Below are 60,539 nucleotides of genomic sequence, written 5' to 3' on the forward strand. Positions count from 1 at the left end.
AGGATATCTGAATAAACTGTGTACTTGTATCAATATTAGAGCACCTGTAACCAACTCACCTGAAGGAGGGGTGGTTGATTTAGGATGGGTCAACTCCGGCACAGCTCATTGGCACCATATCAATTTGTGCTCCATTCATTCATTCAAAAGGTATTTATTAGGTCCTTATCATGAGAAAGACACTGGTCTAGCAGGTAGGGAAAGAGAAGTGTCCAGACAGGTTTTGCCCTCATGGAGCTAACTAGAGAATAAATCATAACCACGTATGGAATCAAGTCAATGATGAAAATTAGATGCTGTGATTTGATGGGGTGCGGGGGCTGGGGGGGCTTCCCACTAAAAGATCACTTATTAGCTAACCTAGCTGTGGGTAAAACTAATATTTCCAGAATATCTCGCCTGGCTTTAGTACATCTGCATATGAATAGGTGTTGAGGTGAAGTCATCTCCATATCAATGGGTAATTACCTGGGCAACGGAGGGCTTATCTGTACCTGAGAGGTGAAGGGAAGGGCCGGTTTTGTTTCTGCTGGAGCAGGAAAGACCGGAGGGCCTGGACTGCAATTTGTAAGCAACAAACGGATTTTAAACTTTCTCTCTCCCTTTGACTGATTTCGGTTTTCAGAGGTATTTTGCCCCGGGATTTCCCTTCTCCAGACTTACACTAGCCTACAGGAGTGAGTTAAACCTTTCAACAACTTAGCAATTGTAAGGGTAGACCAGAGTCAAGCCTCTTCCAAGTGGTCTGTGATGTGCTGTTAGCAGTACAGAGAATATACAGGCTGGAATATTCTAGTCCATGGATGCCTGTCTACTTGAAAGCTTGAGATACATGTGTACTGGGTTTATTCAATCAACCTATTATGTGCAATAACTCCATGGGTGCTGGGGACACAGAGACAAATTCCACAGAATCCCAGTTCTCCCAGAGGACAGGCTGGGGAAACGTTTCTATAAATGAATCATTCCAACAGATGCAGGAAAGGCTAGCCATTTGGGAACAAAGTTAAGATCTGCTACATCACTTGCCAAACTGAATTCTACATCGATTAAAGACTGAAGTGTGAAAAAAATGAGGCTATAAGTGATTTCTATATTGGAGAGCTGTAAGGAATTTCCAAGCATGTCACCAAAGGCAGACAGACACCATAAAAGATTTTAAAAGGCCGAGGGCCGCGCATGTGCACCGCAAGACGGCGCCATGTCGGGTCCGTTCGAAAACAGCGCGGGCGTAGCGCTCCGCTCTGACGGCGGAGCTGGTGGAAATTTCTTGACATTCATTTTAACATTCTCTTCTTTGGAATGATGGATTTCCTTTTGGAAACGAAAGTGTTTACGGAAGAAATGTTGTTTTTAAGAGAAATCAATAGAAATAACCCATTTTGAGGAAGCCATGGCAAAATCAAATTCAAAACACAGAGTTTGTTCTCAGGAGTCTTCAGTGTCTTCTCTGTTAGCAAGCTGCAGCCTAAGTGATAGTAATTCCTCTAACTTTGATGGCTCTTATCAATATAAGGATAAACTGTACAGTTCTGCATCTCAGGCTCTACAGGCCTACATTGATGATTTTGATCTAAGTCAAATGTATCCTGATGCAAGCATGGGAAATATTAACATTGATAACTGCTCTGCTGATATACCAGAATTCTCCAACTCTATTTATAAACCAAACAATGGTGACAAAATTGAATTGCTTATCCTGAAGGCCAAAAGAAATGTAGAGCAATGTACTGAAGAACTGCCGAAGTCTATGAAAAAGGATGATAGTCCTTGTTCATTAGATAAACTTGAAGCAGAAAGATCATGGGAAAATATTCCTGTTACTTTCAAATCTCCTGTTCCTGTTAACTTTGATGATAGTCCTCAGCAAATTTCAAAGGCAAAGTGTGCTTAAAGGGCTCCTTGAAGACCTTTTGCATAATGATAGTCAGAGCTGCACCCTTTCTGGAGGGAAACATCATGGTCCTGTTGAGGCACTGAAACAAATGTTATTTAACCTTCAAGCAGTACAAGAAAGTTTTAATCAGAATACAACCACAGAGCCAAAAGAAGAAATTACACAAGTGAGCACAAACTTGATTTATGAATTGAGGTTGCAGAAGACAATTTATCTAAGTTACAATTGAAGGAAAGTATGGTTCCTATTACTCTATCCAATAAATAGTCACCACAGAACAAAAATGTATTTTTTTTCTATTGCTTAAACTGACAAAGGAATTATAAGCCATACATTATCCTGTCATTGGTTTGAGTATAATATTTAAAAAACCAAACTTGAAAATGTCCATAGGTTTTTGTGATCTATTCTCATTTTGTGCCAAAATACCAGAATGTGATCTGCAAGGATTCACACTATGTCCTACAGTCTGATTTTGATCTTCAGGACAGCAACTGTCTAAAATTCAAAGAAGGATGATTTCTGATCTGGAAGCTTACATGGACTTAACCTTCAGCGTCCTCATGATCTTATCACCTGGCTCTGGATCATTAAGAAACTCTTCCTGGTTTCTACCCAAAATCTCCAAAGTTCAATAAACTTTTAATACAGTTAGCATCCATATTTAAGGAGCTTAAAGGAATATCAAAATTGTTATGGTATATCTTAGCCATATGGAAATGTTACTTTTACATTCCATAAATCAAATATTTAAGGTATGTTGTATTTGCAAATAACAGTTTTATAATGGGGTGATACAGTGCTTACAGGAATGTTATTTTATATTGTGAAATCCAAGAGAATCTCATTTAATGCTTTGATTTTGATTCTATATAATATAATCTCGATAATACTTGACAGTTTACAGAACATTTTTGGGGGTGATATTTGAAAATTTAGTATTTTAGCATTAGATTATTTCCAAGATTTTAGTTTTGAGCTTAGGTCAAACTCTAGTAAAAACTATGAAATCAGTAAAACTTGATGAATTCTGATAACAGTTTGAAAAAAAAAAGAATATGGAAAATCAGCAACTTTGTATTTTAAAGCTGTTTTGTAAGAGCTGAACTTTTTAAAAAGCAGTCTGTAGTCTTAAATATTTGTCTCTATCAAGTTCTAATTAACAGGAAACATCTTTACCAATAAAACTAAGAATTATGGCATAAAGCATGACTACTGAAGCATATTAAAAGTCTTATGAAATTAAAGAATATCTGTGTATATATACAAATACTAGAAATACTATACCCACGTGACAGCATCTTTGTTAAGTAGCTTTACTGTCAAATAGGAATTTCTAAGTACATTGGGTCAAATAATTTCCCCCAAATCTACGTAAGAACTTTGTTACAGAACTTACATATTAGAGACTGTAAAGTGAACCCTTTTTTTTCCCTTGGCCAGTGAGTCAGAGTAACCATACTATTTTTTTTGCCAAGTTTGAGAGTCACTTGCCAATAAATTTGTTTTGTTTACTCTGTGGACATATTTCTGCCACTGGCACTCTGCTTTCTGAATATGATCTTGTGCTTCACAGCAAATAGTATGTATGTAGCCAAACAAGGCATTAATTTGATGATTAAAGTATGATTGGCTATTAGAAAAATGCTGATTTTAATTGGATGAACGTAAGGTGGATCTGGGTTGATCATGTTCCAGGCTTAGTCGAATCCACTTCTGGAAAATTCTAAAGAAGGCAGAGAAGATAAAGACATCAGATAATAAACTTCTAATTGCATATTAGAGGTTGATAAGATAGAATATTTAGTGTGCCTGGAAAGCATCTTCCAGGGATTTATGCTGTAGTAATTCTGAATAGCACTGATTTGGTGCTTCTCTCCAGTACTAAGTTAAGACTGTTCTAAAATTTTATGTTGTAACTATCTTTAAGAAATTTGATTATACTTACCAAAATAGTATTTTTCCTTTTGTGTTAAAAATATGGAAGTTTTTTTTACCTAAGAAGGAAGTTAAATAAAAATGACTAATTCCAACCATTTTAAAAAGGATATATATAAGTCACACTCAGAAAAATAGCTAACTGATAAATATTCAAGAAATTCTCCAATGAATTGATTTAATTAATTACATGTTACATATTTCAGGCTTTTTAATTTTGAGATTTCCAGTTGGGAAAAGGGAGACAGTAGTATTGAGACTGCTGACTTGAGAATATAAAGCAGATAATGAGAACAATTAGATTTTAAAAATTACATTGTGAATATAAAATTTTATCACTTTTCCTCTTTTTAGATATATTGAAAAATGTTCAGTAGAAAAAATAGTGAAAATTTTAATAAAACATTTCAAAGTTTTAATTGAATATGAAAAAAATGTAACAAACCTAAATCCAAACATTATTTGAGATCAAGGGATAAAGGTATGATGAATATGTGAAGACAAAACTCAACTGTATTTTCTTATCAATAAGAACTCAGATTTGTCTGTGGCAACTAATTTCAGCTTCATAAGGATTTCTAAGCAAATTGAGAAACTGTTTTCTTGGGTTTGTTTTGGTTATATGTCTCTAGTTACTTTGTTTTTTGTTGAAGTTCATAAATGTGGATTTTTTGGGTATTATTTTATACTTAATATTTAAGATAATGTCTTGTTAAATTATACATAGCTATAAAATGTTTCCTGAAGATAAATCATGACAGTATTTATTGTTTCCGCCTATGTTTTGAACACACAAAATCACTCATAGATTTGAATTTGAATTTTTCCTGTCCTACCTTTCACAATGTCTAAGAACCCTATTTGGAACTTGGAAAAAGGCAAGTGGCATGAAAAGAGATAAAAGAAAAGGCCAATAAAACTGGTAATTTCTGAACAATTGGTTTCTTCAAATAAAAAAGACTTTATATGTTGTATTCCATGTATCATTTGGATGTTCATACTTGGTTATATGTTGTGTTGGATTGTAGTGCTTACTGTGTAATGATTGGGGCAAACCTAAGCCTAAATGTAAACATAATATATAACAGGTGATATTAGATATTTCCTATTATATTAGAAATTATCCCTTTCCCACTTTCCTGCTTCCTTTATTTCCTTTGTTATATTCATCTGTGGCTAAGAGCCACAAATGTCTTTTTTTTTTGGTATCCTTTCCTTAACATTATTTTACTCAGTATTCATCTAATAAATATGTGTTTAATGCATATTCTATGCTTACTAATGTGCTCATTCTTTGACAAAATGTTTAATTACAAGATATTCTTTGATTTAACACTATGAAATCAGAAATAAATAATTGAATGATTAAAAAAAAAAGATTTAAAAAAGAAACATGTCCAAGACAACTATAAACCTCATAAAAGTAAACGAAAAGATGGCAATACCTAAGACAAGTATACATTGTTAACCTATTGTAACTCCGTGGGTAAGTTCCCAGCCCAGGGCAAATTACCTTTGAAGCCGAAATCAGTCAAAGTGAGAAATCAAGTGGTATAGCGGGAGAAACCCGTTTATTGCGTACAAGCAGTGGTCCACTTTTGCTCACCACCGGCCCTCTCTGGTCCAGATACCCTCACGCTCTCCCGACCTTTGAAACCACCTATTGACATGGACGTGACTACTTCTCTCCATTCCGTGGAAACATCTATTGGTATGAACGTACTAAGGCCGGAGAGAGACTCTGGAAATATGAACTTTTACCCACACCTATAAAGATGTAAGTCTAGAAAAAGGAAACCCGGGGCAAAATACCTCTAAAACTGAAATCAAATAAAGCTTAAAAATGGGAGAAACAAAGCTTAAAACCCACTTACTGCTTACAAACTGCAGTCCGGGTCTGTTTCTCCTGCTCCAGCTGAAGCCAACCAGCCCTCCCCTTAACCTCTCAGGTTCAGGAGCCCTCGGTTGCCCTGGTAATTGATACGGAGATTAACTTTTCTCTACCCGTGACGAACGCCTACTGATATGCAGGTGTATTAAAGCCATACTTCTCTCCACCCCTGAGGATGTACTAAAGCCAGGCGAGATATTTTGGAGATATTACAATTTTACCCACAAAAGGGCAGCAAAAGAGATGGTAAAATGTGTACGAAACACAAAAAATACACATGACCGATAAACATGAAGACATTCAACCTCAACAGAAATTAAAACAGCATAAAACCCAATTGTTTGCCTTATCCGACTGACAGATTAACAGAAAAACGCTAAGAGCTCCAGAGAAGTGGAGAAACCGGACCCCACCGCCGGCCTCCTCTCCCGAGCTGGGGTGCGGACCCACCCAAGACTGCGGAGAACTCGGCGGGGCGCCGCAGCTTCGCGGCCCGGATCTCTGTGCCCTTTGACCCGGAAGTCCAGGCGGGCGCCTGGCTCAGGGGCGGGCCCGCTTCGCGGCAGAGCCGTAAAGGCGCGCGGGAGCATGGCGGTGTACGCAGCGGCGGCGGCCGTGCTGGCGGGCGTGGAGAGCCGCCAGGGCTCCATCAAGGGGTTGGTGTACGGCAGCAGGTTCCAGGTAGCGGGAGACAGGGTTGGGTGGGTGGGGTCCCGGGCGGCCCCCTTCAGCCTGCGTGCTCTCGGCCCCGCGCAGAACGTGAAGCAGCTGTACGCGCTGGTGTGCGAGACGCAGCGCTACTCCGCCGTGCTGGACGCCGTGATCGCCAGCGCCGGCCTCCTCGGTGCAGAGAAGAAGCTGCGGCCACACCTGGCCAAGGTGATGGGCGGGGCGGGACTAGGAGGGGCGGGCAGGGCCGCAAGCCCCTCCTTAGCGGGGTCCTAGCTCTGCCATCCGCCGTGAGACTTTAGCCAAGTCTCTTCTCTGAAATGAGGATGAACAGCCATCGCTGGGTTATGAATTGAGGTGGGATGAAAATGCTTTAACTTTGAGCTTGTGTGAAAGATTAAATGAGAACAGAAGTGCGGAATAGTGATGGCAAGGGCTCTTTAGGTTAAAAAAAAATGGTGATGGTAAGGAGGCAGGTTGAGGTTCAGAGCACTGTTGGTGAGCAGCCATGGGGAAGGGGCTGGGAAATAAGAGACAAGATACAAATCCTGTATCTTACATTAGTTTATTATCTTGGGCAGGTGTGTTGCCAATGGGTTTTAGCCCCGGGCAAGTTCGCTACGGATTCAGTGTGACCAAAGAAATTGACAGCAAAACGTTTTTGGGGTGAAAGGGTTATACCCAACTTTATTTCCATGGTGGCAGGTCAGTCACTACAATGCCATTCACTCAGAGCGAGTCTGCATGCAGCAAGCTGGTCTTTTCCTCTGGGCCCCTCTTTCCGCACAATTGTCCCACACAGCCAGCCGTCTTCTGGGCCTCTGTCCTCGGTGCTGCCACCACTCCAGCCTCTGCTCTGCCCTCCTGCAGCCTTGCAGCCCTGCCACCATGGCACGCGCAGAGCACTGCGTGGAACTCTTTTTATAGAGCAGCAGCCCTGTATTCCCCATAGGTGTGCAGTGAGCTAGTCAACCAGGGCCTGGTGAGAATCCTGGCCACAGGAACTCTCATTTTATTCACAGCAGGGTAGCTCACTTTTACCAGTTATTGGGTGAACAGGTGATCTGTTTGCCCTTTCCAGTTCCAACACTGTGGAGTTCCAAGGCCTTAGTGCTTAGGGCTTTTTCTCTTCATTGCCACACCCCCAGGTGCTAGTGTATGAGTTGTTGCTGGGAAGAGGCTTTAGAGGGGGCGGGGGCCGATGGAAGCCGTTGCTGGAACGGCACCAGGCAAGGCTGAAGGCTGAGTTAGCCCGGCTCAAGGTTCATCGAGGTGTGAGCCGGAATGAGGACCTGTTGGAAGTGGGAACCAGGCCTGGCCCAGGTGAGCTGGAATTGTGGGGGTGGGTGATACCCATCAGGCCCTCGGGACAGGGCCATGTTCCTCCTCTCACTGCGGATTGCGTCCTAGCCTCCCAGGTACCTCGGTTTGTGCGCGTGAACACTCTCAAGACCTGCCCTCATGATGTGATTGATTATTTCAAGAGGCAAGGTTTCTCCTACCAGGGTCGGGCTTCCAGGTGAGCTAAGAACCTTGCTAGCTGTCCTTATTCTTCACGGGAGACTCCTGGAAACACCAGGAAACAGGGATCTGGGAAGGGAGAGGCAGGTGGCTGTGGCTGCATTCAGGTTTTCTGTCTACATTTCCAGCAGTTTCTCCATCTCTTTGGAAGGCCTGTCTCCTCCACCCCTTAAAAACATTGGCTCTCTTTGAAGTCCCATCACACATTCTAGTACTGTATCCCTCAGTTTCTTCTCTAGCTCCTACTCCTACTTCTCACCTGGTGATTCCTGTCTCCCAGTGTAGACCTTTCTCCAGTACCTCACATGCACCATAATTGCAGCCATGTGTCAAATTGATCTTGATCTTCGCTCTTGAGTCTGCACCTTCTTTTCCCCCCTTATCTCAAGTAGTTTAACCTTGTGCAGAAGATAGACAGGTATCCTAAAGCTTTCATTGGAGGGAACAGAATAGCCGACTCAAATTGGCCGAGCAGTAAGTAAATTCATTAGCCCTCATTAGAAAGCTGCCCAGAATAAGGCTGTGCTCCAGGTTAGCTTGCTCCCAGGGTCCAGTTTTGCCATCAGAGAACCAGATCTTTCCATCTCTGTCTTTGCTCCTTCATAGTGTCACCTTCATCCCAAGGCAGGTTTCCTCGAAGGGGGAGATTTATTTTTTAATTGCTAAATCATGTTTATTCAAAATTAAAGATTAAGAAGAATCCTTCCAAAACAATATGTTTAACCCGTTACTGAGTTATTTCGCAACAAGCCTTTTTTCTGTTTTTTGTTTGTTTTTTCTTGAGTTATAATTGACGTATAACGTTGTATTAGCTTCATGTGTATAACTAATGGTTTGATACTTGTTGCCAAATGATCACTTCAGTAAGTCTAGTTAATACCCATTACCACACAGTTACAAAAAATTTTTTCATGTGATGAGAACTTTTAAGATTACTGTTGTAGCAACTTTCAAATAAACAGTACAGTATTGTTAAGTATAGTCACCAAGCTGTAATTATATTCCCAGGACTGACTGACTTTATCACTGGAAAATTTGTACCTTTTGACTCCCTCCCCCCTATTTCCTGCCTCTGGTAACCACAGATCTGTTCTTTGTATCTGTGAGTCCTTTTTTTTTTTTTTAAGATTCCACATATAAGTAAGATCATAAGGTATTTGTCTTTCTCTGACTTATTTCACTTACGTGTGTCCTCAGGATCTGTCCATGTTGTAAGTGGCAAGATTGTCATTCTTTTTTGGCCAATACTCCATTGTATAAATACACCACACGTTCTTTATCCATTGATTTGCTGATGGTCATTTAGTTTTGTCCCACATCTTGGCTGTTGTAAATAATGCTGTGATGAACATGGGGGTGCTGATACCTTTTTGAGTTACTGTTTTCATTTTCTTTAGATAAATACCCAGGATTGGAATTGATGGATCATAGGGTAGTTCTGTTTTCAATTTGTTAAGCAACCTCCATACTGCTTTCCACAGTGGCTGCACCAACTGTCATCCCTACCAACAGTGCAGGGGGGCTCGCTTTTCTCCACATCCTCACCAACACTTGTTACTTCTTGTCTTTTGGATAGTGACCATTCTGACTGGTGTGAGATGATAATCTTAATTGTGGTTTTGATTTGCATTTCCCTGGTGATAAGTGATGTTGAGCGTCTTTTCATGTGCCTCTTGGCCATCTGTATGTCTTCTTTGGAAAAATGTCTATTCAGTTTATCTGCCCATTTTTAACTGAATTGCTTATTGAGGGGTTAAGTTGTATGAGTTCTTTATAGATTTTGGATATTAACCCTTTATCAGATGTGTCATTTACAAATAATTCTTCCATACAAAAAGATTGCCTTTTTGTTTTGTTTATGGTTTCCTTTATGGGCAGAAACTTTTTAGTTTGATGTAGTCTCAAATGTTTATTTTTGCTTTTGTTTCTGTCACCTGGGGAGACATAATGCAGAAAAAGGTTACTAAAGTTGATGTCCGATAGTTTACTACCTATGTTCTCTTTTAGAGCTTTATGATGTAAGGTCTTACATTTAGGTCTTCAGTCCATTTCAGGTTTGTTTTTGTGTATGGTGTAAGAAAGTGGCCCAGTTTCATTCTTTTGTATGTGGCTGTCTGTTCATCGAAGAGCCTGTCTCCTTCCACTGTGTATTCTTGCCTCCTTTGTTGTGGGTTGATTAACCGTGAATGCCTGCATTTATTTCTGGGCTCTCTCTTCTGTTGAACTACTGTGTTTTTCTGACAGTACCATACTTTTTGATTTATTATTTTCGATGCAATTTTAAATGGTATTGTTTTTAAACTTTGTGATAGTTTGTTATTAGTGTATTAGTGTATAGAAGTACAGCAGGTTTTTTATATTGATTTTTTTAACCTGTAACTTTACTGAATTTGTTGACTAGTTCTAACAGTGTTTTGATGGAGCTGTTAAGGCTTTTGATGTATATCATATCATCTGCAAATAATGACACCTTTACTTCTTCCTTTCCAACGTAGATTCCTTTTATTTCTTTTTCTTGCCTCAGTGCCCTGACTAGGACTTCCAGTAGTATGTTGAATATAAGCTGCAAGAATGGCAGCCTTGTCTTGTTCCTGACGTGAGAGTGAGACAGGGACCGTGGGTGCAGTCAGAGTAGGGTGAGGGCCTCCGGAAAAAGACCTCTACCAAAACTGCATATTAAACAATTAAACAAAGACAGAGTCACATTAATTGTCTAAAGTAAAATATCAAACTAGGAATATAAGCATTCTTCAGTGAAGATTAGGTAAAACTAAAAAGCCAGGAATAACCTGGCCTGGAATGTTTGAACATCCCCCAGAGAAGAAAATACCTCAGCATAGCCCATGTCTTGTTTGTGTCAATTAAATGAGGCTATTGTAAAATTTACTTCAGCCTGCTGAAAGGCCCAGTTTATCTTTAACTTTACCCAGATGCTGCTTTTCCTCCTCCAGCCCTAATCAAGTCAGTAACTCAGCTCAGCTTGAAAGCAAAACAAGCAGCCTTGACTGATGTGCTCCCAAACCAAGAAACTGCTATTCTGAGAAAGGATCAAAACAGTAAATTTCTTATGTTAACTCCGCAAAATAGTCTGAGAAACCGATAAGAAACTTAGTTTCTCTTTAAAAATAAACACTTAGAGACCATCTGGTGGATCCACCTCCCTAACTCTTGGTCTCTCAACTGCCTATAAATCCCCTAGACAACGCGCCACCACGGACTCTCTTGTCCCCTCCTGGCATGAGCCGGGAGCTCTGTTCTTTCACTTTATCTCTAAATAAAAGCCTATACCTTGCTCTCCTACCTTGACTGTTTGTGAAGCTCATTTGTCGGCTTCGTGAACAAGAACCCCGGCATCAAGAGGAAAAGCTTTTAGCTTTTCACCATGGAGTATGATGTTAGCTGTAGGCTTGTGATCTGTGGCCTTTATTATGCTGAAGTACATTCCAACTATTCCCGCTTCTTGAGCGAGTTTATCACAAATGGATGCTGAGTTTTGTCAGATGCTTTTTCAGCATCTGTTGAGATGACCACATGGCTTTTACCCATCTTCCTTTTGTTCATGTGCTGTATCACACTGACAGATTGATTTGCGGATGTTGAGCCATCTTTGCATCCCTGTACTTGGCACCTTCTGTGTTCCTTGTTTTAACCGAACAGATGTCAGGCCAGACACGGAGTCATCCCTGATGCTTTCCTCCCTCCTCTCCCTTCAGCATCTTTCTCAAATCCGTTCCTTTCTCTTTGTCCTTCTGCACATTGCCTTGGTTTAGGCACTCCTTTCCTATCATGATTGGCAGAGGTCTCTCCTAAACTGATCTCCTTGCTTCCAGACTTTCCTGCCAAGGCTGGCTGCAGAAAAACCTGAAGCCAGATCGATGTGGCCCCCCTGCTGAAGCCCTTCCTTGGCTCTCCATTGTGCTGAGCCCTTGCTTCCCCTCCGGCCCATCTGCCATGGCGCTCTCTACCTGGTGTCCCCGCTGCGGTTGCTGCTCCCTACGCCACGTGTCCCTGCACTGACATACCGCCTGGTCTGTCCTGTGGCCATTCTGGGAAGCCGCCTCTGCTCCCTCCCTTCCCCCATCTCCCAGATGTTCCCCCTCTGCCTCTAGCTTGTTGCTTGGAGACCAGGGTGGTAGAGTGGAAAGTAGCTGTGTTTGGGTTTGAATTCCAGCTCTGCCACTTGAGAGCTGTCCACACTGAGATGCTATTCCCTAGGCCTGTTCTGCAGGGTCAGGGGGAGTGACCAGACGCCTTTGCAGAGCCTAGTGGATTAGCTTTCACCTCAGCCCGTAGGGTTACCACCTTGTCACCCCTCAGGAATCAGCTCATCGATCTCCTCCCCTGCACCATGAAAAGTAACCCTTCCCAGAGGTTACGCTTTAACAGTGCTGGCTGACATTGAGTGCCAAATTAGTGCCAGATATCTTTTAAGTATTTGGCGAGTGTCAGCTCATTCAGTCCTCCCTGAGGTGGGGACGAAGTCACTTGCTCACATTCCTGCTGCTGGTGACGGGTGAAGGTGGGACCCTCAGTGAGGCGGGCCTGAGAACCCATTCTCCCAGCTGCTGCGTCTCTCTGATCCCTGCCTATTTTTTCATAGCAGTTATAAACACCTGTTGCAGGAATGAGTAAAGTGAGGTGACATGTAAATGTCCAGCCTGGCATGAAGGCAGAAAATGTTGAACGAATGGTTCTTACTCCCTGGCAGCCTCGAGGAGCTAAGGGCCCTCAAAGGGAAGCGTTTTCTTCTGGATCCCTTGTTGCCAGAGCTGCTTGTGTTTCCTGTCCAGACCGATCTGCACCAACATCCACTGTACCAAGCCGGTCACCTCATTCTACAAGACAAGGTAGGGAAAATGGATGGCAAAGGGAGGAAGTGTGGGAGAGCGGCCGCCTGGGATCTCTGCTCACCCCGCTGCTGTGCGCTTCCCTGCCAGGCCAGCTGTCTGCCTGCCATGCTGCTGGCTCCGCCCCCGGGCGCCCACGTCATCGATGCATGTGCTGCCCCTGGCAATAAAGCCAGTCACTTGGCTGCTCTTCTGAAGAACCAGGGGTGAGTGCCACGGTCATTCAGGAAGGGGATAGGGTCTGATCCTGTACTTTGTAAGAAGAAATGAACTCTATTCTAGTGGATTGGTGAAGGCTGAAAGGAAGATTTTCCTTAAACATTTCCTCTGGGCCTGGGGCAGCTTGTGCCACGGCCCCAAACTAAGCTTCCCTGTGGGTCGCAGGTGTGAGATGTGAATCCCGTAGCCCTTGGAGCAGAGGCTCCAGGCCAGGTACCTCTAACCACTGACCCTCACAGGCCAGGTGACTATTTTCTGTGTCTTGACTTAATGTACACGTCATCTATGAGCTGTGGGCCCTTAGATGCTCCATGAATTCTCTGTGCCTCAAGTCTGCCCTCTTCCCCAGGAAGATCTTTGCCTTTGACCTGGATGCGAAGCGGGTGGCGTCTATGGCTACTCTGCTGGCCCGGGCTGGAGTCTCTTGCTGTGAGCTAGCTGAGAAGGACTTCTTGGCAGTTTCACCCTCAGACCAGCGCTACTGTCAGGTCCAGTACATCCTGCTGGATCCTTCCTGCAGTGGTTCTGGTGAGATGTGGATAAAGTGGGGCGAGGAACCCGGAGCAGAGCAACTGAGTGGCAGGGGCAGCAGTTCGCTTGGGCCTTGGGTTTAATTCTGACTCCATCATCACGTAGGCACTCGTTCTCACGCAGAAAGTAGGGATTCCAGTATGAAGTAAGGCAGTCTGTACTGAGAACCCCATTTCTTAGGTATGCTGAGCAGACAGCTGGAGGAGCCCGGGGCAGGCACCCCCAGCCAGGAACGCTTACGTGCCCTGGCAGGGTTCCAGCAGCGAGCTCTGTGCCACGCGCTCACCTTCCCCTCCCTGCGGCGCCTTGTCTACTCCATGTGTTCCCTTTGCCAAGAGGAGAATGAAGATGTGGTACAAGAGGCCTTGCAGCAGAGCCCGGGAACCTTCAGGTAGTGGGGCTCACCCAGGGTCTTGGGGAGGGAGCTGCTCCCTGTACCCAGAAGCCTGTCACTTCTCCTCAGGCTGGCTCCTGCCCTCCCCTCCTGGCCCCATCGAGGCCTTAGCACTTTCCCCGGTGCCGAGCACTGCCTGCGGGCCTCTCCTGAGACCACGCTCACTGGTGGCTTCTTCATTGCTGTTCTTGAACGGGTAGACGTGCTGAGGTGAGTGGGAAGGGGGCTGCTCTGAACATGCTGGGAGATAGGGACACATCTCATCTGAGGACTTTTCTTCCAGCTCAGTCTCAGAGTCTGAGGCACTGGCTCCAGAACTTCCACCCAGTCCAGCCCCAAAGAGAAAGAAGAGGCGGTGAAAAGCAGCGGTGGCTCCGAGCACACCACCCTGCACTTAGCAGGTGCTCAGAGCCGAGTCTTTGTGGGGAGGGAAGATGCCACTTCTCCCCTCAGTTTAACCTTGGGTCCTTGGTCCCAGGCAGCAGTTTTGTTTTGAAAGGGTGTGTCCTTTTTATTGGTACAGGAAGGAACTGGTAACCCCGTTTCTCCAGCTGGAGAGACATGGATTTCTTTGTCTGTTGGGTCCCTTCCCTGGGTCATATTCATGCTGCTGAGAGAATTCTGCTACCCGCAGAAATAAAAAGACATGGTCCACAATAGGTCACAGTTTTTTTATTATTAATGACATAAGCAAGGAGGAAAATATCACATTCATACTAAAAATTCCACCTAGACTCACAGGAATTAAGTTTTTAATGGAAAATCCCAGCCTCCCATTCCTGTCCAGTGCACACACATGTACACACACACACACACACACACACACACACACACACACACACTCAGGCTGGGCCAGGACACCCTTTCCTGGCAGCTCCTGGACCAGACATCCTTCCTGCGGACCGAGGTAAGGTAGCTCCGAGCCCTAAACTAAGAGGCTGTGCCTTATGTAGGCGATAACTAGAAGCTTGATGGCTAGACCTGTGCCCCACTCCCACCACTCCTACCCCACCGGGTATTTGGGACTTGAGATTTACGCCCCTCCTCCATGCCAGAGTCTTTAAGTAAGTATGTACAGATGGTCCGTGGGGGCGGGAGGAGTCGTCCCCATGACAAAGCAGTCCACCTGAGTCACACAGTGGGTGCGGGGGAGACTAGTTACGTCTACACTTCATTATAAAGTAAGAATGACACTTTATGTGTGTCCACAGGAGCTCTAGTCCCTCAGGAAAGCCGCCAGGGACAACATTCGAGCCTCTTCACACAGGCATAACTTAACTGTATAGCTAATTCCTAGTCAATAGCATTTACCACGTCAATGAACCAAGCTTGAAGGAATTTAAAAGGCAATTTAGCTTAAATACAAAAATAAATTTTTATTGTTAAAAAATGTTTAAATATTCTTTTTTAAATTTAGACATATGCATTCATACTTCTCCCAAAGACGTCCGGCATGGCAGCACGGCTCCCGGGCCCAGGATGTGTGGTTTCGGAATGATGGAAGAATGGGGAAGGGCTGGAGGCCCTATAGGGAAAAAATACTTAGAATTTTTAAGTATGGTTTTCTAACATACTCGGGGCAATCTGGCCTACAGTGAGTTCAGGTAGGTGGGAGCAACAGCTGAGAGAAAAGGTCTTTGCTTCCCCTTGGCCCCATGCTCCTGGGCTGCCAGCCCTTAGAGTCAAAACACCATTTAATAGCTGTAAAGTGGTGCTACTTTCCACATTCAATTCTAGGCCCCAGAAACTTGAAACAGTTAAGTCCGGCATTACCAACATGCCGCCACTCACACAATTCGATTCTTCCTCCAAACTCGATTCAAAGAGTGATAGACATCAGCGTCAGACAAAGTAACAGGACAAAGCTTTACACATACAATCCGGAGAGGCAGCTGAGCCTGGTGAGGCCAGTGGCAAGGTGGGCCAGGTGGCAGCTGAAAGTGGCGGCAGGCACCCTGCCTGCTTCAAGGGCTTCCCTCCTTGGATTGAGGCATCGCCCCAGGATCTACCAGGCTAACAGTCTTGAGCCACCAAGCTTTTAGGGGCCAAACTGGCAGAGGTTTGGGGACAAAACAGTGACCTGGACTTGGCAGGAGGAAGCAGAACAGCACAGGCAGCACCACCCACAGGGGACTCCAAGGCAAAGCCAGATTCAAGGTCATTTAAAAAGAGATCCTGCAAGGACCCAGTGAGGGGCAAAGCAGCAAGAAATGGGGAAACAAAAGTCCCCTTAAGGGACCAGAGGAGAACCAGTTGCTGGCCAAGCACGGTAAAGCTTTAGGGATAACCCACTTCCCCGACCCCATCAGATGCACACCAGAGCTGCTGCAGGTGGGCCAGGGCTGAACCCACCACACTCCAGCGAAGACGGCTCTGGCAGGTGGGGAGAGGGAGGCCGCCTGACGAAGCTTATACACTAAACAAGTTGGGGAAGTAAACTGGACCGTATTACAGATGTTTCTTGGATTCTGTGCAGCCTCACCAGTGGAACCATTCAAGTAAAGAAAGGTATCAGTCAGGCTTCTGCTCTGCCACATCCTGCCTCCCCTCCTGCAAAAAGCCTGAGGCTCTGCTTCGTCCAGGAGAGGGCGATGGCCTCCAGGGCTGCCCCTCCCTCCCTGCAGGCTGAAGCCAGAGATCTGCTGCAGTTTGCTTTACAGAACAGGTCAGAGGCTCTTCCCAGCAGAAGCCAAAGTCTAGATCTGGGGAAGGGGTCTGGGGTGGGGCTGGGGTGGGGTAAGGGACATAGGCTACTTCTTGCGTATATGCTGCCTCCGGGCCTGTAGTCGTTGTCGGGCCCCTGGGGTCTTGGATCCTGCACCAATGTTAAAGGATGGGGCCGGCGATCCTGGAAAGAGTCAACAAGACCTCATCAGGGCAGCTACTACCAGAGACTGCTTCTCTGGGTGCCCTAACCTGTGCAGGGCCAGGCCAGAGAACACCGGGTGCTTCAACAGGCCTTCCCAGGCTGAGTTCCTTCAGATGCCAAAGGCCTAGGAAGGTATTTTTACCTTCTTTTTCGGTGTTGTGGGAAAAGTATACTTGAAATGGCTCCTCTCTGAGCTCTGCTACCTAACTCCAAACCTGGGCTGAACCAGATTCTCAGCCAGGGCACATCTTTCTCATGCTTAGGAGCCTGTTTTTCCCCAAAGGGGAAGGGACTCCACCCTCTTAGGCAGGAAAATATATATGAGTAGGATGGAAAGAGAATAAAGCCAGGGAAATAAATGCCCAGTTAAAGGTAAAAAAGCCAGGAGCAACTTGGCCTGGAATGTTTTAATTTCCCCAGAGAAAGGAGGGTACCTCAGCAGAGCCCATGGTTTTCTTGTGTTAATCATGCAGGCCCAGCTTATTTTTTTAACTTTATCTATATGCTGTTTTTTCTCTCCTTTGGCCCTAATCAAGTAGTTTGCAACCTGGGCAATTAATAATGGCAAACAAGCTCAGCATAAACAACATAGTAACAGGCAGAAAGGATTCCATCTTAAAAATAAGATTGCATTTTAATACCCAGGAAGTTAAATAAGATTCTTAACTTGCTCCTTGGCAAACAGACAACTCAGCCCACCTTGAGGGCTGGGCAGGCAGCCTTGTTTGATATGCTCCCAGACCAAGAAGGCCGGGATCCGAGGGTAAATCAGAGCAGGAAGTTACTTGTGTTAATTCTAAGTATTCAAAGACCACCTAACAGGTCTGAACCTGCCAGCCCTTGGTCACATTCCTTAAGAATCCTTAAAAGGAGGAACCCCCACCTTACAGAGCACTCCTCTCCCTGAGGTTGCCCACACTTTGTAAGTGCATAACCTTTTCACTTTAAACTCTCTCTTTTCAACCTTTCCGGGTGCTGCTCTCTCTCTGAGTAACTTTAAATAAAACTTTTACTCCGCTTCACTACTGTGTCTCTGCCTTTCAGTTCTTTGTTGCGGTGGGGACAAGGACCGATGAAGATACACAGCACTCCCCCAAAACCCCCACCCCGTCTTCAAGGAACATGCAGATCATTCTGACTACAGAGGCTTGCAGCTTACCAAAGGTTCCAACTCCAGCAAAGCCCTGGGCAGGTGTTGAGGATGCCCCAAAGGAGAGGCTGCTGCCTGATGCGCCCACCCCAGGGGCAGGGGTGTTCTGACCAAAGGTGGGTGTGGATGTGCCTGGAATGGAGAGACCGCAAAGAAGTGTGACAACTAGGCCCAGAAGCAGAAGGTGCCAAAGCAGGTGGTAATGAACTGGGGGAGGTCTGCTTGAAAGCGCATCCCCACAGATCCCTTAGCCCACACCACTGTCCAGCTCACCCTCGGTAAGGAAGCACATGGGGTGACTGGGTCCTAAGCCCTGTGATCCAGGTGAGCCTGCCCCTCCCCCACCAGCTACAGCAGAGCACAATTTTGGCCACCTGAGTAGAACCTCTGCACTCCCTTGGCCACCAAAGCACAGCTGAGGGGGGACACAGAGTGGACTGCCCTTCTCTCAGGACTAATGTTATGTCTCCTCCCTGTTTACCTGCACCCTCTCCTCTAATTCACCAAGGCCCCACTCCAGAGTCAGCCCCCATCCTCCCAGGGGCTCACTCCAACTCGGTCTCCTGTGCACGCTTGCCCTCCTGGAGCCTCCTGCCCAGCGCTGGGCTGCCCTCCACAGCCACTCTCCAGGAACATGCTTTCACACGTATCTGTATCTGTCTAGGCGTGAGGTGGGGTAGGTGCCCCCCAAGGTGCTGACCTTGCATGTAATCTCCCCTACCCGACCTCTGGGGGGTCACACCTTATCACAACCAGGAACTGCTCTTGCCCCCCTGATCTCAGTTGCAAGCACAGTGCTGTCCCTGCTCCCGTGCCCACCACGCCCACTCCAATGCTCTGCCTCATCAGGGCCTGTAGTCAGCCCCCTGCCCCTCCTGCTCCCTGTGCCGTTTAACCAGGCTGGGTTTACTCTCTGTCCACTTATTTTAGGTCCACACCTCAAGACTGAATGTTGCTGGGGAGACATAAACAGTGCTGACCAGCCTTTCTTCAAACTCCTAACCACAATTTCCCAGACTTCAGAACTACCAAGCACGGCTCTCACACGTCATTTTCTCCCTGTCTCCAAAATGACTACTGAGAGAGGCCCTCCTTGGGACACATCTCCCCCTAACCCACTCCAACTGGCTCTTATATTCAGTGAAGAAAATGGAAGCTATCAGAGTCAAAACTCCTTATCATGCATCTTCCACATGGCAAATAAAATCACTTCCTTCTGCTTGGAATTCTATAGTGATTGCCCTTGGTACTTTAACAAAAACATTTAAAAAGGCCATGAATGATCTTCCCTCCTGAGTGCCTATTACTGTCATTTTATACCACTTTGCTTTTTAAGCCTCTGGCCACACCTGGCTCTTGTCTGCTCAGGAACATGTCAGGCTTATCTCTGCATTCAGGCCTTTGCTCCTGTGCCTGCAACGTCCTCACCCCCAGCCTCTGTCCCTACTCCCAACTCGGGTACTGTGGTCATGGCCTGTTTGCTATTGTCTCAGAAAGGCTGCCACTGACGACCTAAATAGCTCCTCCAGTCACGAGTTTACACCGCTACCTGACACTGTTTACAGAGAACATCTGTGATGACATCTGTCTCTTCACGACAATGTACAGCTCCGAGAGCGGAGACTGTGTCGGCACTTAAAACAGTGCCTTGCACTGCAGACCGAGCCCATTCCAAATCTTACCTGCAAACACGGATTTGTTCTGAGGCGTGCTGCCCACGTGGATCGCAAAGGGTGTGCTCTGGCCAGGTGCACCCAGGGAGTTCTGACTCAAGCCTCCCCCAAAAGGGGTTGTAGTGCCAGTGGTCCCACTCTGTCCTGCCCCAAAACTGAACACCCCAGCAGTGGAGCTGCTGTGGGGAGCAGCCACATTCATCCCAAAGCCCCCACTGCCAGCGGGGCCTGCTGACACCCCAAAAGTGAAGGGCGATGAGGTGGTGCTGCCAAACACTGAGCTACTAGTCCCACTGCTGGTGGTCTGGGTTGTAGCTCCAAAGCCCGAGGTGGTGGCTGCACCAAAGGAGAAAACAGCTGTGGTGCTGCCAAAAGCCGGCTGGGTGCTGGAAGGGATGCCAAAGGCAGAAGGTGTAGGTTTCAACCCACCAAAACCTGACTGCACAGGGCTGCCAAAGGCTGGCTGGGGTGGTATCGGTGCTGGAGCTGCAGGTGGGGCTGGGGCTGCTGAGGTTCCAAAAGGAAACGAGCTGCCGAAGCTGGGGGCCAAGGCTGGCTTGGCAGCCCTCGTCTCCTGCCCGTCAGCAGCTCCAAACGTGGGTTGCAGGATGGCTCCAGGATACGATGGGATGTGGGGCTTGGTGCCGGAACCAAAGGGAATGTTGAAGGCTGGGGTGCTAGTGCTGTTGAATGTCGGTGCAGGGTGGCTCAGGGCGTTGGGGGCAGAGGTTGTGAGGGTGCCACCAAAGCCGGCGGTGCTGCTGCCAGCAGCTGTCTGGACGGCGCTGGGCACTGACTGGCCAAAGGTGATGGCTGTTGTTGGAGCAGGCGTGGCAGTCAGCTTGCCAAATTGGAATATGGAGCCCATGGCTGGGGTAAAGCTGGCACCAGAGTCAGGGGGGGATGCAAAGAGGACAGGCTGGGCAGTGGATGCAGTGGTGCTGGTCATGCTGGTCGCAGTGCTGGTCACACTGCTCACACCAAAGGCAAAGACAGGCTTCCGGACAGAGTCTGTGGCTGTGCTGGCGGTGGTCCCAGAAGCCACTGCAGCCACTGCTGAGGGGACACTGACACTGGCCTGGGCAGGTAACAGAGGGGCACTCGTGCTAGTGGCTGGAGTAGTTGTCTGAGTGAAAGAGAAGGGAGTTGACAAGCGCACAGGTGTAGGTAGCCCTATACTGCTAAAGACAGGACTGAAAGTGAGGGGGAGGCTGCTGGTAGTTGGGGTGGGGGCAGAGCTGGAAGATGCCACCATTGTGACATGGGAAGGGCTGGATGGCACAGGGCCCTCATTCCCACTTTTTGGTGGAGCTGCAAAGATTGGCTTGAACATGGCAGGTGCTGAAGACACAGCAGGAGCTGCTGAGGCAGAAGGGTTAGCAGGTGGGCTGCTCAGCGTTCCAAACAGAACATTGGGCTGCAGGGTGGGGCCTGGGGCAGGTGGGGACTGAGGCTTGGAAGATGTCTCAGCCTGAGGGGCTGGAGGTGACTTGGTGGCGTCAATGGCTGGTATTGTGGGAGAGGCAGGGGTCAGCCCCGAGAAAGTGGCTGTGGATCTGGAGTCTGAGGAGGGGCCTGGGAGGGGCTCTGGCTGTGAAGAGCCTAGAGGGCCCAGAAGGCCAGGTGTCTTCAGGGGCGAACAGGCCGCAGTGGTTGCCTCTCCAGCAGCTTCTGGGAAGAACAGAAAAAGTGAATTCTGGTACCTCAAATGTGGTGGTATTTGGTGCTCTAGAAGCCTTGCTGGGCCAGGATTCAGGAGTCAACAAACGTGACTCATCTACACCACACGTTCTTAACATATTCATTCCCCAAATCAAAGAAGTGCTCCTTATTTCTACCTTTCACAGATCATAAGACAGACAGCAGGGGATAAAACTTGGCCTACCAGGGGTTAAACGTGTGGACACTACGGAAAATCCAATCATCTGAACTCAAGCACGGCTCAGAGCAGCTAAGGAATGGGGCTGCAAACCAACAGCCGTGTGCCTACCAAAATGAGGCTGCCCTCTCCAGCTTTAAGGGCGGCAGCCCCTTCCCTACAATCTGCTCCTGATGAGAGGGTTCTGAAGCCGTCAGGCTTGCACCAGCTCAGGTGTGCTAAGCCAGAGCACCTTCAACCTTTTTAGTGACTGACTGGCACGGTGCTTTCACTTAAGCCTAAGCAGAGGCTGATGGCACTGTGTGCTCCACAGAAAGCTCTTCCCCTCACCTGGGAAAGATGGTAGGCCCAGGAAGTTCGGCATCTTCTTCAAGCTCTCCAGCAGTGGGTTAGCACTTGGGGCTGGGAGGGAGGCTGAGGAAGCAGAGGTCCCAGCAGCAGGCAGGGTGAGGGTAGAAGCCGGTGGAGTGGCAGGTGGGTTCTCAGTGACAGTGCTCGAGGCAATTTCTAAGGAAAAAGGAAAGAAAGGATTGTCCTCCCTTGTAGGAGAATTCTTTCCAGGTTAATCACAGAGCACAGGGAGGCTTAGGGACTTGGGGGGACTCATGTAGAAATGCTTCCTCTCAATCTCAATGCTCACTGTTCTCGGATTCCACTGAATACCCAACAGGTGGATTTCTGAGAGAAAGACCAAAATAAAACTAAAGGAAACCCTCTCTGGAGTGTGAAGTTAACCTATATTCCTTACCAGTCTTATCCTCGAAGACCTTTTTAAGCCATTGTAATGATGCTTTCTTCTCCAAGTCTAGATCTTCAGCAGTGATTGAATAACCAAGCACGGGAGGTGGAGGCTACCAAGAGAAAAATGAGAAGCCAAGCCAGTCAAAAGGAAGTGAAAGAAACCTATAATGACCCTTCCATTCCTAAGACTCAGGGGAGCCAGGCTAGAGTGGGCAGAGGCGGGTGGACACCCCATACCAAGATCAGTGGGTCCCCTCGCCTGGAGGGCAGCAGTTGAACCTTCCGTCTGCGTAGCCCGGAGCTCCTGGGTGTAGATGGAGAATCCCAGGAGTTCTGCTTCTTACATGTGGTTGTATCTGCAACTGAAGAATCAGACTTACTTTTTTCCTCGTCTCTTCCAGAAATGGAGAGGTTTGTCTATCCAGCCCAGTTTTTAATACTGAACTTTCACTAGGTGTCTCTGAGATTCTATCCTCCATGGTTTGGGCTCTTGGATGGTGTTGGCAAGATTATTTCTAACAGTCAAGAAGACATGAAGTGGTAATTGCTCCAAATGTGTGCGCATGGTTGCTTGCTGGACAGAAATTGCCTGGACTGCTCAGATTTCCCCACCTAGGCTTACCTTACCCCAAGCCCCCCAGGTGGCCTAGGTTATGCTATACGAGTCTGGGCCACCTTTCTCCCTTACCAGACCATAAAGCCCGAAGGACAGAAACATCTATCTCTGTAACTACCAGGCCCCACACAAATCAAGGCTCAGTACATGTTTCCAGTGGGTTGTGGTCCATGTGCCCTCCATACACACTACAGCCAACACATGCCACGCGTTCATCAACTTACCCTTTTCTCCCTGGGACTCCTTGTCTGTTACCAATGGAGCTGAAGAGCCAGAATGATGAGAAAGCTCCTCTTCTCTGTAGGAGGAAGAGGCACAATTAAGTTTAGAAAAGTGCTGGATAACTTCTTATACCCTCCTAACTACCAACTGGCCAAACAAAGTCTAGAACAACCATGACTAAGATCTCAGTGTGTCAAGACAACAACAACAAAAAGAAGTCAAAGAAAATTCCCAAAGAAATGAAGGGAGGCAGTTTACAGTCACCGCAGAGACACCTTTGTCTTAAAACAAGCACAAAATAATCTTCAGAACCTTACATGACACCTGCCAAATTTCTGAGAGTTCTAGTCACACCTCTGTCTCTAAGAAAGCAGCATTGTAGTCGGGCCCCTAGAGGGTCAGCTGGGGTCTAGAATGTGAAGCCTGCTGCCACTCCCATCAGTCACTCTGTTCACTCTGTCCTGTGCAGCCCTTCCCCTTACACCCCAGCCCCTCACACTGCAGCATGAGGGGGAGCAGAGTCCAGTGTGGTCAGTATGTGACAACTGCAAGAGACGAGAGGAATTCAGGGTGGCACCGTCTCTGCCCTTTAGATGTGAACCGCTTTGATTCTCCAAGAGTCTCAGAAAGCCTAAGAGCCAAGTCAATTTCCCTCCTTTCCTACCCTCTCATTAATCCACACAGCAAATCACCGATTACCTTATTTTCTTTGCTGGCCTCTCTGGTGTCTGCGAGCGAGACGAGGCAGGGCTGGAGAAGGGTGAGGCACTGGGACCCCTCCTCTTCCAGAGCTAAAAGTCAAACACAAGTCACATGACCGACCCTATGGAATAACATAGGATCTGACCGTCAACATAATTCTGTGGCTCTAATCCATCACTGTATATAAAGTCTTCTTTTCAAGTGACTAGAAAACATTTCTTTGTGAAGAGGGGCTTCTGAAAAGTGAGTCACTTGCCAGTATTAACTATGGAGAATGAAGTCAGAAAAAGTAATGGAATATTGCTAATAAATGGCAGAGAAATGAGTGCACTTTCTGCATATCCTGAAGAGTGGAATGTCACATGCACTAATGGCTGAGAGCGAGCTCTGATGCATACAAGTTCACTCTGTACTTGTGTATGGAAATGATAAAAGTAAACTCAGAAACTGTTCCAGTGAAGATAAGGGAGTAAGCTAGTTTAGCCTTGCTTTCATTAAATTTTCACTTTAATTAAATTTTAGAAATATGCTATTGTGATTCTGCAACATCTATGGTAATTACTATTACATGATAATTATGCATACAGCCATCCATACGTGACTACCCATGATTGAGGATAATCCAGTTCAACAATTATGGGATAAATGTTTTCTCTCTAATTTATAGACTGTGCATACACATACAACACAGACATGATTAAAGATTTATATTTAGAAGTGTAACAAACAAAAGTACTATAACAAAACAGACCAGCTGTTAGGTAAGGTTGGGTAGGGAGAGACTGTACCAGAGAGAGAAGACAGAAACCGACAGACTATTACATAAAACTAAGAACCTTTCTCTATAAAAACACTGTCACATGGGAAAGAGACTGTACTGTACACCCTTTGTGCCATTTGAATTTTCAACCAAACTAATGTTTGTATAAACTATAAATAAAATAGGAAACCAAAACACTCCAAAACAAAAAACCATAAGCAACATTAAAAAGCAGGTCTTTTCAATTAAACTGATGAGTTAATATCCGTAATGTGTAAAAATGGAGTCTTGCAATTCCATGTGAATATAATGAAGGTATCAAATGGCAAGTGGGCAAGGAATATGTAATAAGACAACTCATAAAAACAGTCTATGTCTCTGGCAGTTAGTTCTGCATTGGAATTCCATTTTTATTTGCATAGTTCCTACTTCATAAGGATTCGATGCCTTCAAACTTTACAAAGAATGTGAATATAAGTATGATGGTTCCATCATCAAGAAATTTACAATATGGAAAAGGGACAGGACAGGACATTAAATGATTATAGCAACCAAAGATAAAAGAGGTCTCTGCACAGGGGCCTAAGAAGAGATTATACAGAGTTCAGTTAGAAGAATCAGTTGATGAAGGTGGCATTTGAGATGGTCCTTCATGATTTGACTTAAAAAAAAAACCACTTGAAGACAAACTTTATAGGCTTGCAGTGGGATGGACATGTCATTCCGGATGGAGAACAGAATGAGGAAAGGTAAGGAAGCAGGAAAGAATCAGCATTAGGTGCTCTTATGAGACATTTTGGTTTACCTTAATTATGGGGTATATATATAGGGATAAAAGCTAGAAATGCATGCTTGAGGTTTGGCAATTTAAGGCCATTGTGAATATTTCTACTTTGGAAAAAAGTATGTACTGTTAAGACAAAGAGAGACACCAATGCCACACACAAGGAGGTCAGAGGACTGTTCACTTTCTATAATTAGTACCAGTTTAATGCTGGTAATGATTTACAATATCAAAGCTAGAACTTCTAATTTGCACAGCTGTAGATTTGGGTATTTACTAGTGTTCCTCTGGAAAAATTAAATTAAGTTAAATAGCTATGCCACCACTCGCTCCAAATATGAGGGCTGTCATCTGGATTGACCACACTATATTCACTATTCACTATCTGTTCTTTAAATGAAGCTTCTGTGTAAAGAAGGTTCATATTTAGTCTCCCCTTCCTGAGACCTACTTCTGAGAACTTATATATTCAAACATTACACATCTATAGGGGGCTGCTAACTACTCACAACAGAATATCCAACAACTGTCACTGTCAGTGAGTGTACATGTTGTAGTAGGTCACAGGCTCCACTGGTAATGGGAACTTTACAACAAAATGTGGCAAAGGCCTACTGTGGTGTTCTAGATCAGCCATCTGCTGAGGATAAGCAGAAAATGCTGAATAAAATAAGAAATGCATCTGTTTGAAGGTATGGTGGTATGAAAGAGCTACGAAAGCAGTGAGACACTAGGGACACAAGACAGAGAAGAGGAGCTCAGAGATGAGCCTACATTTAGGTCTACATTTTCCCACCCAGAGATGAGCCTACATTTAGGTCTACATTTTCCCACCCAGAGATGAGCCTACATTTAGGTCTACATTTTCCCTTAGGTGACTGCCACTTCCACATGGAAAGCTGCAGTTGAGAGGCTAAGAGAAGCTTTCACCAGTCTCACAGGGCTGAAGAGACAAAAAACAGAATCAGAGTTTTCCAAAGTAGAGGGTTCCTAACAAAACCTCAGGCTTCTAGTTGGGATTGCAAAGGCTACATAAGAAGATATAAGGCAAATTAGAAATAAACCAGTCCCCACAAGAACTGACAACTCAGAATTCATGTCAATCCCAACTAGTCAGAGGAATCTGCTCCCACCCTAGCTGCCTGCCAGAGGCAAAAGTGAAACCTCTCTGGAGAAACATACCATCATTCAGAGCTTCAGGTTTTTGTTACTTTGTTTTGTTTTTTTCAATGTCTGACAGAGAAACAAAGCAACACATAAAATCAGGTATGTAAGATAATATTTAACCAATAAACAAGTGGACAGAGCACAGAAGATTCAAATACTGGAGCTATCAAGACTTTAGAGGAACAGTTTACTGTAATTTAAATGACAATATGGAGATTCTAGGCGATTTTTTACACCTAGAAATGGTAGGTGTAAAAATGAGTAACTGAAATTAAGAATGCTACGGTGAGTTAAAACAGCTAATTCCACAAAACTGAAGAAAATTAGTGAACTATAAAATTGAAGAACTGAAGGTTGGGAGACAAAATGATGGGAAACACGAAGAGACACACATAGGACACAGTGAAGACATCTAACATCCTAGAATACCAGAGAATGGTGAGAAAATAGGGCAGAACAGTATCTGAAAAGATAATGGCTGAGGGCTTTTCAAAACCATCAAAGTCATCAAGCCACACAATAAATGCCAAGCAAGATAAACCACCACTGAGCACTTCACAATAAAATTTCTTTACAAGTGAAGGTGGAATACTTACCAAAACTGAACATGTGCTGGCCCATAAAGCAAATCCAAAACATTTCAAGGATTGATTAATACATCATGTGACCTAGCAGCATTAAGCTAAAAGCCAGTAATTAAAAGATAATTAGAGAATTCCAAACCATTTAAAAATTAAGCAATGTACTTCTAAGTAACCCATGAGTCAAAGAAGAAATCACAATGGCAATTAGAAAATATTTTTAACTGAAAGAAAATGAAAAAATCCTTCTATTTCAAAACTGGTGGGATGAAGCTAAAGTTGAATTAACAGTAAATGTATAAACTCCAAAGCATACATGAGAAAAGAGAACAGGCTGAAACCCCAGTGATCTAAGAATCAATATTTAAAAGCCAGAAAGGGATCCTAGCAAATCAAACATGAAGAAAGGAAGAAGGAAATAGTATCTATACAAGCAGAAATTAAAGAAACAGAAAAACATAAGAAAATGGCTACTAAAATTGGTACACTGACAATATAACTTTGGAAACAGAACTTCCTTAATCCAATAAAGGTATCTACAAAGAATGTCTATCTATATTCAAATGTCATATGTAATACAAAACTGGAAAGTGCTCCATCTGAGATTAAGAAAAACAAGACAAAAATGTTTGCTATCACTTCTGTTCAACATTGTACTGGAAACCTTAGCCAAGTGCAATAAGGAATAAACAATAAAAGAATGGGAAAGAAAGAAAAAAGTGTCATGATTGTAGACATTACATATAAAAATACTAAAGAATGTACAAATATTCAGAGTTTAGCAAGTTTTCTGAATACAAAACTCAGTTGCATTTCTAACTTCCAACAAATTTTCAATGTACTATTTATAACAGCATCAAAAACATATACCTAGGAAAAATTTAATAAAAGATAGAAAAATCCACTATACAGAGAAGTTGATGATGTAAATAAGTGAAGGACATACCATGTTCATGGATTTTAAGATTCAATATTGTAAAAATGTCAATTCTCTCCAAAATAACTGTTAGATTAAAGGCAATCCCAATCGATATCTCAGCAAGTGGTTTTTGTTTTTGTTTTCGTTGAAACTGAGAAGTTGACTCTAAATTTATGTAGAAATGCAAAGGGTCAAGATCCAAGAGACTTCAGAAGAGGAATGAGAGAAATGATACAGTTGGGTGATTTATTCTACTAACTATTAAAACTTAAAGATTGTATAGCATAGGGTAGAAAAACAGACCAATGGAACAGGACAGAATCTAGAAATGGATCCACATACATATGGACATTTAAATTGTGATAAAGCTGATACTGCAAGCAATAGGGAATGGATGAACCATTCTTTCAGTGAATGTTACAGAATCAAATGGATATTACATGGAAAAAATACTAAGATTGATCTTTACCTCATACCACGTAAAAAAAAAAAAAACAAGAAATTTCAGGTGAGGATATAAATGTGAAAGGAAAAATAAAGCTCCTAGAAAGGAGCATTAGAGAGGATCATCATGACTCTCGGTAGGCAAAGGTTTCCTAAACAGCTCACAGAATACACTAAACATAGTGAAATGACTGAAAGAGAATGAAATGGGGGACACTTATTTGTTCCAACATATATAATTCAGAAAGCTTGCATCTAGAATATATAAAAAACTTACATACATCAGTAAGAAAAAGATAGATAACCTAATAGAAAAGAGTCAAGAAACTTGCACAGTCACTTGATAGAAAAGGGTATAAACGGCCAATGAACTCATACTTTTAACTCATTAGTAATCAGGGAAATACAAGTTAAAACCACAATGAAATAATACTTCATACCCACTGGAATGGGTCATTAAAGAGACTGGCAACAGCAAGTGTCAGTGAGGATGTGTAACCACAGGAACAAAATCTCCCCTGCTCGGTTGGAGTATCAACTGAAACATCACATTCTACAATTGGTCAAACTACTAAAACCGAACATACACATACTTGGTATATGTGCACCAAAAGACTTACACAAGAATGTCTATACCACCATTAGGCATAATGGCTCCAAACAGGAAATCCAAATGTCCAGTGGTAGAATGGTTAAGTTGTGATATATCCTATGGTGGAAGAAAATCACAACGAAAAAGAAAGATCCTCTGTTACCTGCAACAGCATGGATGAATCTCACAAGTAAAATGCTGAGTGAAAGAACCCACACATAAAAGAAAGCATATTCTGTTTCCACTTATATGAGGTTCAGAAACAGGGAAAACTATATGTGGTGCTAATAATCAGGAAAGAAGAGGGGGAAGGAGTAGTGATTGAGAATGGGTATGAGAGGGGCTTTGGGATGTTGAAAATGATTTATTAACTTGGCCCGGGTGGTGGTTACATGGAATGGTTGCGCTTATGACATCTGTTTTTCGGCACATACCCTAATTTAAAAAAGGCCATTAAAGAGAGATTATATGACACAGAATACATGCAATATATGTATATGAAAAAGGATGTAAAAAGCACATATGCGATGATCCCACTTATGTAAAACAGGTCCAGAAGTCTATTATCTGTGTTGGTACACACGATAGGAATATTAACAATCGGGACCTATGGGATTTAGACTGGGATACCCAGGATGGGGGAATTTTACTTTTTACTTAACAGTAATCTGTATTTAAAATTTTTTTGAAACCAGGAAAGGTAATAATTGCAGCACGTTACAAATTCCAACAAATATATGGTCAAAAGTTAGTTTTCCTCTTATCTTGGTAAGCACTAGTTTCTAATATACCCTGTCAGAATTATTCTATGCATATTAAAAGGTTAAAGAAACCAGCAGCATAAATAATAGAGGACACTATACATACAGTTTCTGCACCTTTATCTTATTATGTATTTTTGAGATCATTCACATTAGTGCCTATTAAACTACCTTATTTTTTTAAATAGTTTCATAGTGTTTCCACTTATGGAAATACTGTTAGCTATTCAACCAGTCCCCTGAAAAGGTACAGTTACATAATTCCCAAGCTTCTGCTATTTAAATGCTATAATCAACATCCTTTTATATGGCTTTGATTATACGTGTAGCATTAAGTCCTAAAAGTAAGCCTGCTGGATCAAAGGGCAAGTGCATCTCTAATGTTGGTATTACTGTCACACTGCCCTCTAAAAAGCTATCCCAACTGACATGTTCATGAGCAATACATGAGAAGCCTGTTTTTGCAAATACTTTTATAGTTTCTATTTTACATTTAAATCTTTAGTTCACTTGGAATTATATTTCTCGAGTATTTGAAAAGCTGCTCAAACTCATTCAGAAGACAGACAAATATTGTTCCTCACATGTCAAACTGGTAAAACCCAAAGCTATGACAACCTAATCCACTGGTGAGACTGTGGAGAAACAGGCCCTCCCATTCACTGCTGGTGAGAATGCTAAATGATCCATATGCTAAAGAGAAAAATCTAACAATATTTAGCAAAACTGCATGGGCATGTAACCTTTGACCTGGGACTCGTACCTTCTAGGACCTTATCCCAGAAGTATAATGACCGAAAGTGTGAAGTGGCATATGAAGTAAAGTATTATTTGTGGCACCATGTGCAATAGCAGAAACAACTCAATGTTTATCCATAGACAATTGGAGTAACTATGCAGCTGTAAAAAAAAAATTAATTTCTATATACTGCTATTATCTCTAGTATATAGTAAGTGGAAAAAGGCTCAAATCTGTATATACTACGATCTGAAATGTTAGAAGGTGGCAGTTCACAGACACTAATTTGAATAGTTTTGAAAAAAAGAAGCAATGGAAAGGATAATTGACGTCATAAAAATGGAGAGAAAGGGACTAACATGGAGTGGGTATGGAAAGTCGACTTGTCTGAGTGTATTCTGTTTTACCATATGGTCTTTGGAACAATTTAGGTATTTTATTTTACATAATTAAAAATAAACTCCATCAGAAGAAACATAAAAAACCCTAAAAGGTTAAAACATACTGAACAAATGAAACCAACTAAGCTTATCAAGTTGGAGATGTACCCAACTTAAAAAATTCATGTTACTTTAAAACACAATTTAGATTGTGTTTTGGTATCTCCAGTATCCATAGAGGGATGTATAGTAATGATAAATGAATCACAAGTAATTCTTATGCTGATTTCAAAACCTGTTAATAATGACACTGATATTGTTATTTTGAAATTGTGTGTACTAAGATCCATCAGATAATTATGAAGCAACATTTGTGTAAAAATAGATAATATATTATTATCAAATAAATTATGTAAAAAACTCTGTAATCTTAAATCTTAATCTGAAGTATCATTATGAACTAGTGATTTAGAGTCTTCTTCCAAGAGGATACTTTACCTCTCCTATAATCCAAATTACAGTCTCTAAATAGCATTTCCAACTGAAAGAAACCAGGGCTACTTGAAGAAATAGCCAACTTCAGTCTGCAAATGTACAAGATGGATACTTTGTTTCTGGCAAAAAAGCAATGAAGCTATCAAAGACTACCATGGTCAAACAAAATACAGGAATCAGTTTGAAAGGGCTCTCATTGGCCAAAATTGGAAAAGTTGCATCACAAAGAGTAGCTATAATATATTGATGATTATGCAATGCTTAGAAAATTTCATCAGTTCATAAAGATAACACGGCAAGAATCTCACTGGCCACCTTTGGAGTTAGCTATGGCATCAGTGCCTGCTTATTATTATCCTGCCATTCCTATAGGTAGGGCATGTTCTTCTATATAGAATTTCACAGACCTTCAGTTAACAAATGCACAGGGAATAACAGAATTAGAACATCACCATGTTGCCACAGCGGACACAGACAAAGGTGATTAATGGCTGGTAAAATTAGTAGGTGAAAAGCGCATAGGAACAATAAATGGAAGGATCAGACTGACCTGAGCCCAGGGATCAACATTAATATCACAAAAGGGAGGCAACCACACAGCACATGCTCCCGATGTGATGCCATTAGAAGGGCACAGCAGCACTTAGGCAATACTCTGCCCAAATCATGGAACTTGAAACTAATCAAGCCTCAGGAGCCAAGTGCACACTTACGGGGAAAATAGGGATAAAATATATGTTAAAATGACACTATGATAATTAAAACAAAACCCGGAATGTAGTAAATTCTGTAGAACAAAATGACTCAGTTCTTTCAAAAGTGTAAGAAAAAACGAAGTAGTGGTAATATAAGAGACATGTGAACCAGATGCAATGAGTTGACTTTTGGTCCCTGATTCAAAGTAACTATAATAAGACAGGGTAACAAGGGCAAACTGGAGTGACAATAACTAACATTAAGTCATTATTCTTCAGAGAAATAGAGGTATTGTGGTTATTAATGTTCAAAAAGTTTTAAAAATACACTGAAGTAAAGATGGCGGCCTGAGAGGAGAGATAGAGGCTTCCTCCTAAAACTGGATACAATTAGAAAATTTAATTGGCGCAACTAATACTGAGAGAGCAACATGAAGGAAGACTGGCGTCAGACTGCATACATCTGGAGAAAAGAGCAAACCTCACGGAACGGGGTAACATACCAGAGCTGTGGCTCCGCGGGACCCTCCCCTTCCCCCACCCCAGCTCACCCAGTGGGAGGAAGACAAACTGAGAAGGGAAGGAGTGGAAGGCATGGGACTGCTGAATACCTAGCTCCACAGATCTGCTCTGGGAGCACAAACCGACATTTCATGGTGCTTTCATGAGACTTGCATGACTACCGGGTTGGAAAGTTAATACAGGCAGAGTTCCTGGGGAGACTGGGATTCGGCTGCTTGTGGTAAGCACGGATCCATATCTGGCTGCTCTGGGACAAAAACATACCTGTGTGACCGGCCCACTGGCTCAGGCAGTGGAGACAGGCACAGCAGCAAGGAGGCAGGGAACAGCTCTTTCCTCCCCCCAGGTACCAGTACCGCTCCCCTGTGACCCTGACATTGCTTCAGGGGATGAGCAGCTCCAGAATAGAGCTTCGGGATACTAGAGGGCACCATATACAAACATGAAACGCCAAAGGAACCTTGTCCAGTGTAAAATTATTAATACAACTCCCAAGAAAGATTTAAATGATATGGACCTCGTGACTCTTCCTGAAAGGGAGTTCAAAATAAAAATCATCAACATTCTAATGGAGGTACGGAAAGACATCCAAGAACTCAGGAATGAATTCAGGTCAGAGATCCAATCGTTGAAGAGCACGATGGAAGGTATTAAAAGCAGGTTGGATAGGGTGGAAGAGACAATAAATGAAATAGAAACTAGAGAAGAGGAATACAAAGAAGCTGAGACACAGAGAGAAAAAAGGATCTCTAAGAATGAAAGAATATTGAGAGAACTGTGTGACCAATCCAAGTGGAACAATATTCGCATTATAGGGATACCAGAAGAAGAAGAAGAGAGAGAAAGGGATAGAAAGTGTCTTTGAGGAGGTATTGCTAAAAACTTCCCCAATCTGGAGAAGGAGATAGTCTCTCAGGCCATGGATATCCACAGATCTCCCAACACAAGGGACCCAAGGAAGACAACACCAAGACACATAGTAATTAAAATGGGAAAGATCAAGGATAAGGACAGACTGTTAAAAGCAGCCAGAGGCAGAAATAAGATCACATACAAAGGAAAGCCCATCAGGCTAACATCAGACTTCTCAGCAGAAACCTTACAGGCCAGAAGGGAGTGGCATGATTTATTTAATGCCATGAAACAGAAGGGCCTGGAACCAAGATTACTTTATCCAGCAAGATTATCACTTAAATTTGAAGGAGGGATTAAACAATTTCCAGATAAGAAAAAGCTGAGAGAGTTTACCTCCCACAAACCATCTCTGCAGTCTATTTTGGAGGAACTGCTATAGATGGAAGTGTTCCTAGGGTTGGATAGCTGTCACCAGAGGTAGTAAAACCACAGTAGGGAGGGTGGAGTAGCTGATTGCGAGGCAAATGCAATATTAAATTGACTATACCCAAAGTCAATCAAGGGATAGACAGAAAGTACAGAATTTGATACCTAATATATAAAGAATGAAGGAGGAAGAAAAAGGAGGAGAAATAGAAAAGAACCTTTAGATTGTGTTTGAAACAGCATACTAAGTGAGTTAAGTTATACTCTTAGATAGTAAAGAAAGTAACCTGGAACCTTTGGTAACCACGAATCTAAAGTCTGAAATGGCAATAAGTACATACCTATCGATAATCACCCTAAATGTAAATGGACTGAATGCACCAATCAAAAGACACTGAGTCAGTGAATGGATTAAAAAACAAGACCCATCTATATGCTGCTTACAAGAGACTCACCTCAAACCCAAAGACATGCACAGACTAAAAGTCAAGGGATGGAAAAACATATCTCATGCAAACAACAGGGAGAAAAAAGCAGGTGTTGCAGTACTAGTATCAGACAAAATGGACTTCAAAACAAAGAAAGTAACAAGAGATAAAGAAGGATATTACATAATGATAAAGGGCTCAGTCCAAAAAGAGGATATAAACATTATAAATATATATGCACCCAACACAGGAGCACCAGCCTATGTGAAACAAATACTAATAGAACTAAAGGAGGAAATAGACTGCAATGCATTCATTTTAGGAGACTTCAACACACCATTCACTCCAAAGGACAGATCCACCAGACAGAGAATAAGTAAGGACACAGAGGCACTGAACAACACACTGGAACAGATGGACCTAAAAGACATCTATAGAACTCTACACCCAAAAGCAACAGGATACACATTCTTCTCAAGTGTACATGGAACATTCTGCAGAATAGACCACATACTAGGCCACAAAAAGAGCCTCAGTAAATTCAAAAAGATTGAAATTCTACCAACTTTTCAGACCACAAAGGTATAAAATAAGAAATAAATTGTACAAAGAAAGCAAAAAGGCTCACAAACACACGGAGGCTTAACAACATGCTTCTAAATAGTCAGTGGATCAAAGACCAAATTAAAATGGAGATCCAGCAATATATGGAAATAAGTGAAAACAACACAAAGCCCCAACTTCTGTGGAATGCAGCGAAAGCAGTCTTAAGAAGAAAGTATATAGCAATCCAGGCATATTTAAAGAAGGAAGAACAAACCCAAATGAATAGTCTAACATCACAATTATCAAAATTGGAAAAAGAATAACAACTGAGGCCTAAAGTCAGCAGAAGGAGGGACATAATAAAGATCAGAGAAGAAATAAACAAAATTGAGAAGAATAAAACAATAGAAAAAATCAATGAAACCAAGAGCTGGTTCTTTGAGAAAATAAACAAAATAGATAAGCCTCTAGCCACACTTATTAAGAGAAAAAGGAATCACCACAAATCAACAGAATCAGAAACAAGAAAGGAAACATCACAATGGACCCAACAGAAATACAAAGAATTATTAGAGACTACTATGAAAACCAACATGCTAAGAAGCTGGAAAACCTAGAAGAAATGGACAACTTCCTAGAAAAATACAACCTTCCAAGACTGACCAAGGAAGAAACACAAAATCTAAACAGACCAATTACCAGCAAAGAAATTGAAGCGGTAATCACAAAACTACCCAAGGAAAAAACCCCTGGGCCAGAAGGATTTACCTCGGAATTTTATCAGACATACACAGAAGATATAATACCTATACTCCTTAAAGTTTTCCAAAAAATAGAAGAGGAGGGAATACTCCCAAACTCATTCTATGAAGCCAACATCACCCTAATACCAAACCAGGCAAAGATCCCACCAAAAAAGAAAATTACAGACCAATATCCCTGATGAACGTAGATGCAAAAATACTCAATAAAATATTAGCAAACCGAATTCAAAAATATATCAAAAGGATCATACACCACGACCAAGTGGGATTCATCCCAGGGATGCAAGGATGGTACAACATACAAAAATCCATCAACATCATCCACGACATCAACAAAAAGAAAGACAAAAACCACATGATCGTCTCCACAGATGCTGAAAAAGCATTCGACAGAATTCAACATCCATTCATGATAAAAATTCTCAGCAAAATGGGAATAGAGGGCAAGTACCTCAACATAATAAAGGCCATATATGATAAACCCACAGCCAACATCATACTGAAAAGCGAGAAGCTGAAAGCTTTTCCTCTGAGATCGGGAACAAGACAGGGATGCCCACTCTCTCCACTGTTATTTAACATAGTACCGGAGGTCCTAGCCACGGCAATTAGACAAAACAAAGAAATACAAGGAATCCAGATTGGTAAAGAAGAAGTTAAACCGTCACTATTTGCAGATGACATGATATTGTACATAAAAAACCCTAAAGACTCCACTCCAAAACTACCAGAACTGATATCGGAAAACAGCAAAGTTGCAGGATACAAAATTAACACACAGTAATCTGTGGCTTTCCTATACACAAACAATGAACTAATAGAAAGAGAAATCAGGAAAACAATTCCATTCACAATTGCATCAAAAAGAATAAAATACCTAGGAATAAATCTAACCAAAGAAGTGAAAGACCTATACCCTGAAAACTATAAGACACTCTTAAGAGAAATTAAAGAGGACACTAACAAATGGAAACTCATCCCATGCTCTTGGCTAGGAAGAATTAATATAGTCAAAATGGACATCCTGCCCAAAGCAATATACAGATTTGATGCAATCCCTATGAAATTACCAACAACATTCTTCAACAAACTGGAACAAATACTTCAAAAATTCATATGGAAACACCAAAGACCCCGAATAGCCAAAGCAATCCTGAGAAAGAAGAATAAAGTGGGGCGGGGGGGACTCACTCCCCAACTTCAAGCACTACTACAAAGCCATAGTAATTAAGACAATTTGGTACTGGTACAAGAACAGAGCCACAGACCAGTGGAAAAGATTAGAGACTCCAGACATTAACCCAAACATATATGGTCAATTAACATTTGATACAGGAGCCATGGACATACAATGGGAAATGACAGTCTCTTCAACAGCTGGTGTTGGAAAAACTGGACAGCTACATGTTACAGAATGAAACTCAATTATTGTCTAACCCCATACACAAAAGTAAACTCAAAATGGATCAAAGACCTGAATGTAAGTCATGAAACCATAAAACTCTTAGAAAAAAACATAGGCAAAAATCTCTTGGACATAAACATTAGCGACTTCTTCATGAACATATCTCCCCGGGCAAGGAAAACAAAAGTGAAAATGAACAAGTGGGACTATATCAAGCTGAAAAGCTTCTGTACAGCAAAGGACACCATCAATAGAACAAAAAGGTACCCTACAGTATGGGAGAATATATTCGTAAATGACAGATCCAATAAAGGCTTGACATGCAAAATATATAAAGAGCTCACGCACCTCAACAAACAAAAAGCAAATAATCCAATTAAAAAATGGGCGGAGGAGCTGAACAGACAGTTCTCCAAAAAAGAAATACAGATGGCCATCAGACACATGAAAAGATGCTCCACATCGCTAATTATCAGAGAAATGCAAATTAAAACCACAATGAGGTATCACCTCACACCAGTAAGGATGGCTACCATCCAAAAGACAAACAACAACAAATTGTTGGCAAGGTTGTGGAGAAAGGGTAACCCTCCTACACTGCTGGTGGGAATGTAAATTAGTTCAACCATTGTGGAAAGCAATATGGAGGTTCCTCAAAATGCTCAAAATAGACTTACCATTTGACCCAGGAATTCCACTTCTAGGAATTTACCCTAAGGATACAGCACTCCAGTTTGAAAAAGACAGATGCACCCCTATGTGTATCGCAGCAGTATTTACAATAGCCAAGAAATGGAAGCAACCTAAGTGTCCATCAGTAGATGAATGGATAAAGAAGATGTGGTACATATACACAATGGAACATTATTCAGCCATAAGAAGAAAACAAATCCTACAATTTGCAACAACATGGATGGAGCTAGAGGGTATTATGCTCAGTGAAATAAGCCAAGCGGAGAAAGACAAATACCAAATGATTTCACTTATCTGTGGAGTATAAGAACAAAGCAAAAAATGAAGGAACAAAACAGCAGCAGAAACACAGAACCCAAGAATGGACTAACAGTTACCAAAGGGAAAGAGACTGGGGAGAATGGGAGGGTAGGGAGGGATAAGGGCGGGGAAGAAGAAAGGGGGTATTATGATTAGCATGTATAATGTGGGGGGTGGGGGAAAGGGGAGGCCTGTGCAACACAGAGAAGACAAGTAGTGATTCTACAATATTTTACTATGCTGATGGACAGTGACTGTAATGGGGTTTGTGGGGGGGCCTTGTGGTAGGGGAGAGCCTAGTAAACATAATGTTCTTCAAAAAAAATTTTTTTTTAAATAGGAAAAAAAAATATATATATATATATAAATTGGGGAGATCAGGATTAAATGTATGATAAGTTGTGTTTCCTTCATGACCCATTAGCTTATGGGAAAATACATAAAGATTGTATCTTTAAAATAAAAAAATAAATACACTGAAGTACCTACAGGTGAAACAACATGTTTGTACTTTAAAACACAAGAGCAAAACCAATTTGGGGTGTGGGTGTTGATGGAACAGGACTGACAAAACACTATTAACTGCTGGAGGTACATGGAGGTTCATTATGATATTTTTCCTTCCTTTTGTGTATATATGACATTTGACTTAAAATTGTAAGAAGGGGCAATGATTATGTACCTCATAGGTCTGTTGTGATCACTGCTTGAGGAAATGTATGTAATGTGCTCAGCAGAGGGCCCAGTGCAGAATAAAGACTTCCTACTATTATCCTCTGCATTGCCATTAACTGCCTGGCTGGGGCCTTCATCTCCTGTATTTGTCATTTATCATTAACATGTCATTTATATTACTCTAACAGCCTTCTGTATGGATGAAAACTTATGTCAAATTCTTTCTCCTCTCAAAAGCTCCTCCACACATGCGTTACTTTTTTTCAAGCTCCTATATATTGGGTGCCCACTTACTGACAAGCACTGTAATGGGTGCTTTCTAAACATTACCTTCAATCTTTACAACAGTCCTTTAGAGATGAGAAAAAGAGAGTTTAAGTCATTTGCCTGCCCAAGAGTCTATAGCTACTAAGTGTCAAAGCCAAGATTTGAACCGAAGTCATTCTGGTAGCAAAATTTGATCTGTTCTCCAGTCTACACTACATCCCTTCTAAAAAGAATTATAACCAGTTATTTTAAAAACTTTCATTAAATTCCCAGTGCCTACAGGACGAATTTATGACCCAATGCAATCCAGACTCAATCTACCTTTTTAATCAAATTAATAGCATTTTTTGAATTATTCATCCTTTGTCCATTTATCCATAATAATGGCTCTGTCTTGTATCAGGTTTCCACATAGGCATTCTAAGCTTTCTAGTTTGTTCCCCTGGTCTATAGTGATGATTCAAGGGGTGGTAACTGCTGTTAGCTTAGAGGTGATCTCAGCATCTGACAGAAGGTTGCTAGCAAACACTGCATAATCAAGTAATAAATGCAAAGAACCCACTTCTTCCACACCACCAGGAACATGTACCTGAGCAATCCCTCCAGTGGAACTGTAGGAACTGGTAATGGCATTGCGGCTGGACATAGGGATGCCACATGTGTATGTGCTTGTTGAGGAGCTCACAGAAGAGGTGCGGGATCTCTTATTCAAGTGGCTGTCTGAGCTCTGGGAATTGAGGCCTCTCTTCAGGGACCCAGGCCTAAAAGGGAAATAAAAGAGAAAAATACAAATGTGCTACTGAAAGACAACAACATTGTTTTAAGATTTCATCAATGGTCACAAAATCATTCTAACATAATGAAAAAGGATAAGATTCTTAACTTTACTGTTAATTCAGCTAAATATATCTCACAAAGTCAGAAAGGGAAAGTTAAGTATTTTAAAAATTAAACCTATGATTCTACTCATATATACTGTAGGAAACGCACACAAATCTATAGTGACAGAACGGGGATCAATGGATGCCTGGCAACAGGCGCAGGGTGAGAGGGAGGTTTTAAGGCTTCACCAAGGGGCATGGGGAAACTTCTGGCAGTGATGGTGATGTTCATTATCTTGACTGTGGTGATGGTTTCATGGGTGTGAAATTTAGACAAAATAGTTATTGTGGAAAGTTACTTAAAATGTTCCTCTCTGATTTCAAAGAGGAAAATCTGTAGGACAATAATTCTCATAAGGATACATGTCAAAATTTATCAAATTGTACACCTTAGAGAGGCACAGTTTATTTATGTCAATTATACCCCAATAAAGCTGTTAAAAAAAATTTAGGAGGAACCGACCATTTTTTCTAAGATTCAAACTGAAACAGAAATTCCCTCAACATCTTTTCTATGAGATAGTCATCCAAGCTTTGTGACAGCACAGACAGCTATCTCCTGGCTGATGAATGTGAACCACAGACCAGTTTATTCCTACACTGGATGAAAACGTATCTCCTCTTTCACCTACTTCACCTATGGGTTCCATCTGGAGCCAAACCAAGCCAACTGTTCTCCTTTCATGTGATAGTCCTTCAGTTTTTTGCAGACCACTACCCTTCCCTCCCTCATTTCCTTAGGCCCCTGGGGTTTTTCTCCTCTGGGCTAGTACTTCTGAATCTTTAGAACCCCCTCACCCACCACCATCACCCCGTGACATCTTGAGTTGCTTCACTTGCAGTGAATTTCGGTCTGTGTCTGCCTCCTCTTGCAGGGCAGCACAGCCCACCCACAGCACTCCATGGACAACAGGACTAAGGCATTCAGGACCACCACTGACCTGCCTCCTCTTAGTCTTTCTTATTCTATCAGCATGTATGAGTAGGAGCATGTTAAGCTTTTTGGCAGCCATATCATAGTGCTGACTCAAATTAAAAATGTAAGTTACCCCAAGTCTTTTCACACACATTTCCAGCCTCTTTCCCTCATAGCCAATGCTTCCTCAAATATAATTAAGCTCAAATGCAGAAATCTAACATTTTTCTTAAATTTTGTACTGTTGCATTTTATCCATTGCACAAACCTTGTTATCTGTTTGTTACATACTTAGTTATTCAATGTATCTACAAACCCTCTTAGCCTTAGCATATTTTATGCATATTAATGAAAAACAGTAAAAAGAATTAGGCAAAATAGCTATTGTGGCAAGTTACTCAAAATGTTCCTCTCTGATCTCAAAGAGGAAAATTTATAGGACAATAACTCTGATAATGACCTTTTTTCAAATAGGAAATCTCTCCCAGATGGATTCTTACTTACTTAGGCACAAAAGCAGTAGGGACTCCATTGGCCACCACGGGCTCAAATGCTGAATGTCCACTCCCACTGCTGTCATGGCGCCTGTGACAAATCACAAACCCTCAATTAGATGATATGACTTTTTCTTTAAAGCATACTCTCATGTTCCTGGGATGTTATACTCTTTCCATGGAACACAGGCTCATGCTAGACAAGAAAAGATTGCCTCAAATCTCAAATATTCAGGAAGGTAAATTTATTCTACGACTGTCCTAATCTAATAAGAAAAGGATAAAAATGCTTTAAGACCTTTTGAACTATTCAGGTGTACCGATTATTTGCTAACTTCTCACCAAAGCACTTCAATCACACATTTAATATCCTACCATCCATAAATTTTAAACAAAAAAAAACCACTTCAGCAACCCACCTACACACATCCCCCAGTGCTCTCAATTTAGTTCAGTCTGTAAGAGAAGAACTTCACATATCACACACATAAGGGCCTGTGCATGGTGCACATAATCACTGCTTATTCCAATTATAGGCTCACTGCGGTCTAGAAAAATTACCAACCTGGGGAATATGAGAAAGCTGCTTTGACCATAATAATAGTTATTTTCTCTCTGACCTCCACACACCATATCCCCCTGTCACTCCTGCTTAGTTGGCTGACATGAGCTCAGACCGCTCACTTGTAAATCATATCCCTAGTATTCATTACCTGATCTTCCAATGTTACTTCCAATCAATCTTCCAATGAACACACTTGCATTTATTAGTATTTCCTTACCTAATGTTGCCATCTACAGTGTCAAAGATGGCCAGCTGTAAACCTGCAGTATATGACCAACCTGGTCTAATTGATGAGGATAATGGTTCTATTTCTCAAATGTAGGCTCCACTGTCTCCTCAGAGCATGTTTCCTTGACCACCTTATATACAGAACTGCCCCTTCCTCATTACCCTTTTATATCACTGCTTTTTAAAAATCTTTATATACTTACAATCTATAATTACCTTGTTTGATTTCTTACCCAAGTCCCATGAGACCCTTGTCTTGCTCACTGCTCTATCCACAGTGCCTGGAGTAGGCTCTGCCACATGGTGGGTCTTGTAGTTTGTTGAATTACAAGAAAATGAGTGGAATCCTTAACTGACTCCTTGGAAAGCCACAAGCAGTTCTGCAGCTTCCTCAGTGCCTTCAACTTCCTCTCTTTCCACTGAGGAAACAGACTGCTTACTCTATTATCATTACATTTTCAAAAGCCAAATGAAACTGCTTTTACTCTCATTACTCATAGATCTATCATACTCCAGTCTTCACTGTTCTTTTCCAAGTATTTCTTTCTGCACAAATGACACCTAAGCTGATGGTCACCCAAATAACTGAACACAAGGGGAAGACTTTCAGCATTCTCTCAAAATAAAATTTAACACATTTATATCAAAAGTATGAAGCTAATGTGGCCAATACTGTTGGCTTTTCTCTAGTACTTATGGAAAAGGTATATTACAAAATATATGTAATGTGTGCCTAATGAGAGGCATAGCAGTAAAGCTCTTGTTACCAAGCTCTTCCATGAAAGCCAAAGAAGGGGACCTGCTGCTCACACACAGGAGGAGGCCTCTGATTCTTTTTGGGAATGATCTCTGTTTCAACAAATCCCAGGAGCCCATGTGGGAGGCACGTTTAGGACTCTGCAGGGCATGTTACCTTCTTTTATTTTCCTGACCATCAGCTGATATTTGGTCTTCCTCCTCCACCACTGTCCTTTTCTTCTTCTGTTTGAGTGCATTCAAAACAGTCTCCTTTGCACATGGGTCTGGGGCATTACTTGAGGGTGAGGGCAGTGTTGAGCTGGTGGTCTGCGCTGCTCTGTAACAGAAAACAGGATTCTAGCATTAAGATACTCTGATTATCATGGTATATAGTATGGACTTTACTCACTGGAAATCCAAAGCTAACCAACAAGCAAAAGGGTAATTTATACACTCACACAAGTTACCCTTAGCTGTTAAAGCTACAGTCTAAGGCAAAACCCCCAAAATAAAAAAACTGTTCAATTACTAGAACTTGACATTTCTCCTTCATGTAAGCAGCTTCTTCCTTTCCCTTGAGTTACAGTTATTCTGTCAGATGAACAAGTTCAGAAGAATAAAGTGGACACACTGGAGACTTTTCCTCCAGCAATACTCACATTGGAGAACAAGTCAGTTTGCTATCTGGAGGAGCAATCCTCACTGTCGAAGGCCTGCACACCATTCTGGAATTACAAGGAAACGGCACGGGCTTCTTGTGACCCCCATTCCAGCACACCGTGGGCAGCACCCCCACACGGGAATACTGGGCCTGCTGGATTGGGTATCGTCTTCGAGGTGTTATGACAAACCGGTGTGGTGAAGTCCCACAGTCCCTGTGGAGAATGGGAGACACATTATGGAATCAAAGCAGCTTAGAAGAATGACAGAAAATTTAACTTACTAAAGAAGCATGTGGATTCACTTATTTTCCAGAGAGCTTAAGCCTCTAAGCAACACAAAACACAGCATTTTTATGGCAACTTTCCCAAATTCCATCTAAGGGCATAAAGTGGCAGCTGCTTAACAGCTGTCCCTACAATGGATTCAACAACTTTGAGAGGGAAACTGAAAACCTGCCCACACAAGTAAAACTAAAGAGGAAGAAAAGGATGCGTAAGGATGTGCAGGGACAAATTTTACAAGAATCCCTCAATCTTTTATGATAAATCATCAGAAATATACACCCAAAGTCAGACGTTTTAAGAATCTGAATGTTCACCTTTTCAAATAAATGTACTTATGAAGGATCTAGTGTTGTCACTGAAGTCTTGAATTTTTTTGTATCACTCAGCTACTGGGATTAAACGAAAAAACGAATCTTTTTAATCTAATTATCTTTATCAGCCAAGTTATAGCCATCAAGGAGGTTTCCTGGATATACCTCTTTGAGCTCAGCTGATACAATTTTTTAGTGCAAAGAAAAAAAGTAACAAAACCTATTACAGTACTATGCTTTAAAGACAGAAGATATTTCACCTTAAGTAGGGATATTTTAAGTTATTTACCAAGTATTCTGCTAAACCCATACTGTATTAGAGTTCAGAGCTTTCAGAACTGAAAGAAGGGAACAGTTCTGGCAGCACATCTCATAGCAAAGGCTAAAGGGCGGCAGGACACGGTTGACGTGCACCAAGGTGTTTAAAGAGGTGAAAACGACACAGAACCCACTAAGGACTTAAGAAAATAAAAAGGATTTCAAAGTCAAGTCCTCGGTCTGGGGAAGGTCAGCGTATCTTACCAGCGGGAAGGCCTCCTACAGGTTCGGATAAAAGGTGTGTGGACTGAGGGGTGAATGGGATCGCGATGGGCCGAGTGAGCCGGCGGTGGGGGTCGTGCGGGGCTTGAAGGTGGCCGTTGGACAGGCTTGCCCAGATAACTACCCACGAGGAGCAGTTCGGCGGGGTCGGGTCCTTGGAGCAGTGTCCGCGGCTCTACAAGGCTGCCGTTTACCACCGCCTTGGCCGGAGGCGAGGCAAGCAGTGTTCGCTGGCGGCGCGCGTTCCGAACGAGCGAGGAGAAGGCGCGCGAATCTCGGGGCTCGCGGCTCAATCCCCACCAGGCCGCGGTAGCCCCCACTGCCAGCCAGGCCAGCGCGGCCGCCGCGGGCACCAGATACAGCACGAGGCCCAGCACCGACAGGCCGAGGAGGGCCGCCCCTGCCGGCGCGCCCCAGCCCCTGCCCTGGCCCTGGCCTTTCCTGACACTAGCTGCCGGGCGCCGCCGGTCCCCTCCGCCAGCCGCCGCAGCCGCCGGAGACATCGCGGCTCCGCGCCGCGGAGAGGAGTTAAATATCCCAGCGTGCACCTCGCCGCTCGCGTCACCGTGCGCCGGCTGCGTCACTGTGCGCGCGACTCAGACGCGTGTCCAGCTGCACAGCAACCTTCCAGAAGTGAACCTGTGGAAGAATCGCAGTAAAAATAAAACTCAAGAAAGCGACTACTCACGTATCGCCTTAGGCCAAGGTATTTTCTAGGGGACTAAGCTCCCGAGAAGAGATTATAAGTCACTTTTCGTAATTGCTACCAATAGTTGTGAGTTTTTTGAGTTACTCTGTTTATTGCCGAAGTATAAACTGCTAAAGGGGTTTACTCAACATCAGTGAAAGCAAGACCAACCCAAATTAACCACTCTTGTTAATGTCGATCCATTTCTAATAAACTCCTGATTAAAAAGTCTAATAGTCCAGTAAATTGCGGATCAAACTTGAGGCTGCAATATGTTTGAGTTTCTGCAGTTCCAATTAGTAAAGTGGGACAATTACCTACCAAATTTCACATTATGGTTCAGATATGAGGACTTTTAAAATCAATTTACCTATGCTAAATTTGGTGGTGTCAGAAAGTACATTAGTGGCTATCTAGGGCTGGGGAGTGTGCTGGAGGTGGGGGAAAGGAGAGTGGCTGATAAAAAGAATAAAAATGTTTTAAAATTCGATTACGGTGATGCAGCATCCTGTGAATTGTATAGTATGTGAATTATATCTCAATAAAACTTTAAAAAACAAACTTGGTGATCTGCCAGTTCAGACTTTGGCCTAGTTTAGGGCATTCATTTGTTGATTTATTCACTCCATCTGATATACTTTAAAGAGATTAAAGGGGGAAAGATAGGGTCTGGTCTCCAGAAGTTTTCAGTTTAGTAGGGAAGAAAGACATGTAAACAGAAAGTTACAATTCAGGGTGGTAAGTGTGCGAATAGAGGCACAAAATGAGAAGGAATGATAAAGGTAAAGATAGACTGGGAGGTTGTACTTGAGCTCAGAGAACTGCTACATAAATCAGATTCAAGGCAGATGAAGGGCACTATGCAGAAGCACAGAGCTGGAAAGGAGTATGTTACAGGAATCTTCAAACAATTCAGTATGGCTGGAGAGTAGTAATAGTAAAGGTGCTTCTACGTGTAGAGATGACAAAAGCAAGCTGCTCTTCTCTCCAACCTGTTGCCAGGGCAAGTCTTCTTCAGTCTGTTTGATAAAAAGAAAAAGGCGTAGGCTGTGTTGCTTAAGAAAAAAATCTCAACAGTATCAGTGGAATAATGGGAAAAAAGCCAAGCCACAGTGAGTTAAATGGTAAATGGAGGCAGTGACTGCAGATTTCCCATTCAAGAAACTTGGATAATAAGAGAAGAAAAGATAGTATTATACTCAGCAACGTTCTTTTTTTTTTTTTTAGGTTTTCCATTATTTTGTTTATTTTTTATTTTTATTATTTTTTTTGTAGATGATTACTTTTTATTGAAGGGTAGTTGACACACAGTATTACATTACATTAGTTTCAGGTGTACAACATAGTGATTCAACATTTATATACATGACAATTCTAGGTACCAGCTATCACCATACCAAGCTGTTACAATATCTTGACTATATTCCTTATGCTATACATTACATCCCGGTTACTTATTTATATTACCATTGGAAGTGTGTACTTTTATTTTTTATTTTTATTTTTTTTGTGAGGGCATCTCTCATATTTATTGATCAAATGGTTGTTAACAACAATATAATTCTGTATAGGGGAGTCAGTGCTCAATGCACAATCATTAATCCACCCCAAGCCTAATTTTCGTCAGTCTCCAATCTTCTGAGGCATAACAAACAAGTTCTTACATGGAGAACAAATTCTTACATAGTGAATAAGTTACATAGTGAACAGTACAAGGGCAGTCATCACAGAAACTTTCAGTTTTGCTCATGCATTATGAACTATAAACAGTTCAAATATGAATACTCATTTGATTTTTATACTTGATTTATATGTGGATACCACATTTCTCTCTTTATTATTATTTTTAATAAAATGCTAAAGTGGTAGGTAGATACAAGATAAAGGTAGAAAACATAGTTTAGTGTTGTAAGAGAGCAAATGTAGATGATCAGGTGTGTGCCTGTAGAATATGTGTTAATCAAAGCTAGACAAGGGCAATAAAACGTCCACGTATGCAGAAGATTTCTCTCAGAACGGGGGGTGAGGTTCTAAGCCTCACCTCTGTTGATCCCCAATTTCTCACCTGATGGCCCCCCTGCGACTGTGCCTGTCTTAGGTTGTTCCTCCCTTGAGGAATCTTACCCGTCTCTGGCTAACCAGTCATCTTCCTGGGCCATACAGGGAAATGTAAAGTCGGTAAGTGAGAGAGAAGCCTTATTGTTTGAAATGGTTAGCTTTTTATTTCTTTGCATATTTATGCCCTGTAGCTTCTATGCCCAGCATTTGTCTTGAGGTATCTTTACCACTTGGAAGAATTATGATACTCGGCAAATTCGATATGAGGCACGAATTCTATTTAAGGGTTGTAATTAGGAAGGAAGAAGAAAAGCTATAGAAGTAGCAGGCGGCAGAAAACCTGGGAAGATTGATTATTTATTTGAAATATCTTCTTGTAGAGTAAATTCGGCATGTATAGGTTTTAAACTACTTAAATTGCGCACACACATTAACATAATAGGAGTATAGTTACATAACCAAAGCATACCTGTAATTACCAGCCATCTCCAGTGAAACCAAGAAAACCAGTTAGGCACCTTAGGCATTTGTGAAAACTTATCTATGATATGGTGGATATTGTCCAACTGAACTTGAACAGTCTGAGAGAAATCAAATTAAAACAACCCATTCCTGGGGAATGTTCACATCCCTTATGTTCTTTTAACAGTAAATAGTCTGTAGTTGTAAGATTTTGGAGCGCTACAATTTGCACTTCTCCTAATTCTTGGTTGAGTTCCAACAGTATAGATCCAGTCAAATTTGTTGTTTTACTGTATGCACAGGCCAGCTTAGATATCTCCTTCCTCATTCCCATGGCAAGTCCAGGAACTGGTGGGATGAGTGCATCTACAGCTGTAGCAGTGTGTGGATCTTTGATGGGGTTTTTTGATGATCATCTGGCATGAGTCTTCCAGAGAGTGCTGATGTTGGAAGTTCTTTTTCATATCGTATCTTAGTTCATCTTCGGGGTAGCCCAATTAGGCTTTGATCCTCTGTATAAACACAAACAGACCCTTTGCCTACACTTTTATATGCCCTTTATACCCTTGTGTAGAACTCATTGGAGGTTACCACACAGGAATTGCCCTTTTTTTTTTTTGGTATCACTAATCTACACTTACATGACGAATATTATGTTTACTAGGCTCTCCCCTATACCAGGTCCCCCCTATAAACCCCTTTACAGTCACTGTCCATCAGCATAGCAAAATGTTGTAGAATCACTACTTGCCTTCTCTGTGTTGTACAGCCCTCCCTTTTCTCCTACCCCCCCTATGCATGCTAATCTTAATACCCCCTTACTTCTCCCCCCCCTTATCCCTCCCTACCCACCCATCCTCCCCAGTCCCTTTCCCTTTGGTACCTGTTAGTCCATTCTTGAGTTCTGTGATTCTGCTGCTGTTTTGTTCCTTCAGTTTTTCCTTTGTTCTTATATTCCAGAGATAAGTGAAATCATTTGGTATTTCTCTTTCTCTGCTTGGCTTGTTTCACTGAGCATAATACCCTCCAGCTCCATCCATGTTGCTGCAAATGGTTGGATTTGCCTTTTCTTATGGCTGAGTAGTATTCCATTGTGTATATGTACCACATCTTCTTTATCCATTCATCTATAGATGGACATTTAGGTTGCTTCCAATTCTTGGCTATTGTAAATAGTGCTGCGATAAACATAGGGGTGCACTGGTCTTTCTCATACTTGATTACTGCATTCTTAGGGTAAATTCCTAGGAGTGCAATTCCTGGGTCAAATGGTAAGTCTGTTTTGAGCATTTTGATGTACCTCCATACTGCTTTCCACAATGGTTGAACAAGTTTACATTCTGACCAGCAGTGTAGGAGGGTTCCCCTTTCTCCACAGCCTCGCCAACATTTGTTGTTGTTTGTCTTTTGGATGGCAGCCATCCTTACTGGTGTGAGGTGATACCTCATTGTAGTTTTAATTTGCATTTCTCTGATAATTAGCGATGTGGAGCATCTTTTCATGTGTCTGTTGGCCATCTGTATTTCTTTTTTGGAGAACTGTCTGTTCAGTTCCTCTGCCCATTTTTTAATTGGGTTATTTGTTTTTTGTTTGTTGAGGCGTGTGAGCTCTTTATATATTCTGGATGTCAAGCCTTTATCGGATGTGTCATTTACGAATATATTCTCCCATACTGTAAGGTTCCTTTTTGTTCTGTTGATGGTGTCTTTTGCTGTACAGAAGCTTTTCAGCTTAATATAGTCTCACTTACTCATTTTTGCTGTTGTTTTCCTTGCCCGGGGAGATATGTTCAAGAAGAGGTCACTCATGTTTATGTCTAAGAGGTTTTTGCCTATGTTTTCTTCCAAGAGTTTAATGGTTTCATGACTTACATTCAGGTCTTTGATCCATTTTGAGTTTACTTTTTTATATGGGGTTAGACAATGGTCCAGTTTCATTCTCCTACATGTAGCTGTCCAGTTTTGCCAGCACCATCTGTTGAAGAGACTGTCATTTCGCCATTGTATGTCCATAGCTCCTTTATGAAATATTAATTTACCATATATGGCTGGGTTAATGTCTGGATTCTCTAGTCTGTTCCATTGGTCTGTGGCTCTGTTCTTGTGCCAGTACCAAATTGTCTTGATTGCTATGGCTTTATAGTAGAGCTTGAAGTTGGGGAGTGAGATTCCCCCTACTTTATTCTTCTTTCTCAGGATTGTTTTGGCTATTCGGGGTCTTTGGTGTTTCCATATGAATTTTTGAATAATTTGTTCCAGTTCATTGAAGAATGTTGCTGGTAGTTTCATAGGGATTGCATCAAATTTGTATATTGCTTTGGGCAGGATGGCCATTTTGATGATATTAATTCTTCCTAGGCATGAGCATGGGATGAGTTTCCATCTGTTAGTGTCCCCTTTAATTTCTCTTAAGAGTGACTTGTAGTTTTCAGAGTATAAGTCTTTCACTTCTTTGGTTAGGTTTCTTCCTAGGTATTTTATTTTTTTTGATGCAATTGTGAATGGAGTTGTTTTCCTGATTTCTCTTTCTGTTGGTTCATTGTTAGTGTATAGGAAAGTCACAGATTTCTGTGTGTTGATTTTGTATCCTGCAACTTTGCTTTATTCCGATATCAGTTCTAGTAGTTCTGGGGTGGAGTCTTTAGGGTTTTTTATGTACAGTATCATGTCATCTGCAAATAGTGACAGTTTAACTTCTTCTTTACCAATCTGGATTCCTTGTATTTCTTTGTTTTGTCTGATTGCCGTGGCTAGGACCTCCAGTACTATGTTAAATAACAGTGGAGAGAGTGGGCATCCCTGTCTAGTTCCCGATCTCAGAGGAAATGGTTTCAGCTTCTTGCTGTTCAATATAATGTTGGCTGTGGGTTTATCATATATGGCCTTTATTATGTTGAGGTACTTGCCCTCTATTCCCATTTTGCTGAGAGTCTTTATCATGAATGGGTGTTGAACTTCGTCAAATGCTTTTTCAGCATCTATGGAGATGATCATGTGGTTTTTGTCTTTCTTTTTGTTGATGTGGTGGATGATGTTGATGGACTCTCGAATGTTGTGCCATCCTTGCATCCCTGGGATGAATCCCACTTGGTCATGGTGTATGATCCTTTTGATGTATTTTTGAATTCGGTTTGCTAATATTTTGTTGAGTATTTTTGCATCTACGTTCATCAGGGATATTGGTCTGTAGTTTTCTTTTTTGGTGGGGTGTTTGCCTGGTATTGGTATTAGGGTGATGTTAGCTTCATAGAATGAGTTTGGGAGTATCCCCTCCTCCTCTATTTTTGGGAAAACTTTAAGGAGAATGGGTATTATGTCTTCCCTGTATGTCTGATAAAATTCCAAGGTAAATCCATCTGGCACGGGGGTTTTGTTCTTTGGTAGTTTTTTGATTACCACTTCAATTTCGTTGCTGGTAATTGGTCTGTTTAGATTTTCTGTTTCTTTCTGGGTCAATCTTGGAAGGTTGTATTTTTCTAGGAAGTTGTCCATTTCTCCTAGGTTTTCCAGCTTGTTAGCATATAGGTTTTCATAGTATTCTCTAATAATTCTTCGTATTTCTGTGGGTTCCGTCGTGATATTTCCTTTCTCGTTTCTGATACTGTTGATTTGTGTTGACTCTCTTCTTCTTAATAAGTCTGGCTAGAGGCTTATCTATTTTGTTTATTTTCTCGAAGAACCAGCTCTTGGTTTCATTGATTTTTTCTATTGTTTTATTCTTCTCAATTTTATTTATTTCTTCTCTGATCTTTATTATGTCCCTCCTTCTGCTGACCTTAGGCCTCATCTGTTCTTCTTTTTCCAATTTTGATAATTGTGACATTAGACCATTCATTTGGGATTGTTCATCCTTTTTAAAATATGCTTGGATTGCTATATACTTTCCCCTTAAGACTGCTTTTGCTGTGTCGCACAGGAGTTGGGGCTTAGTGTTGTTGTTGTCATTTGTTTCCATATATTGCTGGATCTCCATTTTGATTTGGTCATTGATCCATTGATTATTTAGGAGCGTGTTGTTAAGCCTCCATGTGTTTGTGAGCCTCTTTGCTTTCTTTGTACAGTTTATTTCTAGTTTTATGCCTTTGTGGTCTGAAAAGTTAGTTGGTAGGATTTCAATCTTTGGGAATTTTCTGAGGCTCTTTTTGTGGCCTAGTATGTGGTCTATTCTGGAGAATGTTCCATGTGCACTTGAGAAGAATGTGTGTCCTGTTGCTTTTGGATGTAGAGTTCTGTAGATGTCTATTAGGTCCATCTACTCTACTGTGTTGTTCAGTGCTTCCATGTCCTTACTTATTTTCTGCCCCGTGGATCTATCCTTTGGGGTGAGTGGTGTGTTGAAGTCTCCTAGAATGAATGCATTGCAGTCTATTTCCCCCTTTAGTTCTGTTAGTATTTGTTTCACATATGCTGGTGCTCCTGTGTTGGGTGCATATATATTTAGAATGGTTATATCCTCTTGTTGGACTGAGCCGTTTATCATTATGTAGTATCCTTCTTTATCTCTTGTTACTTTCTTTGTTTTGAAGTCTATTTTGTCTGATATTAGTACTGAAACCCCTGCTTTCTTCTCGCTGTTGTTTGCTTGAAATATGTTTTTCCATCCCTTGACTTTTAGTGTGTACATGTCTTTGGGTTTGAGGTGAGTTTCTTGTAAGCAGCATATAGATGGGTCTTGCTTTTTTATCCATTCTATTACTCTGTGTCTTTTGATTGGTGCATTCAGCCCATTAACATTTAGGGTGACTATTGAAAGATATATACTTATTGCCATTGCAGGCTTTAAATTCGTGGTTACCAAAGGTTCAAGGTTAGCCTCTTTAGTATCTTACTGCCTAACTTAACTCGCTTATTGAGCTGTTATATACACTGTCTGGAGATTCTTTTCTTCTCTCCCTTCTTATTCCTCCTCCTCAATTCTTCATATGTTGGGTGTTTTGTGCTGTGCTCTTTCTAGGAGTGCTCCCATCTAGAGCAGTCCCTGTAAGATGTTCTGTAGAGGTGGTTTGTGGAAAGCAAATTCCCTCAGCTTTTGTTTGTCTGGGAATTGTTTTATCCCACCGTCATATTTGAATGATAGTCGTGCTGGATACACTATCCTTGGTTCAAGGCCCTTCTGTTTCATTGCATTAAATATATCATGCCATTCTCTTCTGGCCTGTAGGGTTTCTGTTGAGAAGTCTGATGTTAGTGTGATGGGTTTTCTTTTATAGGTTACCTTTTTCTCTCTAGCTGCCTTTAAAACTCTTTCCTTGTCCTTGATCTTTGCCATTTTAATTATTATGTGTCTTGGTGTTGTCCTCTTTGGATCCTTTCTGTTGGGGTTCTGTGTATTTCCGTGGTCTGTTCGATTATTTCCTCCCCCAGTTTGGGCAAGTTTTCAGCAATTATTTCTTCTAAGATACTTTCCATCTCTTTTCCTCTCTCTTCTTCTTCTGGAACCCCTATAATACGGGTATTATTCCTTTTGAATTGGTCACACAGTTCTCTTAATATTGTTTCATTCATGGAGATCCTTTTGTCTCTCTCTATGTCAGCTTCTATGCATTCCTGTTCTCTGGTTTCAATTCCATCAATGGCCTCTTGCATCCTATCCATTCTGCTTATAAACCCTTCCAGAGTTTGTTTCATTTCTGTGATCTCCTTTCTGGCATCTGTGATCTCCCTTCTGACTTCATCCCATTTCTCTTGCATATTTCTCTGCATCTCTGTCAGCATGTTTATGATTCTTATTTTGAATTCTTTTTCAGGAAGACTGGTTAGGTCTGTCTCCTTCTCTGGTGTTGTCTCTGTGATCTTTGTCTGCTTGTAGCTTTGCCTTTTCATGGTGATAGGAATAGTTTGCAGAGCTGGGACGAGTGACGGCTGGAAGAACTTCCCTTCTTGTTGGTTTGTGGCCCTCGTCTCCTGGGAGAACAGCGACCTCTAGTGGCTTGTGCTGTGCAACTGCGCGCAGACAGGGTTTCTGCTTCCTGCCCGGCTGCTATGGAATTTATCTCCGCTGTTGCTGTCGGCATGGCCTAGCTCGGGCAGCTGCTCCAAAGTGGTGGAGTCGCGTTGGAGGGGGAACGGCTGGGAGGCTATTTATCTCCGTAAAGGGCCTCCCTGTTCCCTGCAGCCCAGGGGTTAGGGTGCCCAGAGATCCCCCGATTCCCTACCTCTGGATTAAGTGTCCCGCCCTGCCCCTTTAAGACTTCCAAAAAGCACCCGCCAAAACAAAACAACGACCACCAAAAAAAAAAAATTTTTTTTTAATTAAAAAAATATTTTTAAATAAAAAAAAAAAAAGGTGGCCACTCATTTTTCTTTATTCTCCGGCGCCAGCCTCAGGCATCTGCTCACCGGTCTTGCTGCCCTGTTTCCCTAGTATTGGGGTCCCTATCCCTTTAAGACTTCCAAAAAGCACTCGCCAAAACAAAACAGCAAAAAAAAAAAAAAATTGGTCACTCGCTTTTCTTATGTCCTCCAGCGCCCGGCCTCCGGTGCCCGCTCACTGTTCTTGCTGCCCTGTTTTCCTAGTATCCAGGGTCCCCTGTGCATGCACTGTGTCTGCACTCTGGCCCGGATGGCTGGGGCTGGGTGTTCATTAGCCCTGGGCTCCGTCTCCCTCCTGCTCTGCCTATTCTTCTCCTGCCGGGAGCTGGGGGGATGGGCGCTCGGCTCCCGCCGGGCCGGGGCTTGTATCTTACCCCCTTTGCAAGGCGCTGGGTTCTCTCAGGTGCGGATGTGGTCTGGATATTGTCCTGTGTCCTCTGGTGTTTATTCTAGGAAGGGTTGTCTTTGTTATATTTTCATAGATATATGTGGTTTTGGGAGGAGATTTCCGCTGCTCTACTCACGCTGCCATCTTCTGCCCCCTTCCTCAGCAACGTTCTTTTAAATTGTCACACATTACTGGAGTATGGAGAAGGAGCTAGAAGTAAAAGCCATCAGTGTACTGATGCCACAAGACTAAGTAATATTATATGGGAATTAATGTAGAAAAGTCCAAGGCCTGAGCCCTGGGGTACCCTAGTGTTTAGAGGTCAAACAAATGGACATTAAAAAACCACAGATCATTTAGTAAAATCCACCTAAATATGATGACATTGAAATTTAACACCTCCTATGGGAAAAGGCAATGTAAGTAGCTGAAAGATAAGCCAAGACTGGGGGTCTCATATAACCAAAAAAGAATTTGTAACTAGAGTTTATAAGGAACTCCTAAGAATCAATAACAAAAAGACTACCCAATTGTAAAAAAGGATGAGTGATAATAACAATGTAATCTATTGAATAGGAAACCCAAATAGTCAATAATAAATATACACATATGTACATGTATATATGTGTATGTATGTATACATGTACATATGTATGTTTAACCTCACCTGTAATCTGGGAAAGGTTTACTGAGGTGACAAGATTAACATTTTGCATTCATTTGTACAACAAGAAATATTTAATAGTTCAACAAGATCAAATTTTGGCAAGCATGTAGAACAAATGTAATTTATATACTGTTTATAGATACATAAAACAGTATAATTTGGAGAGCAGTTGGCAATATCTAATAAGGTTGAAGATGTATGTATGTATTTTATAACCTTGCAATTTCATTTCTAAGTATAAAGATATAGTCACTGTAGTATCATTTGTATTGCTGACAGTTTGAACACACCTGAGTGTCTAATGTCTACCAACCCAAGAATGGATAAGTAGGCTATAATTCATGTAATCTAATACTACATATAAAAACAGTGAAAATTAACAACCTTTCCAGTCATGATGAAGTGATACCAGACTCAATGTAAACAACTATAAAAATGATGAAATTTATGAGGCAACTATCTGCAGGTAAAGGACAAGAAGTTTAAGACTGATCCCTGAGAGGAAACTCATGAGGTAAGCCCTCCAAATTACCTGGCACCTCTACCTGGGGATAGTTTCCCATTGTAGTGCACAGTTAGTCTGAAAAAGAGTGGGGAGATCTTTCTAGGCTGAGGAAGCAGAGATCAGAATTTAAGACAGCTGAAATGGCTGGAAACCACCGGGCAGAGCCAGGGAAAGGAGGGCACCATGCAGATAGGGAGCTACAGAAGTCTGTGTGTGAGTCCCCTAAAAATCTGGCTGAAGGCTGGTGTGATAGTTAATTTTATGTCTCAAAAGTTGACTGGGCCATCGGGCACTCAGATATTTGATTAAACATAATTTTAAGGTGCGTCTATGAGTGTCTCTGGATGAGATTAACATTTAAATTGGTAGACTAGGTAAAAGACTGCCCTTTCCACACTTCAATCCATTGAAGGCCTGAATAGAACAAAAAAGTTGAGCAAGAATTCCCTCTCTCACTTGTTCGTTATGCTTCAGAAGATTGGAGACTGTTGAGAATTAGGCTTGGGGTTGATTAATGATTGTGCATTGAGTCCCCTATACAGAATTTTATTGTTGTTAACAACCATTTGATCAATAAATATGAGAGATGCCCTCTCAAAAAAAAAAAAAAGAATTCCCTCTCTCTGCCTAACTGTTGTTGAGTTCGCACATCCGTCTTCTGCTTTCAGGGTTGGACTGGAACTCACACTATTGGCTCTTCTTATTCTTAGGGCTTTGGCCTAGGACTGGAACCATACCATCTGCTCTCCTGGGTCTCCAGCTTGCTGACTACAGGTCTTGGAACTTTTCATCCTCTATAGTTGCATGAGCCAATTCCTAAATAAATATGTAGATTTGTGTGTGCATATATCTCCATCTTGTTGGCCCTATTTCTCTGGAGAACCCTGAATAATACAGCTGGACTGTATATGTACAGCGTGAGACCATCTGAAGCTCACCAGAAAGAGGTACTATATAGGGTTAAGACTTAGAAAATACTAGAGTTAGAGCAGTTCTGGAATACTAGCATTGCCAGGGGAGTTCTGGCCCTGCCAAAGTGGAGAGATCTTGTATATGGATCTTTAATATCCTTGGCATCCAGCTAAAACAGCAGAAGGATTACAACATGGGGTAAGGACCAACGTCAAGAGTAAGACCTGTTGTTCTGCCCTAATTAAGTCTAAAATCAAACCATGACAAGATTCACAGAGTTTGGAGGTTGAGTATCACCAAGATAGTAGGACTTGGGAAACACTTTAGGATCTCCACTGATTTGTAAAAACAAAACCAAGCCTAAATAAGTATAAGGTCATTAGCCAATAATTACACTGCTTACTAAAACAAGGATCCATGTATTTCAGAAAGAGGTAACACCCTCCAGGGTATTGTTCATAGTACAAAATATTCAATAAAAAGTCATTTAGACATACAAAGAAACAAGACAGTGTGATCCATTGTCAAGAAAAAAAGATGGTCCAAATGTTAGACTAAGCCAGCCAAGATTTTAAAGGAGCTACTATAAATATGTCCAAAGAAGTAAAGGAAAACATGGTCTTAACAAGTGAATAGATAAAGAATCTTTGCAGAGAAATGGAAATTATAAGGAAGAAACGAATGATAACTAAACTAGAAAACTAAAAATAATTGAAAAGATTCACTGGCTAGGCTTAAACAGCAGATTGGAGACAGCAAAATTAAGTCGGAGAACTTAAAGACAAATCAGTAGAAATAATCTCATAGTAAACAGACCCTCTGGGACACATGAAGCAATATCAAATAGTCTATACCATATGTGTAACTGGACTCTCACAAGGACAAGTGAGATTGGAGCAGAAAGAAATATTTTAAAAATAATATCTCAATTTCCCAAATGTGAAAAGTTATGAATTAAAGATCCATGAAGCTAAATAAACTACCAAGTGAATAAAAGAGTAACTGCAGTTTCTCATCAGAAAGGAGGAAGGCTACAAGAGAGTTTCTTCACATGCTGGGGAGGAAAAAGACCTTGTCACCCCAGAATTCTAAGTCAGCAAAAATTTCTTCAAAATTTAGGGTAAAATAAAGACACTTCCTGATGAGTGAAATCCCAGAGAATTCATCACTGGCAGAACTGCACTACAAGAAATGTAAAAGGTTTTTCTTTAAGCCAAAGGGAGCTAAGATCAGATGGAAATCTGGAGCTACAGAAAGAAATGAAGACCATCATGGTAAATATGTTGAGTAAATATAAAAGACTATGTTCTCTCATGATTTAAGAGCTGTTTCAAAGAAAAATAATAGAGGTATTATGAGGTGGGTATAATAAATATGAAGGGAAAAAATGTAATAATCACCACCAAAAGCTGGGTTGTTGGGGGATGAGTGGAATTATACTATTGTGAGAACATTGCATGTGTTACCCAGGAGATATGAGGGGAAAGCAGGAAGTGGGACGTTTGAGGTGATGTGAAAAGGGGTATGGTAAGTGAAAGGAATAGGAAAGTGAAGTGTGAAGTGTTCAATAGTGACTATATCTTGGGTCATACAAGAAGATTTAATAAATGTCAAAGGATTGATATAAAGCAAAGTATTCTCTCTGAACATAACAGAATTAAACTAGAAATCAGTAACAGAAATGTAAAAGAATCTTCAAACACTTGATAATTAAATAACACAATTCTAAATAATCCATGCATCAAAGAGCAAGTCTCAAGGGACATTTTTTGAACTAAAAAAAATAATAAAACAGCTAAGTAAAATCTGTGGAATGGGACTTATGCATCTGACCATGATGGAATAAGAGGGACCCCAGATTTACCCTCTGACCTAAACAATAACAAAAGCCAGACAAAATACATGAAACAGTTTTCCAGATACTGCATATTAGACATAAAGGCAGTGATCACTTAGTCAGGAAACAAATAAGGTGAGCCCAACAGTAATCACAGCTTACTGTCTTCATTTTCCAGGTAGTGGCACAGTAAGGCCAGGAACAGAGGAAGAGGCCAATGGACTCCTTGAATTGAGATGAAGCTAAGAGTCTGGGGACACCAAAGAAGCTAAAATTTAAAAGATGGAATGCCAGAGAGGATAAGACTGTGCAAAGAGATTCTAGATCAGATGTTTCTCCTTGAGTATTCAGCACAGAACTCACTAATACACATTTACAAGGAAACTATCCAAGTCCAAAGAGAAAACCATCCAAAAACACTAGTGGAAACAGGATCTGGCACTAACAAAGGGCCAGGAGTAGTGTCTGTTTCCACCAGCCAGACTGGGAAAACTAATTCATAGGACATTGGGTGGAGTATTCAGGAACATGTTGCCTCAGTAATGGGAACTAATCAGTCTTAGGTAAGCACTGCTTTGAGTCTACCGAATAGATCGTAAAAGCAAAGGATCAAACTGTTTCCAAGGATCTTAACTGCATCCAAAAACTCAAGAGAATGTATAGGAATAAAATATAACAGCACTCAACAAGGTGAAATCACAGTGTCTTGCATCGAAACAAAGGTTGCCAGGCATGCAAACAGGAAGGAAAACAAAACCCATCAGGAGGAGAATAATCAATCAAAACCGACAGATGTTAAAATTAGCACAAAACAACATTTAAAGTTATTTTAACTATATTCCATATATTCAAAAGTTAAGTAAATATCTGAATTCAGCAAAGTTACAGGATACAAAATTAATAAACAGAAATCTGTGGCATTCCTATACACTAACAATGAACTAGCAGAGAGAGAAATCAGGAAAACAATTCCATTCACCATTGCATCAAAAAGAATAAAATACCTAGGAATAAACCTAACCAAGGAAGTGAAAGACCTATACTCTGAAAACTACAAGACACTCATGAGAGAATTTAAAGAAAATACAAATAAATGAAAACACATCCCATGCTCATGGATAGGAAGAATTAATATTGTCAAAATGGCCATCCTGCCTAAAGCATTCTACAGATTCAATGCAATTCCTATCAAAATACCAACAGCATTCTTCAACGAACTAGAGAAAATCATTCTAAAATCCACATGGAACCACAAAAGACCTCAAAGAGCCAAAGTAATTCTGAGAAGGAAGAATAAAGCTGGGGGGATTATGCTCCCCAACTTCAAGCTCTACTACAAAGCCACAGTAATCAAGACAATTTGGTACTGGCACGAGAACAGACCCATAGACCAATGGAACAGACTAGAGAGCCCTGATATAAACCCAACCATATATATGGTCAATTAATATACGATAAAGGAGCCATGGATATACAATGGGGAAATGACAGCCTCTTCAACAGCTGGTGTTGGCAAAACTAGACAGTTACATGCAAGAGAATGAAATTATTATTGTTTAACCCCATACACAAAAGTAAACTCGAAATGGATTAAAGATTTGAATGTAAGTCATGAAACCATAAAACTCTTAGAAGACAACATCTCCTGAATATAAGCATGAGCAATTTCTTCCTGAACACATCTCCTTGGGCAAGGTAAACAAAAGCAAAAATGAACTCATGGGACTACATCAAACTAAAAAGTTTCTGTACAGCAAAGGACACCATCAACAGAACAAAAAGGCATCCTACAGTATAGGAGAATATATTTGTAAATGACATATCCACAAGGGGTTAATATCCAAAATATATAAAGAGCTTGCATGCCTCAACACCCAAAAAGCAAATAACCCAGTTAACAAATGGGCAGAGGATAAGAAGAGACAGTTCTCCAAAGAAGAAATTCAGATGGCCAACAGAGACATGAAAAGGTTCTCCATATCACTAATCATCAGGGAAATGCAAATTAAAACCACAATGAGATATCACCCCACACCAGTAAGGATGGCGAGCATCGAAAAGACTAAGAACAACAAATGCTGGCAAGGATGCAGAGAAAGGGGAACCATCCTACACTGCTGGTGGGAATGTAAG

General features: G+C 41.9%; 3 protein-coding genes across 10 annotated transcripts; 2 read left to right on the forward strand and 1 right to left on the reverse strand.

The window, feature by feature from the left end:
• The first annotated feature begins 1,254 nt into the window (after positions 1-1,254).
• LOC130679159 (lung adenoma susceptibility protein 2-like) lies at positions 1,255-1,998 on the forward strand. Its single transcript, XM_057487246.1, has one exon. It carries the CDS (start codon positions 1,394-1,396, stop codon positions 1,892-1,894), a length of 501 nt encoding a protein of 166 aa, XP_057343229.1. The 5' UTR covers positions 1,255-1,393; the 3' UTR covers positions 1,895-1,998.
• Positions 1,999-6,260: 4,262 nt separating this feature from the next.
• On the forward strand, positions 6,261-19,155 carry LOC118913407 (28S rRNA (cytosine-C(5))-methyltransferase). 7 transcript variants are annotated; one of them, XM_036887404.2, is made up of 11 exons: positions 6,261-6,407; positions 6,483-6,605; positions 7,544-7,718; positions 7,806-7,914; positions 12,625-12,763; positions 12,854-12,969; positions 13,332-13,510; positions 13,694-13,904; positions 13,977-14,117; positions 14,191-14,308; positions 18,857-19,155. In XM_036887404.2, the coding sequence occupies exons 1-10, from the start codon at positions 6,315-6,317 to the stop codon at positions 14,264-14,266; spliced, it is 1,362 nt and encodes a 453-aa protein (XP_036743299.2). In that variant the 5' UTR covers positions 6,261-6,314; the 3' UTR covers positions 14,267-14,308; positions 18,857-19,155. The 7 variants fall into 7 exon arrangements, with proteins under 7 accessions (XP_036743299.2, XP_036743296.2, XP_057343225.1 ...); XM_036887401.2 differs by lacking the exon at positions 18,857-19,155 and having other exon boundaries at positions 14,191-14,566; XM_057487242.1 differs by lacking the exon at positions 18,857-19,155 and having other exon boundaries at positions 13,694-13,903; positions 13,980-14,117; positions 14,191-14,566.
• Positions 16,611-45,341, reverse strand: LOC118913406 (nuclear envelope pore membrane protein POM 121C-like). Of its 2 annotated transcripts, XM_036887398.2 has the most exons (13): positions 44,560-45,341; positions 43,439-43,654; positions 42,955-43,116; positions 41,259-41,339; positions 39,547-39,718; positions 23,757-23,848; positions 23,060-23,133; positions 22,457-22,581; positions 22,227-22,329; positions 21,809-21,985; positions 19,609-21,270; positions 17,936-18,058; positions 16,611-16,755 (listed from the first exon to the last, which is right to left on the reverse strand). In XM_036887398.2, the coding sequence occupies exons 1-13, from the start codon at positions 45,078-45,080 to the stop codon at positions 16,658-16,660; spliced, it is 3,606 nt and encodes a 1,201-aa protein (XP_036743293.2). In that variant the 5' UTR covers positions 45,081-45,341; the 3' UTR covers positions 16,611-16,657. The 2 variants fall into 2 exon arrangements, with proteins under 2 accessions (XP_036743293.2, XP_057343218.1); XM_057487235.1 differs by lacking the exon at positions 16,611-16,755 and having other exon boundaries at positions 16,889-18,058.
• Between the last annotated feature and the right edge of the window lie 15,198 nt (positions 45,342-60,539).

This window comes from Manis pentadactyla, chromosome 10, assembly GCF_030020395.1.
Source record: "Manis pentadactyla isolate mManPen7 chromosome 10, mManPen7.hap1, whole genome shotgun sequence".
Classification (NCBI taxonomy): Eukaryota; Metazoa; Chordata; class Mammalia; order Pholidota; family Manidae; genus Manis; species Manis pentadactyla.

Bases quoted from the DNA above. Each gene is read 5' to 3' on its own strand.
- LOC118913407 (XM_036887404.2), top strand. From the start codon at position 6,315: ATGGCGGTGTACGCAGCGGCGGCGGCCGTGCTGGCGGGCGTGGAGAGC. The intron at 7,915-12,624 runs GTGAGCTAAGAA...ACTCCCTGGCAG, and splicing joins TACCAGGGTCGGGCTTCCAG to CCTCGAGGAGCTAAGGGCCC. The intron at 13,511-13,693 runs GTGAGATGTGGA...CCCATTTCTTAG, and splicing joins TCCTTCCTGCAGTGGTTCTG to GTATGCTGAGCAGACAGCTG.
- LOC118913406 (XM_057487235.1), bottom strand. From the start codon at position 45,080: ATGTCTCCGGCGGCTGCGGCGGCTGGCGGAGGGGACCGGCGGCGCCCG. The intron at 41,340-42,954 runs GTAACATGCCCT...GATTTGTCACAG, and splicing joins GGTCAGGAAAATAAAAGAAG to GCGCCATGACAGCAGTGGGA. The intron at 23,134-23,756 runs GTAATCGGTGAT...TTCCTCCTACAG, and splicing joins AGGCCAGCAAAGAAAATAAG to AGAAGAGGAGCTTTCTCATC.
- LOC130679159 (XM_057487246.1), top strand. From the start codon at position 1,394: ATGGCAAAATCAAATTCAAAACACAGAGTTTGTTCTCAGGAGTCTTCA.